This window comes from Benincasa hispida, chromosome 1, assembly GCF_009727055.1.
Source record: "Benincasa hispida cultivar B227 chromosome 1, ASM972705v1, whole genome shotgun sequence".
Taxonomy (NCBI): domain Eukaryota; kingdom Viridiplantae; phylum Streptophyta; class Magnoliopsida; order Cucurbitales; family Cucurbitaceae; genus Benincasa; species Benincasa hispida.
Genome location: NC_052349.1, coordinates 8,855,211 through 8,927,299, shown reverse-complemented (window position 1 = coordinate 8,927,299; position 72,089 = coordinate 8,855,211). Strand labels below are relative to the sequence as shown.

The 72,089-nt window shown below is 31.8% G+C and overlaps 3 protein-coding genes, 1 long non-coding RNA gene and 1 other non-coding gene across 8 annotated transcripts; 2 read left to right on the top strand and 3 right to left on the bottom strand.

Moving 5' to 3' along the window:
- Window positions 1-17,569: 17,569 nt before the first annotated feature.
- On the top strand, window positions 17,570-21,314 carry LOC120075252 (transcription factor MTB1-like). 3 transcript variants are annotated; one of them, XR_005481250.1, is made up of 2 exons: window positions 17,570-20,302; window positions 20,804-21,314. XR_005481250.1 is itself a non-coding variant. In XM_039028478.1 (2 exons), the coding sequence occupies exon 2, from the start codon at window positions 18,351-18,353 to the stop codon at window positions 20,202-20,204; it is 1,854 nt and encodes a 617-aa protein (XP_038884406.1). In that variant the 5' UTR covers window positions 17,570-18,050; window positions 18,213-18,350; the 3' UTR covers window positions 20,205-20,660. The 3 variants fall into 3 exon arrangements, 1 of the variants encoding a protein (XP_038884406.1); XR_005481249.1 differs by having other exon boundaries at window positions 20,763-21,314; XM_039028478.1 differs by lacking the exon at window positions 20,804-21,314 and having other exon boundaries at window positions 17,570-18,050; window positions 18,213-20,660.
- Window positions 21,315-26,850: 5,536 nt separating this feature from the next.
- Window positions 26,851-31,042, bottom strand: LOC120070296. Its single transcript, XM_039022214.1, has 4 exons — window positions 30,552-31,042; window positions 30,021-30,126; window positions 28,599-28,689; window positions 26,851-28,085 (listed from the first exon to the last, which is right to left on the bottom strand). Exons 1-4 carry the CDS (start codon window positions 30,861-30,863, stop codon window positions 27,218-27,220), a joined length of 1,377 nt encoding a protein of 458 aa, XP_038878142.1. The 5' UTR covers window positions 30,864-31,042; the 3' UTR covers window positions 26,851-27,217.
- TRNAQ-CUG lies at window positions 31,043-31,114 on the bottom strand. Its single transcript has one exon. It is a non-coding gene; the product is annotated as a tRNA-Gln (tRNA).
- Window positions 31,115-47,508: 16,394 nt separating this feature from the next.
- Window positions 47,509-54,400, bottom strand: LOC120073288. Of its 2 annotated transcripts, XR_005480722.1 has the most exons (6): window positions 51,929-54,400; window positions 51,790-51,830; window positions 49,567-50,087; window positions 49,249-49,473; window positions 48,216-49,172; window positions 47,509-48,133 (listed from the first exon to the last, which is right to left on the bottom strand). XR_005480722.1 is itself a non-coding variant. In XM_039026039.1 (4 exons), exons 3-4 carry the CDS (start codon window positions 48,297-48,299, stop codon window positions 47,579-47,581), a joined length of 639 nt encoding a protein of 212 aa, XP_038881967.1. In that variant the 5' UTR covers window positions 48,300-49,172; window positions 49,249-49,473; window positions 49,567-50,877; the 3' UTR covers window positions 47,509-47,578. The 2 variants fall into 2 exon arrangements, 1 of the variants encoding a protein (XP_038881967.1); XM_039026039.1 differs by lacking the exons at window positions 51,790-51,830; window positions 51,929-54,400 and having other exon boundaries at window positions 49,567-50,877.
- An 8,329-nt stretch (window positions 54,401-62,729) lies between these two features.
- On the top strand, window positions 62,730-64,590 carry LOC120084111. Its single transcript, XR_005483585.1, has 2 exons — window positions 62,730-62,998; window positions 63,136-64,590. It is a non-coding gene; the product is annotated as an uncharacterized LOC120084111 (long non-coding RNA).
- Window positions 64,591-72,089: the final 7,499 nt, after the last annotated feature.

Here is a 72,089-nt window from a genome sequence, read left to right as displayed (position 1 = left end):
ATATATCTATGATTTTTTTCATTAAAAAAAAAGTAATAATAAGAGATTGGAGGATAAAACGTGATTTGTTTTTAGTTTGTTTTCCCTTTATTTAAGAGGAAGAAGATATTAGAGATAAAATATAAGTTTTTTTAAGGAAAGGTTTTCATGAATAGGCTATTAAAGGATAAAATATGACTGTCTTTTTTTTAAAAAAAAATCCATAGAGATTACTAGGGATAAAATTATGTATTTTTTTTAAATGATTTAAACGTTAAATTACATAAGATATCCACGTGATCATCAACTAAGAAGGGCAAAAGGGAAATCAATATGATCCTCAACTAAGTGAGACAAAAGGGAAAATCAAATGTTTCTCCCTCATAACTCATTTTAGATAGTATAGATTTAACTAGTTAGTGATTTTTTAGTAGCGTCAAAACCAATGTAGTTATGTGAGAAAACATTTATTATCATTTCAAATGCTAGTTTAATTTATCCCACTACAATCTTTTATCCCAAGATAAAAAACAATATAACTTCTATGATATTAATTAAAATTATGGCCAATTTTTTTAAAATTCATATCAATATAGACCTATGCTCTTTTGTTTTTATATTTTATAAATGAATATTTGGATAGTTGATTTTTTTTTTAATAAACATTTGTGTGTTTGTGTCAACTGAATTTAGAAAGGGAAAAATAATTTAATTGAAAAATAATCAAGTCTTTTTTTTTTCTGTATATATATATANATATAAATCTGAATAAATAAACTCAATGAAATTTGTAGAAACATAAAATTGAAATCGAAAGCAAGTGATGTATGTATGGGAGAATTTTGACATCTAATCTCTAACTCAATAATATATATATATTAACTACTTTAACCATATCAATATAAAATATAATTCTAATAAATATGATTTTGCCTATGAAGTTGAATATACAGATTGTTTTATATTATTTTAAAATCTATAAGATATTTTAAAATTTTCAAATATTCAATAAAATATATTTTTGATATAAATTATTAATTAAAGCATCTACTTCATCATTGAATGTTTAAGGACGTGTTTAGATGTAATTTTTAATTTGTTAAAATCATTTTTTTCATTTTCAAAATGATCATAAGATATATTTTAATCATTCAAAACCAATATGGAACATGTGAATATTGAGTTTAAAAGTGTAAAATTAAATATGAAACTAATTTTGAGTGATTAAAGCATATGTTTCAGAGTAATTTTGAACATGACATATTATAAAACATTTTCAAAATGATTATAAGACATTTTAATCATTCAAAACCAATATGAAACATATGAAAACTGAGTTTAAAAGTGTAAATTAAATATGAAATTAATTTTGAGTGATTAAAGCATGTTTTAGAGTAATTTTGAACGCGACAAAAATGATTTTAACAAATTAAAAAACCACTCATATACCAGCACTACATCTCTATCCATCCTTATTTGTTATTTAAAAAACAAATATATTTATAATTAAATGTCAATCAAATATATATTGTTTATATTGATGAAAATTCTTTAATAAATATAAAGTTTATTTAAATTATTAATGTAACCAATTTTTACTTGTATTTTAGGGAGTGTTTGGCTCACTAGCATGAGTTGAGTTGGTATAATATACCAACTCATTGTTTGGCCCGCCAACTTTAAATGTTGGTGGGAGTTGAGTAGGTATATTTTATCAACTCACCTCAACTCTCTCTTCTTCCAATGTTTTTAATGCTCCACCCGTCAGCCACTGTCACATTCTAGGAACTATCTTCGAGCTCTGACAACCACCTTCGATGACAATTTTAGCAACAAAATTCGGGCTTCGAGACAACCTCTGATGACAGCTCCAGCAAACAACTCTGGGCTCCGACAACCTTCGTGTGACCAACTCCGTTAACTAATTCTAGGCTCTGGCAACCACCTTCGGTGACACAACTCCAATGACCATCCTTCGTGTTACCAACTCCGACGACTAATTTCAGGCTCTGACAACAAACTCCGATGACCAACTCTGACAACCACCTTTGTAGGCTCCAATAACTCCTCCGACTACAAACTCTGATGAAAAACATCTTTGATGACCACCTTTGAGCAAGCAACTCCGCGACTAGCTTGGGGCTTTGACAACCACCTTCGACGACAAACTCTGATAACCAACTCTAATATCACCTTTATGTGACTAACTTTGGGCTCTGATTGCCACGTCCGACTACAAATGCCGGCTTCGCTTGACAAACTCTCGGCTTAAAAAACCACCTCCGATGACAGACTCCGACAACCAACTCTAATACCACTTTCATGCGACCAACTTCAAGTTTCGACAACCACCTCCGACTACATACTCCATCGAAAATCATCTTTGATAATCAAGTTGGACAATCACTTCCAACTATTAGAAGACTAATGACTGTTAATGTATATTGTAGGGTTATTGATTATATAAAAAAATAGTATTTTGTCTACATCAAGTGCAATATTTATACGTAAAAAATTGTAAAAATAATACTTTTATTTAATTGAACTCACATATCAAATGAGTGCTAAGAATATTTAGATGAAAAGTATGTAACATATAACAAAAAAAAAAAAAAAACCATAAAATGAAAGTTTTTTATCCTAAAACATTTTCTAGCAAGAATTAGTGAAAAATAAAAATATGTTCTCTGGTGATCCTCTAAATTTAGAGAAATGAAAGTGAAATTGTTTGATAAATGTGGTGACATTTCATTGGTTGCTAAGATAATGATAAAATACAAGACATAGTAAAAATATGGAGGAACTGTAGGAAGAAGATGATAATGAAATTCATGGAGAAAACTATGAATAAAAAGTTTTGATTTTTCTTTGGTTTCTCATTTTATTTAACCATATTTCAGTAAGAAATGTAATGAGTTATTTGTTGTTCATTGGTCAAAAAAGAAAAAAAATAAATAAAAGTTTTAGAAATTAAAAAAGAAATTACAATCCATATTTTATTAAAAAAGAGATGGGTAAAACTATCGAATAAAAAAGTTTCAAAATAAAAATAGTAATCATAACATCATGTTATTTAGAGTTCAAAAAACTGTATTCGATACCTCGACATATGAATTCAACTTTATACTCCAAATACAGACATATGAACTCAAACTAAATAACTTTGCACCCCAAATATAAACATATAAACTTAGACCAAATAACTTTGTATCTCAAATACAGATATATTGTCTCAACTCAGCGCTTTAAACAGTCTCTCAATTTTCTTCTTTTAATTTTTGTTTTTTAAATGACAACGGCTAAATTTGATGGGAATATTGATAATTTATTACAAGATCATGTGCGACATATTAGATTTTGTCATGATAAACATTTCCTTTATTGCCTACATTACATTATTGAAATTATTTTGTCTTCAATAGATGATTTGACCATTTGAGTTGTCAAGCCTCTAAACTCCTAAAGCAACGAAGATTAACTCTAATCCGTTGGATTATGTGGATGTGATTAGATTAAAACTTTCGTCCCATTATTTAATATTGGTCAAACAAGTATTGACATTTAAATAAATTTCAACTTTCTTTAATTCAATAATACGCCGATAGCTTAAGAGATATCAAATATGTATTATTAATATCAAAATTAAAAATCTAAATTTCCCATCTTACATATTATTAAAAAAAAAAAAATGTAAAAAACGAATAAATAATATACCGTAACTAATATGATGAGCATAATTCAACGTTGGCAATCGATCAATATTCTTCATTTAATATTATTACTTATTATTTGTAGGTATAAAAATATTGCTAGTCGGAATTTTAAAAATCAACAATTTAGTCTTTATATTTTAATTTGTACAATAATTTTCAAAATGGAAATTTAAAAAGAATAAATGATAATAGAGATGTATTTCATATTTTCATAATTTAAAAGTTGGATTCTAATTTCAACAAATTTAGAAAATATATATTTGATGCTATATATTTACAAATCATAGTTGTAGTTGTCTACTCATGTTTAGTTGATGATAAATTATTATTAACTAACATATTAATATGATTTATGTTAAAAAATTATAAATATTATTTTGTAATATTATATAATTTATCACACATTACATAGTATATATTGTATTTTTTTTTAAAAAAAATAAATTGAATTTATGACATGATATATTTCTAAATGTTTATGTTATATTTGTTTAATATAATTATGCATTATAAATTTTAAAATTAAAAATTTGATATAATAAAAACATAAAAATATTGTTTTTATACTTTGAACTGTTTGGATAACATAATCCGAAAACAATTTTCAGAAACAAAATTCGGATTGTTTGCGGAACACATATTTTTGTATTTAGTAAATCTGAAATCATAAAACAAAATTTGAATTCTCTATCAAACAGACCATAATTTATTATTCATACTAAAAAATTATAACAATTTAGCCTTTTGACTTTAATCATTAACAATTTAGGACCCGTTTGGATTGACTATTTTTTTTTCTTCAAAAAACTCATTTGTATTTAAACACTTATGATAAAAACGGATTAAAATACATTTAAAAAGCTATTTTGAGTCATTGTCAAACAATTCAATTTCTTTCACAATGACTTAATTTTTAAACTGAACACTTGAAAATGTATTCCAAACACACCCTTAACCTTTTTGTTTAGATTAAAAAAAAAAGGTTTAGCCTTATACTTTGCAATTTGTAACGATCTAATCTTTTATCATAAAAAATATTATTATCTTTATAAAAATTGACACTTATTTGTTTTGTTATTAGATTTATTGTTTTAAGGATTAAATTGTTACAAATTTGAAAGTATGAAAACTAAATGATTACATATTAAAATCTAATGATTAAATTGTTATTTATTTAAAAGTAGAAGAACTAAATCATTTTCGATAGTTAAATATGAATAAAATATAATTACTACGCACCAAAGATGTGATTTATTTTTCTTATTCCAGAAAAATATGATTTAATTTTCTACTTTATTTTAAAACTATTAATAATGAAGAATAAAAGTTACATCACAATTTTTTTTTTTGAGAAATTATAAACCATTATTATTTTTTTGGATGAAGAATCCAATCTCTATGATTTTTAGTTTAAATTATTCATTACTAAATGACTAATCATCTATAAGACCATAACAGTCAAACACAATAAATTTTTTATAATTATAATTATATCTATAGATCAATTTTCCTAGTTCTAATAATTTAGAACATGATATTTATCTCATTGAAATTCCCCAAAACGTTGTCTTTGGTCCGTGCTATTTATTAAATTAGAAGCCATCCATTTTCAAATCCAATATGAATTGTTTTTCCTTTTCCAAATAAAAGGAAAAAAAAAAACAAAAAAACAATTGATTCCATTAACATGACTATAAAACAAAACAAGTCCATATCAACCCACATTAAAAACACTATTAATTGCGCCACATATATCATAAAGATTTAAAACAAAAAGCTTTTTTTTCCCTTCTATGAATAAATATATTCAATGCATTCAACTGTTTAATGGTCCGCTGCATAAATGGAATTCAAGCTTAAAATAATAGAATATATAGTATAAGAATAAAATAATTACATATATAGAACAAAAAATGATAAAGGACTAAAAAACTCACACCTAGCCATCATTTTACTCGCTTTTTCCCGATTTTCTCAAATTGAAAGCTATCATTACTGATAGTTGCTATCAATTATTATCACCATAGTTGTTATTGGTGGTAGCTTTCAATTTGAGAAATATCAATTTTGAAATATTAGCTTCTATTTTGCTATCAATTATCAGTGGTTGTCATTGATATATTTTTATTAGATGGGATCAACTTTGAAATATTAACAGTTAAGACTATCAGTAGCTATCAATGATAGACGTTTATGAGTAGCTATTAACATAACTTTGAAAGATTGTGCTATACAGGTGATGGAAAACTATTAGTGACTATCACTGATAGATTTTCATAAATGACTATCAACTTTAAAAGATTAACATAGTAGCTATCACTAATAATCTATTACTGTAGCTATCACTGATAGTAGTTATCAGTCTCTATCACTAATAGACATTCATCAATTATAATCAACCTTGAAATGTTAAGACTTAAGACTAGCAATGATAAAATTCTATAACTAGTTATGAACTTTAAAAGAAACTTGATATATAGATTTCACTTAACTTCTATTCCCGATATCACTAATATCACTCATATCATAGTTATCAGTGATAGTTTCTTTCACTAATAACATCAGTGATAACTTTTTTCACTGATAATATCATTGATAGCTTCTTTCACTGATAACATCACTGATAAGATGTTTTTAATGATCTAACTGTTATCATGCTATCAATGATCTCACTGATATCATGCTATCAATGATCTCACTGATATCATGCTATTAATGATAACTCTCCATCGCCATAACATGCTATTAGTGGTAGCTTTTATCACTGATAATGTGAACTCTCCATCGCCAGTGATGTTTTTAATGATCTAACTGTTATCATGCTATCAATGATCTCACTGATATCATGCTATCAATGATCTCACTGATATCATGCTATTAATGATAACTCTCCATCGCCATAACATGCTATTAGTGGTAGCTTTTATCACTGATAATGTGAACTCTCCATCGCCATAATATGCTATTAGTGGTAGCTTTTATCACTGATAATGTGCTATCGCCGTTTGCTTCTATCATCGATAACATGCTATAAGTGGTAGCTTCTATCAGTGATAGCTATTATGTTGGGAATATCCTAAAACTTACATTTCGTAAATCATGGAAACATATTCTATTTATAAAAAAAAAAAAAGTACCGTTGAAGTTTTTATTCAATAAAAGTATTATTGAGATTGCATTATGTAAATCCAATAGATGAATCCATGTCTATTGCATGAATACTGTAATTTTATGTAGAGACATGAAAGATGATCAAGTTATAGTATATAACAAAAAAAAGTTTATAAGTATATGGATGAGATTAGGTATCTCATTCTAGGGACACCGTGGATGCGACCTACTTTGTATAATGATACAAACGACGTGATCCTAAAGATCGTTCATATGAAGACATACGAGTAGGGCCATCCTATGCAAAAGAGTTTTGCATAAGACCATACCACGAAATAGCCACATTTTCTTTATAACGACCGTTTACTGTTAAAACGGACTATTTCAATTTGATGACCTAGGGTAACTTAGTCTTAATCTTGAGCTAACTACGAACTCTTGTTTATTCGAAATTATCTTTTGATCCTGCATAGGTGAGAGTAATTCAACAACACTGCTCAACAAGCCTCCCATTTTGGGGTATGACCGCATAAATAGCTGGTTTTAGGGTTAGCAAATAGGTTGTTCCCTTAAGTGTTGATACCTGGTCTTGAATATAGGGGCCCCGCTCTCTCTTGGCAGAGAGGGACATGGTTTGTTAGTTGGACTATAACCAATTATTCAATAGAGGATCAGTGAGAGCTCAAGGAACAAGATGTATTTATAGGGGTAAAATAGTATTTTTGACCTAGTTGTAAATACGAACAACCTGTAAACGATCGACTTATTGATTATGATTAAATCAAGTAGACAGAAATATATCTAAAGTGGGGATAATGCAACTATCGAGATATAGTGGTATGTCTCGGTGGTTAATGAATATTGATTGACTTGGGTTAAAAAGTTTAACCGATCAATCTCAAATTGTTGGAGTTCATGATCTGTAGGTCCATAAGATCCCTCTACTAGTTTGTAAAACATTAACACCTTGGATTAGAAAAATTAAGAGAATTTGAAGTGTTCAAAATTCAAAATTAGAGTTTTGAATTTGAAATGTTCAAATTCTTTTTTTGGGGTTTGAATAATTATATTTGATATAATAAAAGTTTTAATTTGTTGAAATTAAATGTAAATTGGAGAGTTTAAAGTATTTAAATATTGATTACATGAATCGGATTCATATTTAAATTAAGTGTTTTATTAATTTAATATTTGATATTAAATTATTGTTAATTAATTAATTATTTAAATAAAATCATTTTCAAATTTAATAAATTCAATTATAGGAAATCGAGTTTATTATTTAAATTAATTGAAATTAATTTAAAGAAAATTTGATTCTTGAGTGGAAAAGTCCCATAATGTGCTTTTTAGTGGGTTATCTTTGATACCTAGGCCACTCACATAGTGCTTATTGAGGTGTCATCAGACTGAATCACTGAGTGCTTGCATGTTTAAGCTTGTTAAATACTTCATAAGTCAGATTTATGAACTTGATGCAATTGGAAAAGGAAATGGATTTTATTGAAAATTATTTTTACTCTAAAATCTCTCAAATCCTTTCAAGATCCTTCTTAATCGAGAATTTTCATCACTCAATCCAAGATTGAGATTAGTAGAGAAGATTCTCTTAGTAGTCTACTACTGTGTTGAAGGTCAATTTGTCGAGTTGAGCAAGGATTTGAGAGTTACTACTAAGGTACACTATAACAATGTCGGCTTCAATGTCGGTTGAAAAAAGTGCTCTCGGATGTATAATGTCGGTTTTTTTAAAAAAAGATCTTTAATTTTGATTTTAAACTGACATTGAAGATGGGCTACAATGTCGGTTTAAAACCGACATTAAAGGCCTCTCATTTATTTATTTTTTTAACTTTATTAAAAATCCATTTCAAATTAAATGATCTTCTCTCTTTTTTCACTTCACTCTTACTAAACCCTCTCTTACGCCAAACCCTCTCTTCTCTCAGCTTGGTCATACACATCAGTTCTTCGGTTGTTTTCACCGGTGCTCTCAGCTTGCGGTTGTTCACATCAGTTCGTAGGTTGTCGTCATCGGTGTTCGTGGGTTTTCGATTGGTTTTCGTCAGTGCATGGGTGTTCCCGTAGGTTTTCGTCACTGGTTTTGCTTGGATCTCTATTGTCGTGGGCTTCTTCCAGTGGTGGGTCATCGTCGTGGGTGTTCTTCGGTTGGTTTCCATCGACGCGTGGGTTGTTCGTTGTTGTTCGCGTGTTTCGGTGGTTCTTCGCGGGGTTTCTTCGCCGACACGTTCTTTAAGTGGGGTTTCGGTCCAGCTGGTTCCGGTCATAGAGGTGGGCCACCGGTGTCGTGGTCAACCCGCCATTTGTCAGATGTGCTGTCTTAACTCTGTTCGCAAAGGTCTGGTGCTCACCGACGTTCCAATCTTCGAGCTCCAGTTCGAATTTCTTCAAGTTTTTGGGTTGTTTAAGTTATTTGTTTGGAAAGGTATAATTTTATTTTCACATAAATTTTCAATTTAGTAATTTTAAAGTTATTTAATTCATTTTATTTTTATTTTAATGATTAAGCTTATTGAAATTTTGAAATGTTGGAATTAAATTAGTTGAAGAATATATACTTGGTTGGTAGTCTTGAAATTTGTTGATTATTGATTGGTGTGGTTCAAGTATTGTTTCATTAATTTTATGTTTTATTCCAATGATTAGGCTTTTTTAAATTTGTTGATGTTGGAATGAAATTAGTTGAAAAATATGTACTTGGTTGGTAGTCTTGTTTGGTGTGGTTCAAGTATATATCAAGATCCTTTTCTTTCAATTATATATAAACTAATTTGGTCTTACTTGGATGATTAAGTTTGATTGGTGTGGTTCAAGTGTTATTTCATTAATTTTATGTTTTGTTCAAATGATTAAGCTTCGACAACGAAATTTTTTAAAAAAGGACAATAATTGAAAAAACGAACATAGATTCTGGGCTTTAATGTCGGTTTAAAGGGCTTCACTGGATTGTGGGCTTCAGTTGATAACCGACATTAAAGACAGTGTTCTTAAAGCCCTTTAATGTCGGTAAGCAGGGGTAAACCAACATTAAAGACAACCGACATTAAAGGGTTTTAAGAACACTATCTTTAATGTCGGTTGTCAACCGACATTAAAGCCCTTTAATGTCGGTTTCAAACCAATATTAAAGCTCGAAATTCTTGTAGTGGTATAGTTATATGAAACCCTCTTTATTGTAAATTAGTTTAATGCATGCTTTTAAACTCAAACTAAGTGTAATTAGAGTGCTTATTGATTATGTTTGCTTTCGTTTTATGAATGTTTGTTCCATCATATTGACCACCTTATTGTCCCTTTCCTTGGTTTTTTTTAGACATTCGTACATTCCCTTTTCTTTTCGATACCTCTCAAAGGCACTTTTGTCAAAACAACAAACAACCAAACCAAACCCTTCTTCTTCGTTTGATATTGTAAACAAATATTACGGTACATAAATACATTAATATTTCAGTCTATGGTATTCATTTTGAGTCATCTATGTCTTTTTTTCAAGTTTATTTCCGATAGTCATCATACTTTTAAAGTCCTATAAAAAGAAAAAAAACCATTGGCTTGTCTTATATCATTCGCATTTCTCGTTTTTTGATAAATAAACTTGTTATAAATGGTGCAAATTTGTGGACTAAAAAAGTAGTTTATTTCAAATCCATTTTCATTTTCTATTTGTATTTAATGTTTCGTTATAATAATCAAACTTAGTGATTGGTTTGTTGGTGTTAAGTCACTTATGAATGGGGTACTTTCAAGTCTTGGGAATGAAATCCAGTCTCATAATTCTTATGAAAAAAAGGGAGAAGCAAAAACCGGATAAAGGAAAGAATTTTCTTTTTTTTTTTAAAAAAAAAGCGTGAAGAAAAACATGGAGAAAGGATAGAAAATTTAAAAAAAAAAAAGGGGAAGAAAAAATGGGAGAAAGAAAAAAAAGGTAAAGTAAAGAAAAGTGTGCAACAAGACAAATGAGGGTAAAATTGAAAATTATAAAAATTCAAAAGTTGACTAGTCAACACTTTTGCAAATATTTTAAAAAGGTGTTATTTTTTTTTAGATTTTTCCCTTTATTTTACTATCTATTACAAATACCAAACAAATAAAACGAATAGAAAAACAAATTAAAAATGACATAGCTTGTATTTTTCTTATTTAATTATTTTTGTAGTTTAACAAAAACCTCTAAAATACTGGCAAAAATACGTTTTAACGAGTTCAATTTATGTCAAGTTTGACCAACTATATAGATATAGATGAATGCAATGAAGGGTCGTATGACACTCAACATTAATACTCCCATATCTTGAAATCCTAGCCACAATTTCAATAGCTACAAAAATACTTAAGGTGTATTTGGTGTGTGATAAAAGTAGAGAGTTGAGTTGGTAATTATTATCTGGAGAGTTAAATTATCTAGGGAGTTAAATTGTCCGTGTTTGTTTGCAAAGTTGAGTTGGGTTGATAATTATTGTCTGCGTTTGTTGTGTAGAATCGAGTTGAGTTGAGTTGGGGATCTGATGCAGTTTTTTGTGAATGAGATTAGTTCTATTTTTTTCCGTTTATTTTTTATTTCATTCTTTTATTTTTTAGTTTTATGCTTTGCTATTGTTGATTAATTTTCAAATATACACGTATTTTCTCAAATCATTTATGACATAAACTGGACAATCTCAATTTTTTCTCAATTTGTAGAACATAACAGACTATTTTTCATATATCTTTTTTAAAAAACTGTAATAATTCTAATTCTCTTCAATCGGTAAAACATACCAACAAAATATATCTCATATTGCTGCTCAATTAATTGGTATATTATATATTGTATGTATATATATTGAATGTTTTATATATATTGTAGGTAATTGTCTCAATTACTAATTGGTATATTGTATTATTGAATCTTGCTAACTTAACTTTATTATTTCACATTTCATACAGTTTATTTTTATATAATATGGATAGTATATTTGGAATTGAAATTATACATAGGATAATTACCTTTCATTTGATTATGATGGTGAGAATGTGATGTAGTACAGTAACATTTTTCATAAAATCACAAAAATAATATGAACCGACCAAACATGTGGCCGTTTTCAAAAAAAAAAATCACAAAATATATGTTCTTTTCGATACTTATAATATCTGTGTCATAATACAAACACAAAAATTACATGTCATGATGTATGCAAAAGTTATCATTCTTTTCGACATGATGGTAAGACATACTAAAATTAATCTTGAAACTAGTTTGATAATAACACACCAAAATGTATAGAATATGTTCTTATTGAAGTTGAAAAAAAATTGAAATGAACATATTATTAGATAAAAAAAATTACATAACAATACTATTTCACCCACAATTCATCAAAAATTTGAGAAGTATCAGATTAAAAAATATAATGTCGCCAACCATTAATAAAACAATTTGTGAACTAATATTCCCAAAGAAATGTGACCAATAATTAACAAATAACATATTTTCATGAAAAAAAATAAAAAAATAAGTCCTAAAAAAAGGAGATACTTTGAACCTCAAAATAGCAAACCTCCTCAAACTAATTAGGAATGACAGTAACAAACAAAGAAAAAAAAAATTGAACTAAACAGTAACCAACAAAAGCATACTTTTTTAAGGTTTAACACCCATAGTGGAGAAAGATAGTGGAAATATAAAAAGTATGAGTGGGAACTCATCTATAAATAGAAGAGGGAGAAAGAAATGGTTGTTGGAGAGAGTTGGGTGCATTTATTAAAGAGTGAAATTAATTTAACCAAATTAATTTGAATGTTAGTTGAAAGTAAGTAGTAGCACGTTGGTAGTAACGTCAAGTAAATACAAATAGTAAAGTCAAGTAAATAGAAATAGTAAAGTCAAGTAAATAGAAATATAAAAACAATGAACCAAATCATCATATCAAATTTTTGTAAAACTAAAAAGTAAGCTATGAACTGGGAAAAAAAATATTTATGTAATATAACACAAAAACTCTATTAAATTAGCTACCAAATTGGAAATGAAAAAAAGCTTAGGATGAACGAGATCCTCCTCGTGAGTGAGACCTCATGAGCGAGATACTCCTTATGAGCGAGATCCTTCTCATGAGCAAGATTCTCATAAGTGAGATCAAGCATTTCTTTAACAAACTGTCTTCCTAGTGATGCTCACCTTACCAGCAAGATTCAGCTCACATTTATAGCGAGATTCCCTTGTAGAGTGAGATCCTCATCACAAAATTAGCGAGATTTCACTTGTTGAGGGTTGAAGTTTCGACTTATGTATGTCGAAACTTCAACCTTCGACAACCCTTTATACATATTGTTTCCAAGTTTTTCTTTGTTTTTCGAGTTCTCAACGTTCGATTAATGTTCGACCTATGTATGTTGAAACTTCAACCTTCGACAACCCTAATATACATATTGTTTCCAAGTTTTTATTTGTTTGTCGAGTTCTCAACGTTCGACCTCTACATTAATCGAATCCTCAACCCTCGACTTCTAGCAAAACAACAATATTTCTCTAATAAGTTCCAAAACAACCTTATTTACTTAATAAGTTTTGAAAACAACCATATTAATATAAATGGTCCTAGTTTTGAGGGATAAAAAAAGAGAGTTTTGAGTGGGTAAAAAAGAGGTTTTAATAATCCATAGGTTTTCTTTATGGGCTTAACAAACATGAGTAATAAATACCCACTCAACTCAATAACTCATATCCATTTATCAAACACCTCAAGACATAAAACTACATAAAGATAGTGGTGCTTTAATAAACGTTCTATGTGAAATTGAGGAACGTTATATTAATAATACAAATTCTATAATTCTATAAATAAAACAAGAATAAAGTTTTTACATATAAAAACATGTGTTGTGTAACTTGAAGACTAAAAGAATGTTTTACGATAAAGAATGGAGTTGTGAATTATGTGGAATAGTGAATATTTGGAACTCACAGTGTAAGTAGCTAATAAAACATGAAATTGGTGTTTTTTTTTTAAAAAAAAAAATTGTGGGACCCACAAATTCGAGTGAAATTCACAACTCACTACTTTCGGACTTCTCGCTCCAAAGATTTTCTAAGAAACGAGATTACAACGAGATTATAAATTTAAGAGTAATTGACATTCATTCCTTTGAGGTCGGAGGTTGAATATTTTTGTATTGTAATTAGAGAGAGAGAGAAATTTGGTGAGGAATCGCTTTCGAGGGGTTTAGCTTAGATTCTACTCCATTAAAAGGGGAGAGGCAAGTTAGATGGGTCATTTAAAAACATATGTGACCACTTTCTTCACCATTCAGCTCATGCTTTTTCAGACACGTATCTTCCTTAAGCTTTATTAAAACCTCAAACCCACCAAATTTATACCTTTTTTTCCCCCCTCTGTTTCTTAGACTCACACTCCCATTCTCTTTCTTTCTCACTTTCAATCTGTCGCTCTCGCTGTCGGGTTTATCAAACCTTAATCCTCTCCTTTCATTTCCTTAATTATAAGTTTATTTTGCAAATTTTGATTTTTTTTATTTTTAAAATAATTATTACTTTTTTAATCTAAATTTAAAATTTAACTTTAGCGAATTTTCCATGAAAATTTAAAAAACCAAAGTTTTAGGTCTTGTTTGCTGACCATTTTTTTTTTTAAGTTTTAAAATTAAGTTTATTTTATCTCAATTTCTTATCATGGATTTTATATTTCTTAAGTAAAATAGTTGAAGTTTTAGTCAAATATTAAAAAAAAAAAAAAACTTTTGAAAAGTATTATTATTGTTTTTTTAATTAAAAAAAAAATGGTTAGTTTTTTGAAACAATTGGTAGAAAGTAGATTGAGGATAGAAGAGGTGTTTGTAAACTTAATTTTTAAAAACTAGAAATAAAAAAAAAAAAATCAAATGACTATCAAACAGAGAAATAGATTTATAATTTTAAAAGTTGGTGGATTAAACATGCACCTACTTAAAAGTTAAGGAAATTATTTTAAATAATAAAATTGCTAAAAAATATTTACTAATAACAAAATATCACAGTTTATCTGTGATAGACTACGAGAGACTACTATTGCTATCTATCGCGGTCTATCACAAATAGATTGTGATATTTTACTATTAATTATAAATATTTTGGTTCATTTTTCTATATTTGAAAATAATCCTAAAAGTTGTAATTTTTTAAAACAAATGTTATTTATTCTCTCACCTTCCTTAATCTTCTTCATCTTGGGTCCCATCATGGTATTGGTCAAACCCTTTTTGCTGTCCAACCTTCTCATTTCAAACTAGTAATAAATTACGCCTTTATAAATTATTTAACAAATTAGTTTCATATATTACGACGCGTTAAGAAAGCATATTTTGAAAAAGCATCTAATTTATAATTTATTGAAGTCATAATAAAATTTCTATTTTGAAGTCGATAATATAATTTGTATGTCATTTGAATTATACTCACCTCGAAAAAACAATTTAAAAATTTCCCTTTAAAACTTTTTTTTTTCTTTTTCGAAATGTTACATAGTAGAACATTATTATTTAAAACATCGTACAAGTACTTTCTCACTGTCGGTAGAGAAAGTCGTTGAATATTTTTTTTTTTTAAATTAAGTTGATGGATAAATTGTAGGAGTTCAAAAACTAAATCTAATACTTCGATATCATGTTAAATTATGGATTGATCCAAAAGTTTAAACTAAGGAATGAAGATAAATTTAATATCATATTAATACTCTAAGCAATTTTAACTTTTTTTTTTTTAATAATTTTTATTTTATTTTCAATTATACGTTTGAGTTGACTTAGAGTAATGTTTCGTGGTAAGTTTATGATGAGTGTAAAAGGAAGCGTATAGCTTTGAAAAATAAATTATAAATAAAATTAAAATTTCAAATTAGCATTTTTGGAAATATTAATAAAATAACTCATGGTTGATATAGTGTATTGAGAGATTTTAAATGGTTTTAACTGTTTTTTAATATTAATAAATAAAAAGTACATTATAATAATATGTATTAAAAACTATCTTAAAAAATACTGGAGATATAAATTACCTAACAATGACGACATTAAAGTGAAAGTAAATATTATTCCAAAAAAAAAAAAAAAGTGAACGGTAAAAAAAATATTCTACCCACATAGTCAAGTTAAAAAGATGGATATATTTGTAACAAATAAAATCACTTTTGAATGTTGTGTACAAAAAAAAAATTGTTACTTAAGGCTCTAATTTAAAAGAGTTAAGACATAATTTTTTAAATTTTATTTTAAAGTTATTAAACTATAAGATTTTTCAAACTTTAACCCTTGAAATTCATAAAAACTTTGATTTATATTGTCCATGAGAATAATAAGTTCACAACCTAGAAGAAATAGACCCATATATCAAATATTAAGATTGGTTTTACAACTTCAAACTAACTTTATTTAACTAATTACTTATATAGTTTATGAAAATTAAAAATCATATTTTTAATATTTTAAATGGACTTTGATCAACTTTAAAAAAAAAAGGAAAAAAAAAAAAAGAAAAGAAAAGGAAAAAAAGGACTTTGAACACATTTGTTAATTTAACGAATCTACAACTTTATATTGAGGTGGAACTCATAAAAACTTATGATGGAAGTCATAATAAGCCTTTATTGATTTAAAAATCACAATAAAATTGAGAGAAAAAAAATATTGATTGTATCGATTTACAATCAAAATATTTATATCAATTAAAATTCTAAATTTTTACTAGTGTGTCTATTTAAATCTTTAGTCTAAACTTCACACATATATAAGATTTCGTTTATTGCATAGATTAACATATATTATTGTAAAATGCTAAAATAAAATGGATATTATCAAATTTTCATTAATTTGAGTGATTTTTTAAATTTTTATTTACTTATACTTTTATATACTTACTTAAAAAAAATAATTCGTTATAATATTTCTACTAAGAGAATAATTTCATTTGGGTAATTTTGAGTTAATTTTAAATAGAATAAGTTATACAGTTATACATTATTGATCCACTTATGAATTTGATACAATTATTAATTTATAATTTAAATTGATACAACCCAACATTTAAGGAATATAATTGATTTCTAATTTAAATTTTAATATAAAAATATGATTTACAAAAAATACAAATCTATAAATGAAAATAATTTAAAAATTTAGATATTCGGATCTTTCCACTTTCACACGTGGTCCAACTCTCTAATAAAACTGAAAATTAGTAGATTTTGTTTTGTTTTTTAAATTTATTTAAAGAGTATATTTTCGGTTACCCAGAGTCGTAAGAAAGTAAAAGTACATATTGTTCACATTTTTTTTTAAAAAAAATTAGGAAATTAAATTTAAATTGATAGTAGGGGCAAAACCGTAAATAGAAAAACTAGGGTTAAAAGAAATTCAAAAGGTCACATGTTGTGCATGGTTTGCGAGTAATTGCAAGCGACCATTAAGCATGAGGCTCACGAGACGATTTTTATCTGCTAAATAAATAAATAACATTTTTTTAATTCTAATATCTTATTAATTATTATACGAAAGAAAGGAAACAGAAAATTCTAGTTTCTGAGAAAACAAACAAACAGACGATAACGATAAGAAGAAGAATTGAGAATTTTATATTATAAATATATAAAAAAACAATTATTATTATTTGAAGATAATAGTAATAAAAAAAGGAATATGTAAAATTGATTCAATTCCTCTGCGATGAATAGAAATCTCAGGTGCCGCTGTGGAAACAAACGCCCACAACATAATTGCCGACTACTTCTCAAACTCCCAACCAAATATATCCAATCCGGGTGGAACCATGGTTAATATTTGACTCATCGTATATTGATAATAGTTAACCATGGTTAAAGGGATTGCTCGTGTAGAATAAGGAGGAGCGGCAGCAAGACAGGAGGAAGAAAAGAAAATCCATTTCCCATTTGTCTCGCCTTTCTCGTTTTCGTTTTCGTTTTCCATCTTCGTATTCTTTTTCACTTCACCGTTCTGGAAAACAGAGAAAGAAAAGAGGGTATTGCTTTATTTATTTTTTCTTTTCTTTTTTTTCTTTCTTTCTTTCGTTTATTTTGTCGCGTGAAATAACTGCTTGTTTGTTTTCCAAGAAAAAAAATCTTTTCTCCTCGATTCAGGCTGTCGCTTTCCTGGGAATGTTTATAGCCTTCCAAGTTTCTTTCTCTCTTCCCTTATCTCACCATCTTCTTTTCAGCACATTTCGCATGCCCAGTACCGGTCGGTTCTCTATCTCTATCTCTACGTTTCCTGTTTCCTGGGTTTTTGGGTGATTGGTTTTGTTCTTTGTACTGGGTTCTCTTTCTTGTTATCTGGGGTTTTGTTCGTTTTTGCTAATTCTGAGATCTAGATAATGTTTTGGCGATGGTGTTGTTGGTACAGGATTAATTCTGTTGGGGGTATTTGATAATGGTTTGAGGAATTCTTGAGTTCTTGGACTTGGATTTTGATCTGGGGTTTTGTAATTTTGAAGCGTGTGTGTGAGATTGAGATTGTGTTTTGGTTTTGGAGGGTTTAGAGATGAAGATTGAAGATGGGTTGCGGAGTGTTGGTGGGAAGGATGAGGATAAGACTGTGGTTGCTGCTGTTTTGGGAACGCGGGCTTTTAATTACTTGATGACTTGCTCTGTTTCGAATGAGAATCTGTTTATGGCGGTGAGGAATGATGAGAATTTGCAGAACAAGCTATCGGATCTGGTTGAGAGACCCAATGCTTCCAATTTCAGCTGGAACTACGCAATTTTCTGGCAACTTTCTCATTCTAAATCTGGTGAATGGGTTTTGGGATGGGGAGATGGATCGTGTAGAGATCCTAGGGATGGAGACGAAACAGATTCTACACAGATTCTTAGTCTCCGGCTTGAAGATGAGAGCCAACAGAGGATGAAGAAAAGAGCACTGCAGAAGCTTCACACACTCTTTGGAGGCTCTGATGAGGATAATTATGCTCTTGGATTAGACAGAGTTACTGATACTGAGATGTTTTTTCTTGCTTCAATGTATTTCTCATTCCCTCGTGGAGATGGGGGCCCTGGGAAGTGTTTGGCGTCCGGGAAACATATCTGGCTTTCGGATGTGCTCAATTCGCCATCTGAGTATTGTGTGAGATCATATCTGGCAAAATCTGCGGGAATTCGGACGATTGTTTTGGTGCCGACTGATGTTGGAGTAGTTGAATTGGGTTCTGTGAGATCCGTGAATGAGAGCTTAGAGTTAGTGCAGCTGATCAGTTCACTGTTTTCATCCCAACTTTCACTCGACAGAGTTAGGTCGTCAGCAGCGACATTGATGATGGCTGAAAGAAAAGATGAAAACACCCCATTTTCGGGTTTGGGAATTGCAGAAAGAGGAGAAGGAGGAGGGGGGATTCCTAAGGTTTTTGGGCAGACTTTGAACTCGGGGAACATGGGTCGATCTCATTTTAGAGAGAAACTGGCGATTAGGAAGATGGATGAGAGGTCATGGGAAGCATGTGCCAATGGAGGTAGAATTCAGTTTCAAAGCCCTCGAAATGGCATTTGCAGTCCGAGTTTGGCACATGTTCATGGTCTCAAGCAGGGGAATCCTGCAGAAATTTATGGCTCTCCAACTCTGCCGGTAAATAATAATCACGAGCAGCTAGTCAATGGAGTCAGAGACGAATTTTGTCTCAACCCATATCAATCACAAAAGCTGGCCCAAATGAAAATTGATTTCTCTGTAGCAACTTCAAGGCCTTCTGTGATTAACCGTGTAGGAGCAGATTCGGAGCATTCAGATGTAGAGCCTCAATGCAAAGAAGAGGGGCCTGGCACTGATGAAAGACGACCTCGCAAACGAGGCAGAAAGCCTGCAAATGGCAGGGAGGAACCACTAAATCATGTTGAGGCAGAGAGGCAGCGGCGTGAAAAGTTGAACCAGCGGTTCTATGCTCTACGAGCTGTTGTGCCCAATATCTCCAAAATGGACAAAGCTTCACTGTTGGGAGATGCCATTGCTTACATTAACGAGCTTCAAGAAAAAGTGAAGGCCATGGAATTTGAACGTGAGAAATCCAGCCTCACCTCAAGTGAGGCAACCCCTTCAGAGGGGAACCCAGAAATTGAAAATAAAGATCAATTCCTTGACGTCGACATTGACGTCGAGGCTGCTCATGATGAAGTCATTGTGAAGGTTAGCTGCCCATTAGACTCACACCCTGCGTCAAGAGTTATCAAGGCAATGAAAGATGCTCAGATCAATGTTGTTGATTCAAAACTCTCTGAAGCAAATGATAAAGTTTTGCACACATTTGTCATCAAGTCTCCCGTATCTGAGCAGTTGACGAAGGAGCAGTTGATAGCCGCATTTTCCCGGGACTCCACTTCGTTACATCCTCTATCGACAGTTGGGTAGCACAACAACTACAGTAACATAGTGCATACATAGGTTTGTCCGTATGTAGTGAGAAGAGCCCAACTGAAAGCTTCTTCAGAAGTTTTGATTTACAACAGGTATTATTCTTACAGGAATTACAGTTCCAGTGAGAAGTAGGCAGATAACTATTTATTATTAACCAAGTAGGAGAGCAGAATTTATGTTGTTTATAGTACACATTGTTATTATTATTACTATTATGTCATAATGAAGTATTCTTGCAAGATGATCTAGATCTCTGTAAGTTATTAGGGAGTTTTTCTATTGGGTCTAGTCAACTGTTCTTTTGGGTTATTCAGAGTCCTCTAAACTGTCTACGTTCTTTTTAATGTGAACTCCTCAAATTCTTTTGTTCTTTACTCTCTATTTACCATCAAACAATATCAGTATCATTATCTGTTCATTATTTTTATGAAAAGGGATACTTCATTACAAGTCGTGTTTATCTATCTGATCTTCATATCATTTGTTCCGACTGCTTGCGATTGAGCAAACGATCCTGTTCTGACGTTCTTGTTGATGAATTTGTTTAATTAGGAAGAAAAATGCAGTAATTCCTTTTCTTCTGCATCATATAGAGTTTTTTGACTTGGGAGAATTGAAAAGAAGAAAAGCCATCACCTCCCTTGCCAACCAAATCTGATTGTTTTCCAATCCTAGAAGGGTTTGGTGACAAAGCTATTAACAACCATCTATTTGTAACATGTGGTTATATGGATTCATATCTATGTAAGATATGAATTTGTGTCGACCTCGACCATGGAGACAAAGCGACAAAGACGGTGTTAGGACCGTTTTACCAAAGATGACATGTAGCTTGGAATCGGTCTACTTTGATTAATTTCTTCGAAGTCGATTTTTTTGTTTTTTTTATTTTTTTGGTCCTTTTTGTATCCTTCTCCTTCCTGGTTAGGTCATGTAATGTCAAATCTGCAATGAGATGCAAAGATGTAGCTTTGGAAGCTTTCTCCTGCAGAAGAGAATGGAGGAAGATACTGTTGCTGCCAATGGGAGTGTTTGATGTAAATTGTACTTCAACACCTTTTGAAAAGCAAAGATAAAGCAATGAATTTAATTTAGGTTTGAATATTGGTTGGGCTTTGTGATATTTTCATTTTGGTACTTAATTTTAGATTCCTGTTTACTTTCTATTTTGGTCAGGTAGCTTTAAAAGTTGAAAAAAAAGGACCAACTTGAAAGTAAACAAAAGTATAGGGACTGACATCAAAATTTTAAATAACCAAGGGGACTAAAATGGTAAAAGGACAAACAGGTTTGGACCACATCCATATTTAAACCATTTTGGTTTGGTAGTAGTAGCAATAAAGTTAGAAAATGAGGACCAAATAGAAAAGCTATAAAGTAGTAGGGGATTAGGGGGAGGATGAGGATGAAAAGTGAAAACAAAAAAATGAGAATAATTTAGATTTTTTTTTTTTTTTTTAAAAAAAGGATGACATTAAGAATATGAAAGTTAGTGTTCAGAATGGTGTATGTGATGCCATGTTAATCACACAAAGCATGTGATGCATGTGAAATGCTTTTCTCTATTTAATTTAATTTCATAAATTATTGAAGGGGAATAAAATAAAAAATAAAACAGATGAAGTCAAATGTTTGGTGTGACATGTTCTTCCACTATACACTGGACATTTCAATAATTGTACTTTGATAATCCATTTTAAACGTTTCAAATTATTTCACCATCCATTTGTTGCATTATTATTATTATTATATGGGGATTTTGCACGTTTACTTTTCTTTCATATGGTGGAGGACTAAAATATTTAGATTCCCTCTCGTAATCATTTAATTTTTAGTTTTTATTTTTAAAAATTAAGTCTATTTTATTAATATTTTTTTACAATAGTTTTGATCTTTGTTAAGTATGATAGTTGAATTCTTAGCCAAATTTTAAAAACAAAAACAACATTTTGAAAGCTACTTTTTTTAAATTTCTCAAAATTTGGTTTGGTTTGGTTTTTTAAATCGCTGGTGAAAAGTAGATAACAAATGAAGACATTTGAAGGTGAAAATAGTGTCAATACGTTTAATTTTTGAAAATAAAATTAAAAAACAAAATGGTTACTAAACGGAATCTTATTAATCGATATATTCATAAACCGAATGCTTCTATAAATTGATTGATATCTAAAAAATATATATAAAATCATCTATTGACCTCAATATAAATAAAATATTAATAACAATATCTATAATTTAATTTGAAAATAAAAATAATTTAATTAGCAATTTGAAATATTCACCGATAACAATATTTTATCGATATATCCGTAGAATTAAATTCTTGATATCAATATTTATATTTTTGTAAATGGCCAATTTAAGATGGGAAATATATTGACACTTGATAGACAATTTTTTTTGAGGCCATTATTGATAGACTTGGATTGCTACTGAGACATACGTGCTTTAATGCTCTATTGATAATTATTTGATCTTTGATTTTTTATTTTAAAAATTTATAATTCTGTTTCCTCACTATTTAACATTTAAATTTATAGTTGAACTACAAAAATAATTATAAATCTTTACCAACATTATTTAAAAAGAGAAAAACTAGGTTTGAATTTTAAAAACATCAGTAAAAAATAATAATATACAAACGTAAAAACTTATAATTGAAAATAATATTAATAAACTTAATTCCAATAACCAAATAGCCATCAAATAGGATTGATTTTACTAGTTAAAACATAAAAGTCTAGGTGAAAGTTATTTTCTTATATTTTTTAGTGACTTGTGAGTAATTTAGTATTGTATTTTTCAGAAAATGATTGCATTTAACATTTTAGATTTATTATACTCAATATTCTTCTTATTTTATTTTTTTTCCTTATGGCTTTCTGTCCTCTACTATTAAATTTATTTTTTAAATCTTTCTTCCATTTATCTTAATCAATAGTAATATAATTTTCTCCCAACCATTTTTTTTTCAAGTTTTTGAAATAAGGATATATCTTAATTCCTCATCTCTATGTCAAACATAACAGTTGAATAATGTGTGAGTAAAAGTTCGAACATCTAACTTTTAAACGGATATATAATATGTAATAATAACATTTTTACGAGTAGAACCACTCTCAAAATTGTGAATCATGAATTGACTCTTATGGATTGAGCCATCATTAACGGTCTACTAATAACTACGTTGTTGGTTTGTCATCTACCATCCTCTCTTTTCTTTTGACCGAGCATCCTAAAATAATGATGTGGTTTCATCATTTTCTCTTATAATCGTGTTTTAATTGATATTCTTTTCGTCTTCTTAGAAGTTGTAATAACTCAATTAATACAAGACTTTTGGTTTAGTTAGTAATAAATCGTAATTTTATGATGGTCCAATTGATAGATGGACCAGTTGAATGTAAATTTAACATACGTTTTCAATTTCACCTCTCTTAAGTTTATAAAGAAGATATTGATTGATTATTATTATTTATGAATAAAATTAGAATTCTTCTCCACTAAACATTAAAATAGGTTTAGCTTTATAAGGGAAAAATGCTTTAAAATCTGTCAATGAAACAACAAATTAGAAACTATTTTCTTTAATTAATTTTATTTGAGAGAACATGGAATGTAATAGGTGGCACTAATTTGTGGTTTTTGTTTATTTCTTTTTGTTAACACCCAACACATTTAAAAATTTTCTCTATAACTTGAAGATGCTCAATCTAGATTTATTCTAAGCTAAACACACATAATTGTGTATAAAGTTTCTATTGGATGTGCTCTAAAAAAAAAAAAAATACATTCTTACCCATACAAGTAGAAACTTTTATTTTAAGTGTATGATCTCATATTTACCCGACTTAATTTGAGATTGTTGTGATTAATAAAATTATTCTTGTCAATTGTATTTTTATTTGATTGAAGTAAATTAGTGTTTGATAAATATGAAAAGGATAATTATGGTGTGATAAAGCTATAATGGCGAGAATAAATTTTTTTTTTTACTAGTTTTCTTTAAATGAAATATAAAATTTTTGAAAGATGATTAATTAAACTTTTTTATATATAGAGGTAGAAAAAAGTTGTTTTGATTGAATCAAATTGATATTTTTGTTTGACTGTAATTTTATTTAATAATATAAATATTCATTAGTTGAGAAAGTAGAGTTGGGAGAAAAATGAAGAGATAGGATATACATGAAGTCAATCATAAAAGTAAAGAAGAAAAAATAACTGTTGAAAAATAAAATTAGTTTAAAAGTTGCTAGAAACACACCAGATTATCAACATTAATTAATTAATTATTTATTTTGATAATATATGAGGTGGGAGATTGAGGTTGATATATAGTACGAATTTATGCCATTAGCTTGAAATGAACTTATTTAATAAATTAATTTTAAACTAAATAAATTCATTCACGAGCAATTTTATCAAACTCAAAAAACAATAAAATTTTCCTACATCATAATACTCTCAAATTTAATCTCTAACAAAAATAGTTAAAATTCTCCGACAGTTGAATGCTCTCAAAATCAATCTCAAACGTAAAAGATTAAAACCCTCAAACACAAATCAATTTCAAACATGTTCTCAAAAAAGGAAAAAAAAAAAAACCAATCTCAAATGGAGCATTAGAGTTTGGCTCTTAAAATTGATAATTACCAACACGAACAGATTTAGTATAGGCCCAATAATCCTCCTCAACCTAGTAGCTCAGTGATTAATATGAACTTCGATTCCCTTCAAATCTAAATTTAAACCACACTTTGTATATTTTTTTCTCAGATTTTTCTTCTTTAATAGACATTGGATTATAAAGTTTCCATCAACAAAATATCAGGAGGTACGCTAGCCATAAAGGGAAATAATTAAAAAAAATGTGATTTGATATGTTGATGAAAAAAGGAAAAAAAAAAAAAAAAGCTAAAAAGAGTGGAGAAATGAAGGAAGGTGTGAATAATGGAAAATAAGGACATTTGGATTTCAGATATTAATTATTCAAATGTCTAAATTCATTGCGTGTGGACTGAAGCCATTGCCACAGAACCTGAAAAATATGACAAAATTTAGGGGACAATTGCTACATAAAGTGAGAAAAAAAAAGAAATATGACATAAATAACCCCACTTGCACTTCTGACTCTTCTAGCATCCAAAGATCACTTCACTTTTTAATTTTTATTTATTTATATTATTTATTTTTTTGGGAATTTTGTTTTAGTATTATAAATAAAATGCAAAAGTTACTTTCTATTTTCGATATAGGATAATAATGTACGAATTTTATTTGGACCCTAAGATTTTAAGTAACTTTCAGATAACTTTGAATAAAATATTAATCCAATAAATATTTTCTTAGATTTCTTTTTCTTTTTAAAAATTATGTTTGAATATATAATCGAATATTTTGAAAGGTTTGAAATATTCTTTTGATTAGTTAAAAACGATCTTCCTTATTCAAAAGTAAAAAATTTAATCCTCACTTATCTACCAAATGAGTTAGGTCACTTTTTTTTTTTTTGGCAAAAACTTAAAGGACTATAATAAAAAACAAAACTATATTTTAAGATCAAACTTTCATTAATAAGAGATATTAATAATTCGAACAATGGTAATATTAAGATCCAAAAATGGTAATATTAGTAAGTTTATATATATATTTTTTAATTCACTTTTCATAATGCTTTAAATCAAGTTTTGAAAATGAAAGAAAAAAGAAAATTTGAGTGTGGTTTTGTTTCTGAAATAGAATTTAAATGTTATTTTTTTTAAGAAATGAGAATACTATATAAAAAAAATTGTTTGGTACTTTAATGATTTGAAATCAGTCGAACATACTTAAAACAACCAAACCACAATGCCACTCTGAGAACAAAATCATGGTCAGAACTCAGTAATTTGCACATTTATGGTGAATCAAATTATAAGTGGTTCTTGCATACCCATTTTAAATGCTTCTTTTATTATGTATTTTATACTTTTTTGCTTCCTTTTAATTTTTTTGGTCATTTTTATTCTCTCTTTTTTGGTAAAAGATTTCTCCTTTAGTAAAAGAAGCATCTTTCTTTTGGTAAGGAGGGAAATCCTTTATCAATAAGACTAGAGAGAAAAAAACAGACAGAATTTAAGGATAAACATAGAATTCCTTTTTTCATTTTTTTTTTTTTGAGGGAATGAATGGTTGTAATGAGACTTGTTTAATAGGGAACCTGAACTTTTAATATGGAATTTGGTTTCGACCAAAAAGGAATGTAAAAGTAAATTTTGGGCTCAAAATACCATGTTTTGGTCAAGTTCTAAAAATTAGTTTCAAGTTTTCAAGACTCTTCTATACCTTCGTGACTATTCGAACTTGTAGTAAATACCTTGGTTCCAAATGATTCGAGGTACTTGAACACAATCACCCCTAGTAAATACCTTGGTTCCAAATGATTCGAGGTACTTGAACACAATCACCCCTCGGACAAATTCAAGTCAAGCAACAAAGACAGCTTTCTCACCTCCCACACTCATTCCCTCCCTATATAATAACTTCTTTTTTATTACACCCTTTGTTCATGGGTTATAGCCACCTAGTGACTAATAAATCATACAAATATTTTATGTAGATAGTAACCATACTAACAACATTTACGTGCACATCAGAATGGTCCAAAAATTAACAAGTTCCTCGTTAATGTAATTAGGAGCTTATTATATCTTCATAATACAAAATAGCAGGAAGATATCAACCTGAGTCAATTACATTCCTACAGAAGGTGTAAAAAAACGTAGCAATTCACTTAAGCTAAGGGGAATGAGAGAAATTCAGCTATGTTAAAATCATAGCAAGAATATCAGCTATGAACATACATGGCCATAGAGCCTAACTTGACTTTGCTCTTAGATAGTTTCTGAGTCCTTGAAAATTGTTCAAAATTTCAAATCAACTATTGTATTCCATGCTTTGAAAGAAACGTGAATCCACTATTTTCATCTTTGGAAGTCAGACATATTTACCTCAGTAAGAATCTGCTATGTTTTCCTACTTGGACAATTCGGAGATGTGTGCCCTTCCTTGCCGCAATTCAAGCAGAGTAAGGTTTTGACATCGTTTTGCCATTCCCTTTTCCTCAGTGGTAGGCTTGAGAGCTTCGGATCTTCCATCTTCGACAGGTGATTTGCAATATGATGTTGGCCACACAGACTAGGAGCCGACGACACTCCTGAGAGATGTGAGTTTTTTTGTGTACGTAATTGTTCTTCGATTCTTAATCGATCTATCAACTTCGCGAGGGAAAGATACTGCTCATGCATTAAGTTTACCCACACACTATGCCAAGAAAGTGGGAGCTTTGAAATAATAGCACTAACATGAAAATCCTCATCAATAAGCGTTCCAGCAGAAACAATGGAATCAGCAATGTTATTAAGTTTTTCCACTTGTTCTAATATTGACTTCTCCTCAACCATCCTGAATTCTAGATACTTTTTGACTTGAGATCTCTTGGTGCCAAACTCCTCCAAAAAATATAGCAATTTTAACTCATTCCAAAGTTCACTGGCACTCATCGTTTTTGTTGCGTATTCATTAAAAAGCCTATCGGAGAGGGAGTTCAGAATGTTGCGGCAACACATGCGGTCATCACTCATCCATTTCTGTTCAGCAGCCTTGGTTTGAGCAGGATTTCCAGAGCTTGATTCTGGCCCAAGTACGGGAGTAGGACATTGTTCAGAAAGTACATAAGCAATCTTTAAGTGCTGCAGCAAAGACTCCATCTGACTTGCCCATAAATTGTAGTTTTTTCCATCAAATCGAATGGTTTCATTTGGAAAATTTGGAGGAGTTACCCTATTCGTCAGTTCTGAGACAGCACCAATTTTATCAGCATCATGTTCAGATCTACACGATATAGTACAGTCAGATAGTTGAACTATATATTTATTGTCCAGATTTTTAAATGCCACGACAAAACCACTTAAGCCTCGTTTGATAACTCATTGGATTTTTGAGAATTAAGCTTATAAACACAAATTTTATTTATTTTGTTAACTAAATTTTACAAATGTATTTTCAAAATCCAAGCTAAGTTTCGAAAACTAAAAAAACAGTTTTTAAAATTTTATTTCGTTTTTGGAATTTGATTAAGAATTCAAATGTTTCCTTTAAAAAAATGTAAACCATTATAAGAAATGGCGAGAAAATGAGGACAATTTTCATAAACCCAAAACTAAAAACATAATCAAATGGTTATTAAACGGACTAGCAAATAAAAATATGAAATACAAATTCAATTTGGAATTTACATTGGACACTGATGCCAGAAAACCTAGCATATGACTTTGGAGTTATCTTAACAATAAAATAAATTTGATGAACTATAACTAGCAGGTTCAGAAACAATAGTATCCTCACCTTTTTTTTGTTTTCATCTGCAAAATGGCGTCCTCTATAGCAGGAATATTACTCTTAAAGGCTGACCATTGCTCAGTTGACATGCTGATTCCTACCATGTGAAAATTTTCAGTTCCAAAACCAACATAAATTTTCATAATTAAAATAAAAACAGGGCACATAGGACTGCAAGATGGCTTGCTAGTTCAAACCCAAACAAAAGAAACTCCCATCTGGTCTAATTCAAAATCGACAGCGAATAATACAAAACAGTGCCTAACTAATTTAGGTTTATATGGTTTAGAGTTCAATATGGAATTGTGAAATGAGTTAAGGCTTTGTAGTTTTAGGTCCCCCCCCCCTATATTTATTTATTTATTATGCCGAAAACATTATGTTATCATGTGGTAAGTTGGTTTCTGTTTTAATACTTCACAGCCTATGTTGTTAAGGCGTTCCCTCGAGTTAGTATCTAAGCTAACCGGTTCGACTTTTAATAAATTCATACAGAAGTATTATTCAGAATTTTAGTCTCCCAAACCTGTCTCATCAAGCCTAGGTGTACACTTCTTGAGGTTTTTAAAACAGTGTATGTACATGGGTTTCAGTTGTAAACTTGACAAAGCTTCATACAATTAGTCCAGTTGAAACTCAACCTTCTTTGTTTCTCTCTCTTTTTAATACAAACATCTTCATTCATAATTTGAATAGTGTTGTAAAGAAGAGTTTGACATCTGAGTTTCTGATCACTGAACTGAATTGTGGCAAGTTCTGTTCATTTTAGCTTCACAAAGTTGGATAAGAACCTTGTAAGATCTAACATTTCCATCTCATATTCATATTTTTAATAACTCAATGTAGTTCTCCATCTTCTGGCAAATGAAAGTTCTCATGTGCTGAAATTTTATTGTTAGTGTATTCAGCTTTCTTTCTGTTGTAGAAATGTTGAATCAGCCAGCTATCTTTTTTGGGATTATATTTTTACTCAAAAGAACTTGGTTGAAGCTGTTCAGTGTTTTAAGTTTCCATTGAGCTTCTCTGAGGACGTTAAAATTGGCTTCATATGAGACATTGGGCTTACAATTCCCTGGAGAAACATAAGCCTTTTGTGGACATTTAGTTTAAAAAAGAATAGAAGAATTTTGCAGAATGTCAGAAGACTATGGGAAGACATTTGGGATCTTAAAGTTTTCGTTGCTTCTTCCTCTTGGAAAACAAATTATACTGTTAATAAATAACTTAATCTAGCACTTTCAACCCACCTCCCAGCTATACAAAAAAACTTTAAAAAAAAAAAAAGGTAAAAGGTGAATGAAGTTAACATCATCAAATAGAATCGCGTTCTCAGAATTTTTTCAACATATCACCTCATCCAAATGTGTTAGGGTGAAATAAGAAGAATCACCATAAGAGTAAAGGAAGAGACCAATGCATAATGCCCACCTTTAAGAGTAGGAAGCTGCTTCCCATCTTTTTCAAAAAACTGCCTAATTGATACCATATTTGCCCCTCTAAATTTATGAATTGTCACACTCCTGTTATTAGAAAGCTGAAATAAACCAAAAAAACCCTTCGCTAATAAGAAACAAAATTATAGATAGGTTATAAATCGTAGAGCCAAAATTTGGACAAAAGGACAATTTTAACAATTGAAGTGCAGTGCCGTGAAGTTCTTGTCTAAATGATCATTTCTTCACTCATAAACATAGATAATTCTATACTTTATATCATAATGCACAAATGCAAGAGAATGCAGTTTCTTCCACAATCTAACCTTTTGATGCAGAATGATCAAGAAAAAAGAATATATAAGAATGTAGCCATAGAAACATGTACAATTTTATAGTTTACTTAACTACAGAAGAACCAGAAGCTTTGTACAAACCTAAAGATTTCATACAACTAAGTTCAGCAGATGCTTCCAACTCACTACAGCTATTTTCAAGAATCAACAAGGATATGGCTTTGATTTACCCGGCAAATCACAAGGTCGCCATCATCGTTAAACTCCTTGGGGGCTATCTCTTGATCCATCGGTTTATTCTCGTAACGAACACTAGGCCCTGGTTCATCCTCTTTCCCCATACAGACCTTCTCCGACATTGAAAGTAAAAAGCTCTCGACCACGTTCCTCACCAGCAACTTGTATTCTCTATTTGAAAGATCGATTCCAAGTCGTTCTTCAACCTGGCCTCGAACTTTAAACTCCGTCGTCTCTTCCATGTTCGATTTCTTCAATACATCAATCACGGTTTCCTCGATTTTCAGTTGTGTCTCGCGGTCCATCGGAAAATATCAGAATAGAAGAAGGAGTTGAAAGGAAAACGCCGGCCGGTGAAGAACAGTTCGTTTGTGAATAGGTAGCCGTCTCCAATTGGAAGTATTGTAATTTGTAGAGCCATGAATTTCCATTGCCTTCGGCTGAAAAAAGGAAAAAGAGAAAGAGAGGAAAATAGAAAAATAGAAGGTTCCACCGAGACTTGAACTCGGGTTACTGGATTCAGAGTCCAATGTCCTGACCACTAGACCATGGAACCACTTATTCATCAAACTTATATATTATTTATATTATTATTTCAAGCTATCAATTTTTGATTTTTCCTTTTGTCACTTTTAGATAGTATAGATTATAGGATATATAATGTAATTTTACATTAAAATCATTAAAAAAATAGTTGATATTTTATGTAACTTAAATTTATCTCTAATATTTGATTCAAAATTTATCATTCAAAAAAATAATATCAATCATGTGTTTCCATAAAAAAATTATATTTCACATTGGACTAGTATTTAGTTATCTCCGATATTTGATTATCTTATTTTTCTTAGTATCACGTTAAAGAGAAGATTTTTTTTTTTTAAAGAATAACCTTTAAAAATATTTTTTTAAAAAAAATAAAATAACAATATCTAAATCATGTTAAAAATTAAAAATTAAAAAAAAAACAAAAAATCAATATACTATCTAAATCTAAAAGGATTTTAAAAAATTAAAAAACTATAATTTTAATGTGATTTAAAAAAAAATTACATTTTAAATGGTTTATTTAAATCAAAAGATATATTGGTTTCAATTTTGATTTTTTATTTTCCAAAATTTTTATATCATTTATCTCTTTTCTTTCTTGTTGTTTATCCCTCTTTTTCCTCTCATTCTCTATTTATATTATCTTCTTTTTCTCCTATTTCTTTAGGTTGAAATTGAGGTTTTGGATCTATGATATTGAGAAAGGAAGCCACAAAAATAAAATAAAATTAAAAAAAAAAAGGAAAAAAAAAAAAAACAATTTGATGCACCACAATGTAGAACAAACCGAGATTAACGAATACAATCTTTTGGGACTCATGTAGGCAGCATGAAGCAAGAAGGCACCTAACATCTCTTTGTTTCAATGGTTACTTTATTTTGGAGATTAGATTGAGTTTTCTTTAGGAAGTGTATATTTTGGTTACCCAGTTATTCCCCTCTCATTTATTATATTTAATATTATGTTCTTTTTTGTGAAATTTATTTATATTTCAAATAATAAGTTTATGTGTCATACATGTCTCTCAATACTCTTACAATCCCTATTTATCTTAAGATAAGTATTAAAAGAAATCTTATTCACCAGCTTTTATCTCTAACAAAGAAAGAAATAGATTTAAAAATCACATTTTATTTTTAATATTGGATTTTTTTAATAAAAAAATCACATTTTGTTTCAACTTATATATTTACATTTCAGTTTCAAGCTTATGAAACATGTGCAACCCACATATTCCAACTAGCACTAACTAAAAGAGGCTATGAAAGAAATATTTGATTTCTCTCTCTTTTTTTTCCCTTTTAGATAATAGTTATAGTGTTATATGTGTTGGGAATTACTAGTCAATTAGTATTTGTTGGAATGACTTTCATCAAATTAGCCCAAAATTTCTAAATGTATTTTTATATTTAATTTAAATTTGTAAATGTTTTTCTTTATTTAATTTAGATTTAAAACGCTTTTCTATATAATTTAGATATGAAACGTTTTGTATTTAATTTATATCCGAAACGTTTTCTATATTCAATTTAGAAAAACTTTTTTGTTGGATTCTTGTAAAAATAAATTGTTGAAGTGAAATTTGAGTTTTTCCGTTATTTCTCTTTATTTTAATGATTTAATTATGAGCAAAATTTTCACTCTATTCCAATCTTTCTTTAATGAGTGCACGTCTGAGGGGTGTTGTGTAACCTTGGGGAGCAACCGACGCCTCTCTTTTAGGTCTAGAAGGAGATGTCACATTTGTCTTTCTTTTTGGTTTAACATATGTCCTACTTCTTTCTTTCTATACACATGGATTCACCTATTGATGCTCGTATATTAAAGAGGTGGAGAAGACTTTGCTTTTGAGGTTCAAGAAAATCTTCAAAACTCCAAGCAATTTAGAGATGGACAAATAACAAAGAATTGTGAGTGAACAATAATTTACTATATTTACATGCTTTTGTATTTTTTTTCTCTTTTCAAATCTTTTGTAAATATACATCAATTTATCTATGTATACTTTTGAAATAACTTTTAAAATCAATATGATGATTACAGATCTACAATAAAATAAAATAAAACATAAAATAATAATAATAATATTTTTATTTAATTAAAAATTGAAAATTAGAAGCACCATTAAATCATCTTTTTTGGACGATTTTTTATACAAAAATAAAAAGTATAATATTTTTGTTTAAATTAAAGTTTAAAATCAAAAAATAATCAAATCATTTAATTCAAAATAAATAAAATATAGAAAAATACTATGGTTTAATTTGAAGTTTAAAATTAAGGTGTAATCAAAACATGCAATGATTTTTTTTCCCTTTAAATAAGGAAGGACTTGTTGATCTTTAGGCTTTGATTTCTTGAATGACTTGTTGATCTTTAGGTTTGGTGATCTTCGACCTTTGGCCTTGATGATGTTGTTGGATGATCGACCTTTGGGCTTGGTGATGATTCGCCTTTGGCTTAGTGATGTTCTTGGATGATCGGCCTTTGAGCTTGGTGATCTTCTTGGATGGGCTTGGTGATCTTCTAGGATGATCGACCTTTCGGGCTTGATGATCTTCTAGGATGATCGACCTTTCGGGCTTGATGATCTTAAGGGATGATCGGCTTTCGGACTTGTTGATCTTGTAGGATGATCGACATTTGGGCTTGTTTCTGAATTTAAGAGCTTTTTTCTGATCTTGTGGAAGTCTTCTGAACTTTAGTCTTTAGATTTTCAAGAGATCAAAAGTTAATATTTGGAGTTTCAATCTTCAAAGCTTTAGTTCATCTTATGGTCTTCAAAACTTTGAGGAAGTTGTATTTTTCAGATCTTTAGAGCTTCAACCTTTAGATCTTCAGAGCTTCAGAGCTTCGGCCTCTGGTTCTTCCAATCTGCAGAAAGATGTAAACTTGAGATTGATTAGAGCTTCTTATGGAATTCAAGGAAGTTTTATTCTTCCAAGTCTTCAATTTTCAAAAGGTTGTAACATTGAAGTCGATCAGAGCTTCAGAGTCTTGAAATCTTCATAGCTTTGGTCTTCAGATCTTGAGAACTTCAGTGTTGAGTTCTTTAGGACTTGAGAGCCTCAATCTTAAGGTCTTTAGAGTTTAAGAACTTAGAAGCTTCAATCTTTAGAGCTTGAGAGCTTTAAAGGCTTCGGTTTTCAATTCTTCAGACACTGATGACTTCGGTCTTTGGAGCTTGATGAATTAGGAGCTTTAGTCTTTAAATCTTTAGAGCTTTAGTCATCAGATCTTGAGAGCTTTGATTATAACTTCAAAAAGTCTCGAGAGCTTTAGAGCTCCAACACTTTATTGCCAATTCTTCTCCCCTCCCCAAATGAAGAAGTGGGGCCTCTATTTATTAAGGTTTCTCATGGGCCTTGTATAGGCTTAGACCTAAATATTGGGCTTGAGCACCGTCTTTAATTTAACCCAAAATTTCATCATGTGCCCATATTTTCAAATAAAGTGTTGATTGTTGTTCTATTTGGGTTCCCATATTTTCTGATTGTTGTTAAAGTGTCTATTTATTAACTCTGATTGTTGTTCTATTTGGGTTCCCATATTTTCAAATATACAATTTTAGCCCCAATATTTTCAATAAAGCTTAAAAATGGTCATCTAAAATTAAATTAAGATTTCCAAGAAGCTGAGTTGGCATAGAAAAATGGTAAATGTGTGCCAAATAGGATAGAAAATTGAATAGTCAAACAAATTTGGATTGGGTTATTTTTATGGGTCTGTTAAAGGCTAAAAAACTGGGATGAGGTTATTGGTCATTTGGACGAATGAGCGTAGTAAATGAGTAGGGAAACTTTAGAGGGTGATATCGATTTGAGCGCGGTTTTTGCAGAATCTACCTCCAATTCATTCGCTCTTCGATAGAAATTGTCAATTTTTTGTTCAAAGCATCAACCAAATTCCTCTGATCGAAGCTGTTAAGACACGAGTAGTTTAGTTTACTTAGGGTATATTTGGAGTGACTTTAATGTTACTAAAAATACTTTTGTCATGGTCAAAATCACTTTGAAAATGAAATTGACTTTTGAAAAATAAAAAATCACTTTAAATTGGGATGAGGTTACTGGTCGAAACCTCCTTCTTCATTTGGACGAACGAGCGTAGTAAATGAGTAGGGCAATGTTAGAGGGTGATATCAATTTGGGCTCGATTTTTGCAGAATCTACCTCCAATTCATTCGCTCTTCAATTATTAAAAGTTTTTAAAAATAAACTAATGAAAGTAGATAGACAGCCACCAACCAACTTTCGACTATCGCTTTTCTAGCAACCATTGCTGATCAACCTTCGACGATTGCTTTCCAATAATTTTCCTCGGCCACCTTCTGATGACTATTTCTTGGTGACTGCTGTCGACCAACTTTTGGTGACCATTTTACATTGACGGTCGCTAGCCAACCTTCGACGACTGTTTTCCAACGACCGCCACGAGCCATTTTCCAACCACGTTTTCGTTGAATGTTTCCCACGACTACTGACGACCAACTTTTGGCAACCATTTTCTTAGCAACTGTTGCCAAGCAACCTCCGTGGTCGCTTTTCGACAACTGTCCCCGACCAATGTTCGACCACTGTTTTTCGGTGATCGCGTCGGCAGACTTTGTGACCGTTTTTTGATGATTGTTAATGGCCAACCTTCGACCACCGTTTCCCCCCATCGATGGCCATCTCTGACCACCGTCTTTGACGTGTTTTTCCAATGACCATCAACAGCCAACTTTTATATAAAAACATATTTTATAACAAAGAAAAAAATTAATAAAAATATATTTGTTATAATTAATTAGTTAAATAAATTTCCAAACATAAAAATATAGTTTAGTAATTTTAAAATCATTTTGGAACCAAATATAATAATTCAAAATCATTTTAAATATATAAAAAAATAAATACTTAAATTTGATTGTTAAAAAACCACTTTTACAAAATCAAGTGTACATAAGTCTCTTTTTCTAAAATTTAAAATCACTACTCCAACTATCACTTCCAAACATATATTAGTATGGTTGTTAAAATCAATTTTGTTTTGTAACCGATTTACTCAGTCTTTTAATAATATATATATTGCGATGTAAGAAGGGGAGCTTCCTTGCTGGCCCTATAATCTTGATCAATGAAACTTACGTGGCATTGAACAGTGAGTAATCTTTCTTCTTCTTTACCTTTGATTTCCTTCGGTACCCTACACTCAAGATTTTATGCGAAGGTAGATAAAACAGGATGAGAAACAAAAAATTGAAAAAAATTAATAGAAAATTAAATGGTACAATAAATTCAAACCCATTCACTTTTTTCTAATCCAATTTGCTGACTTGGCAATTTTCTATCCTATTTGGCAATCTATTTTTTTTTATTTAATATTTATTAGTTGTGAATCTTTATTCCATTGTAGGATTATTTTTAAGATTTATTAAAAGTATAAAGATTAAAATTGAACGTTTGGAATATTGTGACTAAAATGGAACAACAATCAAATATAGGAACTAAGATGATATTTTAATGATAAAGAAAATATTTTCAATTTTGATTTATTTTCAAGATTGTTTTAAGATGAAATCAAATTTTTACTATAGATTCCATCTTTACCCTCCAAATTTTTTTTATGGATTTTCTTTTTTTCCTCTTTTTCTATTTTGTTAATAACTTTTTATTTTCTTTTTGCACAATTATGCCGAGGTCTTAACTCCAACTATATTTCCACCATTGGCCTAGTTTTTTTTTTTTTTTTTTCTCCTTCTGTAATCTATTTCTTTTTATATGGTAAAACTAATTGAGTATTAAATATTTACGAGTCCGGTCATTTAAAAGAAATCTCAATCATCCACTCATGTTTACCTTCCTCTCACCCTTCTTTTTCCCCTTTTTAGGAATACATTTTGAGTGTGAAATTAAATGTGATTAATTGTATACATTGAATTTTGATTTCAGATTTAGACTAGACTCAATAACAAATTGAATAAGGTTCATGTTAAATGAGTAGATGTTGAAAATAAAAATCTATCTAAATTCACAATAAAAAAATTGATTTTTCAAGTAAATCTCTATCTATATAATTCACATTAAAAATCACATTCTATCCTACTTTGTAGAATCATAAAGAAAAAAAAACAAATTTTATTCCTAATTATTTTTGTAAAAATATTTCAACTCTAATTTTTTTTTTTTTTTTAAATTTTAATTTCTCCGATCATTATTGCCACATTTTGGTATTTTTCCTTATTCTTTAACATTCTAAGTTTTTTTTCAACTCCTAGTATCACTTACAATTTTTTCTACTTCATGTATTCTTTTTCAACGTTCTTTACTTTTTATTTTTTTTAATATCTTTTTATTTTTTATTTTTGATTTGAGGATAGAAGTAGCTAGGTATCACAATTTTTTTTTTAAAAAAAAATTTGTTAAGGTATGTTATCCTATTCAACTTTTCCTTTTTTCTCTTCATATGTGAATTGTGTTTTTTTCTTAAATTTGTATGGGACTGAGATTTAAATTGAATAGGTTTTTAAAATAAAAGAATAGTTTTTTTTAAAGGATTAAATAGTAGTTATAAATATATTAGACTATGTTTTTATTTCTAATAAAAATTATTAACTTTTTTTATTATTACAAAAACAAATATTATTTAGTTTGTTCTTCTCTTGGTATCGAAATTTAAACAAGGAGATAAAAAATTTAATCTGAAAACTTAAAAAAAGTTAAAAAAAAAACATATTAATTCAAATTTGTTTCGGTTAAGATGTTTTAAATAAAATAAAATAAATAATTTTCGAATATGGTACTTTTATTTTGATTGTACATACATTTTATTTTCAACTTTATAAAACACGTGCAAAGCATGTGGTTCCAACTAGTACAACAAAGGAGACCATTTGATGTTAAAAAATTGAGTAAATGTTAATTATCTTCAAACTATGTTTATTTTGGTAAAAATGCACTTTTGATCCCTGAAATTTGAAGTTAATGTCTATTCGGTTTTTAAAGTTTCAAAATTAATACTTTAGTCCCTAAGGTTTGAGAAATAGTTCTAAATGGTCCCTGACGTTTTTTGAATTGTTAGTTGATTGCGGCAAAATGATGTGATTGTTAAATATGATTAGTCAACTAGCGGATTTAGCAAAAATTATTATAATATTATTTTTGAATGATGTGGCATCCCTCTATTCTTTCCCTTTTCTCCACTCTCTCATTTAACCTCCACCGTACTACATCTTTTTATTTATTTATTTATTTTTTTTATTGGCATCATCACCGCCGGTGAAGAGCAAAATTGTTTCACCGTTTGGCTTCCTCGCTCTCGTTCTTCTCACTATGAAAATAGAAGAAGAAATAGAGTTTTCTTATTAATCAAAAGTTAACTAAGACATACACACTAATGAGGTTTATATAGGTAGGGCAAATAAAAGAAATAATAAGTAAAAGACAAATCCACCTTAATAAATAAATAAACAATACTATACGTTAACATCCCTGCAAACTCACGATGCTACAACGATAAGCATTGAGAGTTTCCAGTAAAAAAACGGAAGTGCAAAGTGGAGTGTGTCTTAGTAAATATATCATCAATTTGTAAAGAGGAGGAAACAAATGGTAATGAAATAATGCCAAGTTGAAGATGATGACGAGTGCCATGACAATCAATCTCAATATATTTGGTTCTCTTATGAAAAACTAAATTACGTGCTATCGGCATGATACTCTAGCTATCACAATATAATGAAGTAGGACGGCAGAGATAAACACCCATATCTGCTAGTAACGAACGTAGCCAAACAATTTCATATGTAGTCAAGGCCATAGCACGATACTCGACTTCTGTAAAAGATCGAGAAATTACACTTTGTTTCTTACTCCTCCACGAAATAAGAGAATTGCCAAAAAAAAAAAAATGTAGAATCCAGTGGTTGACTTGCAATTCGTAGGATCACCAACCTAATCAACATTAGAGTAAGCACACAGTTCTAAAGATGATGTAGAAGAAAACAAGAGACTCTGAAGCTGAGTGCCTCGAACATACCTGAGAATAGGAAGAACGACTGTCCAATGAATTGTGGTAGGAGCAATGACAAATTGACTAACCACATGAACAACATGAATAATATATGGATGAGTCACAGTGGAGAAACCAAGCTTGCACCAATAGTACGATATAAACCAGGATCAAATAAAGGAAACCCATCTGATGGAGAATTGTAAGAGTGGTCAAAATACTAAAAGTATCGAATTCCTCAGCGGAAGCATGTGAACACATGTGCTTTCGAAATTCGTTTTGGAAATCGTGAAAAATAAATAGAGAAAACATACAGAACAGGATACACATACATTAATATAAGCATGGGTTTCAGGAGAAGGGAAAACTTACCATTGAAGACATTTTTTAGCGCTTTCCTCTACATGAACTCCTTAAAGACCATATTCTCCGTAATTTCATGAACAACTATGAATAAGGACACCATCACTTAGAAACCTTGCTATTCTCTGGAATAAGAATCAAGGACGTATGGGCTCCTTGATTTTGGTAAGGGAAAGAGTTGAGCGCGATATTGCTTAAGACATTTTTTGCATAAAAACTTTTTCTCTACTTCCATGAATCTCACAAAACAAACCTTCTACAAATTACAGGTGAGAGGGGAGGGGATATAACTCCCATTAATCTTACGTTAACTCCCTTGCTAATTGCAGGAGAGTTAACTTTTATATTTAATTTAATATTAAATTAAATTTTAATTAATTTAATAAATATTAATAAATCTAATTAATTGATATAAATTAATTAAATATCATATATTTAATTAGTGTTACATTTGAATCATATTCAAATGTATTTCCTTTAGTATATTATAGTATTAATTTGAATTTCATTCACATTAAATTTAACCTATAGTTTCTTTCAATATGAATTTCATTCATATTAAATTTAATCTATAGTTATAATATGAATTCCATTCATATTATTTAATACTTGAATCTTATTCAAATATCTTATTCTCTCATATAACTTATAGTTTTAATATGAATCATATTCATATTAATATTAACTTATAGTTTTATATGAATCTCATTCATATAAATAATATTTGAATCACATTCAAATATGTATCTCTTTCATATAATAAAATATAATTTTGAATCTTATTCAAAATTAACTCTATATTATAATGTATATTTTTTTTGAGAAAATATTATAATGTATTTATATACCTTATATTAATTGCATCTTATACAATTAATTCCCTTATTTAATTTGAATAATTTAAATTATCTAAAATTAATTGATTCTTATTTTTACCGTCAACGAGCTAGTAAGGAAAACTTATGGGCCTACAGAAGCTCCAATGATTTGAGATTAATTAATTAAGTTTGACATTTGCATGTTACTCCATTAAATATTAACATTTTCGCATGTAGATATATTTATATATCCATGGATATAATTAATCAACAGTAAGTCGACCCTTCACGAATCATTCATAATTACAGCTGGGTCAAATTACCATCTTACTGTAATTACATCTAACTCCTTAAGTCCCACTGACCCTCTAACGAACAACCTATTTATGATCCTATCATAAACAAAATCCTCTTGAGTTAGTGAGAGGGAGAGACCCTATTGTTTAAGACTCGGAGTTAGCACTTGAGGGAGCAATTTATCTACTCACTTGAGAGAGCAGTTTATCTACTTACCCCAAAGACGAAAAGGAATGAATTCCATATTGTGTAGCTATGTTCTCAGCTCTCTACTCGGACAAATCTTAAAATAATAGGCATATTGAGTTGGCAAATTTGACTGCTCTCACCCATACAGATCAAAGGTTTGCCTTCATATACAGGAGTTCATAACTCACTTAGGATTAAGGTCAAGTCACCTATGATCATTCTGTGAAATGTTAATCTCCTCAATCAACGGTGTTATAACGGGAGATTAATCACTTTGCAATCTGATCTTATACAAACTCTTTGTATAGGATACCTTCACTCACATGTTTCTACATGAACAATTAAGATCTAATCGTTTTTAACACTTTACAACTTATGTAACAATTATAAAGTGGGTAATATCCGAAGTGTCACCAAAATAAAGCACCTAGTCTTATCCATATACTATAGATCATTTAAGTTATTACTTAAACACAATCCAGCTGTATGTCAACCACATACATATTTAAGTTACACAAAATAACCTTGGATATTTCTTCAATGGATTATTGCATATATTAAATGATTAACCATTATTTAAAAAAAACATATAACAATGAGCTTTAGGGCAAAACAAATTAGTAGTTTTGAAATGGTTGAGTCAGTTAGATGACTTATCTAAAGAGTGGCGTCTAAATAGCTTGCTCTTGAGAAACCCTTGTATTTGATGTGTAATCTGAAAATATTTGCTTTGATTCATTGAATAAAGTTGAGAGGCTACCTTTTATATAGTGGATGTAGGCACAAGTTGCTGAACCACTTTAATCTTGTTTCTTCTTCTTCTCCTTTTCTCTTATTGTTCTTCATTTTCTTCCTTTCTTCAATACGATGTGAACTGAGTTGTATGTTGTTTTCTTTACCTTCAATATTCTGCAAAAGGTAAAGTAAGAGAGAAGGGGAGAATAATATTAGTGCAACATGTAGGTTCTTTTTGTTTGACATTCATTGGGCAAAAATACTTCAGTTTATTTACAAAGTTAGTATCAAAGTCAGGTTTAAGAAACAATGGCAATGGTAAAATATGAAGTTGAAAAGTTGAATGGCAGTGGTGATTTTGGTTTGTGGTAAAAAAGAATTCAAGCCATGTTAGGTTCTCAGAAGGAATCAAGCGCTCTTCAAGATCCAAAACAACTTTGTCATCTAAAGAGAAACAAACCATGGAAAAAGTAGCATATGGAGTATTGACCCTCAATATTTCTGATAATGTGTTGCGTTAAGTGATCGATAAAGAGAAAAGCTATTCACATTCAAGATGAATTTGTCCAAGAATCTTGATGAGAACCTTGACGAATTCAAGAAACTAACCTTAGAGTATAATCTTTGTGGAGAAAAGCTAGGAGGAGAGGAAAGTGAAGCAACAATTTTGATAAACTCCTTGCTAGAGAGTTACTGAGAGGTAAAACCAGCATTTAAATACGGAAGAGATTCAATTTCTGTAGATTCTGTCATTTCAGCTTTACAAGGAAATTGAACTCAAATCTGAATCTAAGAATGTTGGAAATCCTGAATCCTTGTTAATGAAAGGAAAATATCCTTTCAAGAAAAACTATTCTTCAAAAGGCCCCAGAAACTAGAAAAATAATATAGTGCTGAAATGTTTCATTGGTCATAAAGAAGACCACATGGAAAGACAATAATGCTCAAAGAGAAAGAAAAGAGATTAAAGGAAGCTTAAAGAACATGGAAAAGGAGAAGCCTCTATTGAAGAGAATAAACATAAGTTCTCTAAAATTTTAGTCACTACTGAGGATAAAGCCATTAAACGAAAAACAGAGGAAAGGAAGGATCGGATCTTTGACTCAGGATGTACCTATCATATGACATCTTCCAAGGAATGGTTCATTAACTATAAAGCTTGGGAAGGTGGCTTTGTGTTTATAGGTGACGATCATGGTTGTGAAATTATCGGAATAGACTTAGTGGTGCTGAAATTAAAAAATAATAGAGAAGGTGAGAGATGTTCCAAAGCTTAGTAGAAACTTAATTTCCTTGGGGATGCTGTATGATCTTGGCTACACTTTTCATGGTATGAAGGGAGTCCTACAAGTCAAGCGTGGAAACAAAATTATTTTTACTGGGAAAAAACTCAGTGGATTGTATATTTTGAGAGATGTTGCTTTGCCCTCCAATGTATTCTTTACTCAAACAGAAATCAAAAGATATAGGCCTTTGGCATCAAAGACTTTCACACATTAGTTAAAGAGGATTGATTGAGCTCATGAAACAAGGCTTAATCAAAACAAAAGGAGTAAAAAGATTGAAATTTTATGAGCATTGTGTTTTTGGGAATGCAAAGAGATTGAAGTTCTCAAAAGGTGAACACTGTTGGATAGGTACCAGCACGCAGCGGAAGTGACAAGGATGATAAGCACTCTAATTGATTAATTTTGGTAGAAAAGAAAACATGCTCAAACAGAATTTAATGAGTTTCATGACATATCTTTGAAGAACAGTTGAAATCTTGATTTCCAGCTGCTAAATCCTCCAAATCTTTGTGCAGATCACCACAAAATCTTCCCTACTATTCTTTTGGTGTTCTAGATTTAGTTGTGGGACTTAAAATAAGCTGGAATCAAAGGGAACTTGGAGAATGCTCACTGCAGCAACCCAAATGAAAAACACCTACTTCGACTCAAATTTTCAAAAAAATTCTTTCGGTTGCAATCCCTTCAACTTTACTCCTATCTCTTCAATATATTGTAGACTATCATGCAAAGAGATTAGCTGCATGCAAAGAGATTAGCTGCATGGGATGCAGCTCATGCTTGGAGTAATTGAAGGTTGAAGATAATGGGTTCTTTGTGAGCAACATGAAGATAAAGTTGAAAAATCCAATTTTTCATTTTTGTGTTTTTCTATTTCCAAAATCTAATATTGATTTTAAAATCATAATTGATTTCTAAAATCAAAATTTATTAATTTTACAAATTAATTTCATAAATTAATTTTCTAATAAAATTAACAAATAATTATTTAAACAATTTCAATAATTCTAATTAATTTAATATCAATATTAAATTAATTTTACACAATTTCATCTTCATATATTTAAATCATATTTAAATATATATTCTCCAATTCCGTTTGATTCTAATTTGAACGGTTCAAATTAACTTATCACACTATCTAGAGCTAATCAATTTCCAAGCTAGTAGAGGACCTCGTGGACCTACTGATCATGGGCTCCAATGATCCGAGATTAATCGGCTAAACTCATTAGACTGATCTAACCCCCATTCGTTAACTAATGGGTCACTCCACTAAAACCTATAGTTGAACTCCCCTCACTATAGATATATTATGTCCACTCGATATAATCATGATTAGTAAGTCAACTCTTCATAGGTTATTCGTAATAACGGCTGGGTCGAATCTCTGTTTTACCCCCGAAATTACCTCTTGTTCCTTAAGTCCCCACTGATCCCCTAATGAACAATTGTTTTGTGATCCAATCAACAAAACCGAGTCCCTCTCGGGCCAGTGAGAGGGCGGGGCCCCTTGTTCAAGACCTAAAATCAGCACTTAAGGGAATAACCGCTCTACTATCGCTAAAAATGGGTAAGAGTGAATTCCGTCTTGCACCCTATGTTCCCAGCTATCTATCCGATCTTACTCCTGAAATGGCAGGTTTATTGAGCTGGTGCTATTGAGCCAACCCTCACCTATGCAAATCTAAGGATAATTCCAAATAAACAAGAGTTCATAGTTAGCTCAGGATTAATGTCAAGTTACCTAGGTCATCGCTTTGAAATAGTCAGTCTTAAACGGTAAATAGCATTATAAAGTAAGAGTGACTAATTTCGTGGTTCGATCTTGTACAAACCCTTTTGCACAAGGACACCCCCACTTCTCATGTCCCAACATGAACGAAATAGGATCACTTCATTTGTAGCACTTTACAACTCTTTGTAACAACTACGTAGTCAAGGGACTTTCAAGTTTATTGGATTTCTATGAAGTAATACATCTATTCAATAACACCTTATTGAATTTTCAGAATACGTTCCATCATTTACAAGCCACGAGTTGTAAGACATAAAACCCAACAAACACAATACTTCAACCATTCTAAAATACATACATGCAGACTTGTGGGGACCAACCAGCACACCTTATTGGAGAGGATTCAGGTACTTCTTGTCTTTAATTGATGATTACTCTAAAAAAGTATGGGTTTTATGCTTAAATCTAAAGACCAAACTTTTGATAGGTTTAAAGAATGGAAATCTAAAGTAGAAGTTCAAACTAGAAATAGAGTTAAACACTTAGAACATATAATGGTTTGGAATTTCTGGGAAATTTGTTTAATTCTGTTCTGATCATGGCATTACAAGGCATAAATCTGTATCTTATACACTTCAACAGAATGAGTAGCTGAAAGGATGAATCGAACATTAATGGAGAAAGTTCATTGTATGATTTCTGAAGCACGAATCTCAGAAAACTTTTAGGCAGAAGCAGTTGTAGCAGCCTTTTACACTATAAATGGAAGTCCGTGCACTTCGATTAACTTCAAAACAGAATTATGAACAGGTAATAAATCAGACTTGTCACACATAAAGACTTTTGGTTGCACAGCTTATGTGCATATAAATCAAGGAAAATTGAAGCCTAGATATGAGACCCACTTTTAAAGGTTCAAGCAATGTGTCATTTAAAAAAAAAAAAACTTAAGGGGCATTTGGGGCAAGGAGTTGGTTATTATAGTCTCAAGTTACTATAGTTGGGTTATAATAGTTTGTGTTTAGGGTATAAGTTATTTTAGTTTGAGTTATAGTAGTATGTGTTTGAGGTGTAAATTATTTTAGTTTGTGAAGGAAATAATAAACATTGTAGCAATGAATAAAAAAAATGATGAATGTAAAATACTAAAAACTGTAGAAAATAGTAAATACTTTAGCAAATAGGAGTTTTAAAATAGTATTATTGTAACTAATTTGGAGTTTTGAAATAGTGTTTACTATAGCAAAAGATGGTTGTTATAGTCTTAGAATAGTCCTTGCCCCAAACACCTCCTTATTGGTTATTTAGAAAAAAAAATTACACACTGGAATTATATGTGTGGATAAAATTACCTTTGTTGATATCAGAAAAATTCTTTAATTTAAGAGAAGAAAAAGAAAGGAGTTTGGGCATGAAGGAAAAAAAAGGAAGAAAAAGAAGCATCCTCCATAAGCTTTGTAGTAGGGGTGCTTAAATGACTCGACAACCTAAACAACCCAGACTATCTAACCCAAATTGTAAGAGTTGGGTTGGTTACTTTTAATTTTGGGCAGGGTTAGATTAATTTTTTGTTTATTTTTTTCGGGCTGGGTTGGTTTCGGGTTACACTTCTAAAATTTTGGGTTGACCCAACCCAACCCGAATTTCTAATAGTACTAAAAATATATATATTGTAACTCATATATATTTTCATGATGTATGTATGAAGTTTATAATAGATATCTTGGATTTTGATATTTTACATTTGAGTTTTATGAAATTTTAATTATTAGTATGTGTTGTATGCAAATTTAAGTATTTTAATTTAATAAAAAATATAATAAAAAAGAAAAGAAAAAGAATAAATAACCCGAAGGTTGGCTTGGGTGGGCAAGGTTGGAGACCTGATTTGGGTCACTCAAGTTGGTTCAAAAAAATCCCCCAACCTAACCCAACCCAAATCATATACATCCCTACTTTGTAGCGGTTAAAAAAAAAAAAAATAGTATGGCTTCAAAGAAGCCGCACAAAAAGGAGCAAAATAAAGAAAATAAAAAAAAAGAAAGGAAAAGTCTAGAAATCAATTTGAGGGGGTGTTTGGTGCATGATAAGTAGAGAGTTGAGTTGAGCTGAGTTGGTAACTATTATCTAGAGAGTTAAATTATCTGGGAAGTTAAATTATCTGTGATTGTTTGTAGAGTTGAGTTGAGTTGGTAATTATTGTCTGTGTTTGATGTGCAGAGTTGAGTTGAGTTGAGTTTGGAAGTCTGTGTTTGAGTGCAGAGTTGAGTTAAGTTGAGTTGAGTTTGGAAGTTTGTGTTTGAGTGTAGAGTTGAGTTGAATTGAGCTGGGGGATCTGATGCAGTTTTTTGTGAATGAGATTAGTTCTATTTTTTGTTCTGTTTGTTTTTTATTTCATTTTTTATTTTTTAGTTTTATGCTTAGCTGTTGTTGATTGATTTCAAATATACATGCATCTTCTCAAATCATTTATGAAATAAACTGAACAATTTCAATTTTTTCTCAATTTGTAGAACATAATAGATTAATTTCCATATATTCTTTTCAAAAACTGTAATAATTCTAATTCTCTTCAATCTGTAAAACATACCAACAAAATACATTTCATATTGTTGCTCAATTAATTGGTATATTGTATATTGTATGCATGTATATTGAATGTATGTATATATATTGAAGGTAATTATCCCAATTACTAATGAATTGATATATGATATGTGTATATATTGAATCTTGCTAACTTAACATTATTATTTCACACATCATACAGTTTATTTTTATATAATATGGATAGTGTATCTGGAATTGAAGTTTTACATAGGATAATTACCTTTCATTTGATTATGATGGTGAGAATGTGATGTAGTACAATAACATTTTTCAGAAGATCACAAAATAATATGAACCGATCGAACATGTGGCCGTTTAAAAAAAAATCACAAAAATTTCACAAAAGATATGTTTTTTTGGGGGGTTGAAAGGTGGTCAGTCTAGTGGTTCTAAGCAAGTAGGCATGTACAATACTGTAGTCGTTTGTCTTCTGGTACAATTAAAAAGAGGTCTGTTTTTGTATATCCGTGCAAATGATATCAATTAGGTCACATCTATCATCCTCAGTGGGTCCTTCAATACCAAATATGACCTGAACTACCTCCTTCTGACACCCAAATTCCATCATATATTTCTCGGATTGCCACGCAACGAGTATGCCCATGTGCGTTGACTGAATATCAGCGGTTGATTGCATGATCTCGATCATTTCATTCTGGAAGGTGAGTAGTTTCCTCTCACTCCCTCTTGATGTCTTCGCTGATATGTTCGGACTGTCGGTGGAAATATTTGGTATACTTGCTCTCCTCATAGACATATCTCTTTGGTCTTCTTCTATTGCATCCTCAGGCAGTTGGGTTTGTTCATTATCAGGGGTAGGGTATTCTTGTGACCCTAGCCGAATATCGTCCTCCATTTCCCGAAACAAATTTGATGCCATCACCACTGGTGGCTCGCCATAGTGTCCGGTTGCCCTATCCTTCCCACACACACTCGATAATTCATCATAATGGGGGAATGGCTTGTTCCACAAACCCTTCGCGTTAGGATGACTCTGCATTCGTATATGGGAGCGATATTAGAAATTATACAAAAACAGATTCAGTATACATTGTTTAATAATTTAAAAAACTTACTCGAACCCAGAAGTCGAATATCTCCCTCTCCATCTGAACGGACTTAAACTCCTCGTTCCATCTGAACCCTAATTGATTTAACATCTCTGTTACCCCGAATATTGTTTCTTCAGACTTCTAATCTTACATTCGATAGTGTTCTAGTTTAGGCCACACCCTGGAAACTTCTCTTCCATTATGCGTTCCAAGGTTGTAGATATCTAGGTCGAAAGGTTCCATTGTTAGACTTCCAACCAGACTCTACCAAAGAGGTTAGGGCATTGACCAACCCAGCGTCATCGACTTTTGTCCACATATGTTTTGATCGTTTTCCATCGCCTGCCATTCTAATTCATCCATGCATACATCGTAAAGACATTACTGAAAATTAAACAGCTTTGTGCAACATGTTATAAAATAAAACACTAAAACCATGGATTGAAATAGTCGAATTAAAAATGTACATGAAATAAATGAAGCATAGGAATATTGTTCAACATATAGATGATATATCTTTCATAAAAAAAAAATCACGATCTTTGCCATTGAGAAAATATTTCGGCAGCCAAATCATCTCTAAATTTGGTCCATTCGTTTGAGGTCTCAATAAATTCAATATTCTCTCCCTCCGTAACAGTAGACGCATGATTCTCGTACAATGAATCATCAAGTGAAGCACTAATCCCCTTCTCCCTTGTGATTAAGTTGTGAATCAGGCAACATGTAGTTATCGTTCGACATTGGATTTGTATCGGGTAGTAGGATTTGCCCCTAAGAATTGCCCATCGGCCCTTCAGAAGTCCGAATGCTCGCTCAATAGTATTTTTTGTTGACAAATGCTTCATGTTGAAAATTCTTTTGGTGTTGTTGGTGCGTTGCCCGCTCCACGCCAGTCTGAGAGATGGTAGTGCTCTCCTCTATACGGAGCCAAAAATCCTTCAGCATTAGGGTAGCCAGCATCGCACAGATAGTAGAACCCTATACCATTTTGGGATTGTAATACATGTCTATTTAATGAAGTAAATGAATGTTGCTTATGTAGTGATTTTTATACCCTTTGGAACCTTCAATCCATGCGATCGCGCAACTGCATCCCTTAGGATCCTAGAGTCGGCGGAGGAGCCCTCCCAACCTAGCATAACGAAGATGAATTCTCCGTTTTGATCAAACACCGCAAGAACGTTTGTGGCAATTTCCCCTTCCTCGTCCTATATTGTGGTCGATCTACGACATTGACATTCACTTTCATGTACGTGCCGTTCAATGCCCCCAAACAATTCTGTTCAAATTGTTTAATCATGAAAATTCGAGAAGATGTCAGCATAATTTATTTCAGATGCATTTATAGAATAGTACTAGAACTTTTTTCTACCTTTTACCATTTTCATTGTCCATCGATACATGCACTTGTAATTGGTTCGACAGTTTTCAACAACATTGTATGTAGCTGTATTACTGCTCTAAGAACTGCATTGAAATATCTCAAAACCATCTTGCCAGATCTCGAAAAATATGTTTGTACAACTCTATTCTTCACATCATGCGCAAGAATATGTAGGAACATTGCCACCATCTCTTCAATACCAACACATCTACCTGGCTCCAAACATCCCGTTGTTCTAATCATTTTGCATAAAATCATGAACGTCCTTCTATCCATTCGAGTACTCTCATGACACGCCAAGTCACTCTCGTAAATAAGGAAGAAGAACGTCAATTATCGAATGCAATATCTAACGTTCGCTGGTTGTTGTTTTATCCTTCTATTATTGTTAAGCAACGTTGCCAAAATAAAGAATAATTGTCTTTGAGACTCAATAATACTTGTCATAATTTTAAACAACTTCTGAACAATCTCCATCTTACTAGGGCAATGGGGGAAGTATGTAGATCCTGAAAAGACGATTACGCTTATAATCAATGAACTTCGGTTTAGTTACAAAACGACAAGTTGTGACAACATAGTACATCACTCATATCCAACTATCCAAGTCAAGTATACATTACGATCATCCCAAAAAGAAGCCTATTATAGTTGCAATAATTGTACTACATTGTTCTACACCTTGATCACTAACTTGTCCAATGTGTGTTGTACTGTAAGACCTATACGTGTGCTCTACTGCATTGAATGTTTCATAGGACTTGTATAATGCCCCTTGTACCCATTGACTTGTCCACGACATTCGTGCCAGGATAGATAGATCCCTGGGATACGACCAACGAAAACGACATAGAATTTGTGTTTTCCTATCTATCTATAATTTCAAGACATGGGTAATCAATACTAGTAATCAACGTTGAAGTGAATGACTTTTTTGGGGAGCTAGGATGTAGAGGTTATGGTATAAGGGCCCCCTCATACAACCCACTACTACCTATAAAAAACTAAAGTGTGCAACTAGGGCACACTAGGTATAGTAGTTGACACATTATAAATGTCTCTAACGTAATAGTGACTAAGTATTTTAGTACTTGACATAATTGGATTTTCATGTGCCTAATTAATTTTCAAATTTCGTTGTAAGAAGTTTTTCATTTTTTTAACTTAAAAAGTATATAAGTAAAAAATCAATATAAATAAAAGTATAGTTATTTCACTATTTCAAATGTTTATTGCACTATAAATAAAAGTATACTTTCAAACTTATAAACTTATTTCAGTTTGTACATTTTTACTTATTTTGAAAATGTCTCTAAAGTATAGTTACTTCACTATTAATAAAACTTTTATTTCAAACTTCTATTTCACTAATAACAAAAGTATAGTTATTTCACTATTAACAAATATTACATTTGTACATTGAAACATTTAGTGCACTATAAATAAAAATATATTTTCAAACTTATAAACTTATTTCAGTTGTGCATTTTTAACTTACTTCATTATTAATACAACTTTTATAAAAATATAGTTTGAAACTTATAAACTTATTAGACTTTTTTGGAAACTTATTTTGGAACTTATTAAACTTATAAACTTGTAAAAAAAAAAAAAAAGACTTCTGATAAGTGCATTATTTAATACTTCTTAGACTTATTTTAAAAATCACTCAAAACATATAATTATGTTTAGATTAATAAAGTGAACAATTAGAATTAATGCTGGATAAATATTTGAAAACATCATAATTAGTTAACAAAGTTATAAATTGTAATGGAAGTAATTAACAAAGTTCTAAATCAAATTCTTTTGATTGTGAAAATGTTGGGATTTTATTATCAAAATTATAAGTTTGATACCGTGTTCATAAGTTAATATACTTTTGACAATGAAAGATGCAAATGAATAAAATTGTGATAAAACTTGTGATTGAAATGAATTCATTTGATAGAAGATGTAAATTGATACAAACCAAAATTTAACAATACAATATAATATTTTTCTAATAACTTTGAGTTCGACATAGTCTTGTTCAAGAAACAAAGGGAAAAAAATCATACATTTTCACAAGAGAGAAAATATGGGAAAATGTCTAACATACAAGTCCAAAATACATAATGATGATAAATTTGAAGTAAATAGTCCTCAACAAGTATAAGAAAGAAAGAATAGACAGTAACAAAGATTATTCCGAATTTAAAACTTATGAACCTCATACTAGTTACGAAAAATATGTTCGATTAGTTTGGACCCTACACGGAAGAAAAAGAAGTTCAGTTAGATCATAGTGATAATGTATGTTAATACGATTCAAGAAAAAAGAAAGAATAGACAGTAACGAAGATCATACCTTTTTTTATGTTCCGATTGAGCAATGGTGAAAACAGTCCACAACTAGGGGGCAGAATAATCGGTTGACGGCGTAACAAAAACAAGAAAATATTAACGACATATCTTAATTCGATTATAAGAAAAGAAGGAAGCATAGCTTATATTGATGGAATAGGTTGAGGTTAGAGGTGGAAGAAGGAAACAAAGTATATTGCAATAGCCAAATAGCACATACTAGAATGAAAAATAGATTTAAGAGAAAGTTGAAATAAAAAGGAAGGTTGAGGGACTTACCAACATAGTTTAGAAAAGAGTTTGTGGAGAAATCTCAAAAAATATGAACACAGATTGGGATATAAGTATAGCATACAATAAACAGAGTTGGTGAGGAAGGTTAGGTAAACTTAAGTGCACCTAACTCAGTAAATTCAAACAGTAAACCCATATTAAAGATAGTCAAGAAAAAATAAAGAAATTAATTATGGTCAGGTCACTATTAATTTGGTGATTGAACTAAAAAATGACATAAATACAATATAATATATCATGTGAATATGAAGGCCTTAGGATTTCAAAAAGCCATTTGATTGGAACAAATCTAACTCCAAGCAAATTAAATAAACAGTTTCAACAATTTCAAAGTTGAAGTCAATTTTAAAATGTACAAAAATTAAATTCGTATGAATATTGAAAAAAATTTAATGGAATGAAGCAAAAAATACATTCACTTAGAAAACAGGTTGAAAGGAAATAAAACTAAAACATAAATCATACTCAAAAGATAAGGAAAAACAGTTTGAAATCATCATCGACCTCCAGAAAAAAAAAGAAAAGAAAGCAGACTTGTTCTTGGGTGGATTGACCCCCCTAAGTTCTAATAACACAGTCTACATCCCCTACCAGGAATTAACTTGCCTCCAATTTACATAGAAAAGCAAAAGAAAAAATGGCAAGGGAGGACACATGATTTAATATTGAAGCGGCAAGAGAAAACATGGATAAAAGCGTATGAAAAACAGTCAGGAAGCAAATCAGAACAATAGAAAGTAGTTGTAAGAGGAAGAAGAAGATTATAAAAATTAGAGAGGTTTGCAAGGAAGAAAATCAAACATGTGGAAGAACAAAGACGGATTTAATAACATATAAATTGATAAAAAAAAGGAACTCATTCAAGCAAGTGGAACAATAGACAGTAAGAAGATAAAAATCATCAAGGTTTGCTTTGGACAGTCTGAAATCGGAATCGCAAAATAGAACATTCAATAGTCCATAAGCAGAAAATTAAATAACGAAGGAAGAACATCAAACATCTTCAAGGAAGAGTATCAAACATGCATGAGGAAGAACAGAGACGGATTTAATAACATATAAATTGATTAAAAAAAAACTCATTCAAGCAAGTAGAACAGTAGATAATAGGAACATAGAAATCATCAAGGTTTGATTTGGACAGTCCGAAATTATAATCGCAAAATAGAACATTAAATAGTCCCAAACCAGAAAATCAAACAACGAAGGAAGGACTTCAAAGATCTTCAAGGAAGAATATCAAACATACATGAGGAAGAACATAGATGGTTCTAATAACACATAAATAGATAAAAAAAATATAAAGGTTTTCCTTTGGACAACAGGAATCGGAATAAAAAAGTAATACAAAAAATGTATGAGGAAATCAAGGCAGATTTAACACTAATCGTCAGCGTAGAATAAGGTAATTGCCCAAAAAAAAAAAAAAGAAAAAAAAGAAAAAAAAGAAAAAAAAAAGAAAAAAAAGTAGATCTGAACAAAAAAACCTAGATCTACCATAAAATAAAAAAAACCGAAATATCACTATATCTACAACAAAATCGTTCGAAATCGGAGAATAGAGATAGAGAAGCCAAAAACTCAATCAAAATCAAAGAAACGAAGAGACGTACAGAGAAAAAAAAAAAAAAAAATACACGCAGAGAACGAAGAGATGAGGAGAAATACAACATATTCTAATCGGAGAAATGAAGAGACATACAACCCATTCCAGCCGAATGGAGAACGAAGAGATCAGACAAAGAAGAGAAACCAAACGACGGAATAAAGGAGAAAATGAGAGGAGAGAGAGTGTGTGATGATTAATTATGCGTGACTGAAGAGAGAGAGGAGGCTAAAGAATAAACCTTTAAAATGGGGCGTGAAACGAGGGAAGTAAATAAGGGGTAAAACCCACCGGTTTTATATTTTACCACCATCAAACATTGGGTGGGCTCACCATCAAACACCCTCTTAGAGAGGAAGAGGGAAAAATAAAGAAAAAGAAATGGAAAAGAAGAAAAATAAGAGGGGGATCGAGAATACAAAGAAAGAGGGAGAAGGAGAAAGAAATGGGAAAAGCCGACCAAGTAATCGAAAAATTGGTTGAGAAAGTGGAAGCAATGCTGGAGCAAGTTCGAAGAAGTTTTTCTTGTACAAGGATTCAACTTGGCAAGCCATTTTCTTGTGAGGTAAAGCTTGGAAAATGGAAAACTTTGATGATAAATTTATGGGTTTTCTTTCTTTGGAGTTTATCTTTTTCCTATGAAGCAAGAAAGGTGAGACATATTTAAATAATAATATGTTTAATTAAAATATAGGCTATGTATGTGGATTAATAATTTATCACATTGGATTATTTTATTAGATTGAGCCGATTTAATTAATTAAGGTCCTAGATTTATGGAGTTAATAGGTAGAAGCCCAACCTTAGGGCTATGGCCCTAACATACCAAAATAATAGAATCTCATAAAGAACTCACTAATGACATTCGGAGTTTTGGTTGAGGAAGACTATAGTCATCATCTAGCATCATCTTCAAGCTACCATTAGTTTCTCAATGGAATCCGGTATGTCTTGACAAGTTGGCATGAATATAGAGTTTATCTATTCAATAAAGATTTATAGTATTTTGCTAACAAGTGGTATAAGAGCATATTTTTCATGTTAGATTATCAAGTTTAAATTAATCGACCATTGATCTTAGACTCAATTCCTCGGTAAAGATGGTTAAATTATTAAAAAAAATTAATAACCCACGGTTGATTGGTGGAAGCATCGTTTTTGGGTTGTACGTCTCGTCGGGAAAGAGACGTCTTCGACGTCATGAGGAAAAACGAATTTGTGGTAGAACACATTCTAAAGACCCAATTTAAAAATTACCCAAAAGGAGAATGTTTCTTTCGATTTTGGAGGATTCATTTGGGGGTAGAGGATTTATTTTCCATATGAACTTTTAGTAGAATTTAATCCAACCATCAATGATTCCTAATTAGTTAGGAATTGGTTGATAAATTGGTAATTAGTTAATAATTTTTCTTGGATTGAAATCAGGATGTTGAATCTTTAAATAATTTGATTAATTGTCTTGAATTATTAATTTGAATTGGATGGATTTTATGTCAATTCTGTCATTATATAGTAATTCAAATTATTGTGTTTAATCTAAGTTTGATTTTTTTGGTTTTCAATTGGAAACAATTGTTGTATGCTTATGTAGGCATTTATCTTAAAGTTTGTGAATTTAAATCTAGAGTTTGATTGATGATTCATGTTTAAATTGGATTAATCATATTGTGAATTTAAATTTAAATTTGATTGATATTTTGGTGAATTTAAGTCCAAACTTGATTGATGATATTTTGTGATACTCACATGTTTATGTTGATTTAATTGTATTATATGTATGCAATTGTTAAATGAATATTGGTAAAAACTATTTAGTGTTCTTCCTCTTTTATTTTTGTACAATAATATTATTATATTATTGTCTTATATTTTAGATTGAATTGGTCAAAATAATATGTTACCAAAGTAGCCTCTGTTAATTTAATTCTCGGCCCAAAGGAAGATAATTATTTGGCCAAATTATGGGTATGCATGTGGTAATGAGTATGTGGCAATTATAAGGATTGCTCATGCGAAAAATAGTCGGTCCAAAGAAAGACTATTTTTTTACCGAGTTAATTGTCAGTACTGTGATTACTACGTTGAGAGTACCATTTACAGTTGGTATTTTTGCCCAAAGGCTGGACATCAATGTTGTGTTAGGTATCTTGTTAAAGGGGCCCACCACATATGTGAAATTATTTTGTTATATTTTAATTGTGAGTATATGTTTTGTTGTTTATTGTTTCCGTTGGTCTTACTCAAATATCTGAAAATTTGAGTTCAATCCCTAAGTTGAATGGATCGAACTTCAAGATTTGGAAGGAAAGCCTGGAGATACTTCTTGGGTGTATGGATTTGGACCTTGCATTAAAGACCGATAAACCTACTTCTACCGAGGAACAGCCAAATACGACTAATATAGAGAAGTGAGAACGATCAAATCGCATGTGTTTGATGATCATTAGACACTCCATTCTGGAGTCTTTTCGGGGCTCTATCACGGAAAGTAAAAATGCCAATAAGTTCCTTGCTCATATGAGAAATATTTGCTAAAAATGAAAAAGGGGAAGCAAGTAGTCTTTTGACTTCTTTAACTTCTATGAGATATAAGGGCAATGGAAACGTAAGGGAGTATATTATGGAAATGTCCAATCTCACAGGTAAATTAAGGGCACTTGATATCGAGGTGCATGAAAATTTACTCATGCATCTGGTACTTATCTCTTTTCCTGCACAATTCACTTAGTTTAAAATAAACTATAATACTCAAAAAGATAAATGGAGTATTAATGAGCTTATCTCACAATGTGTGCAAGAAGAAGATAGGATTAAGAGAGAAAAGACAGAAAGTGCTCATTTGGCAACAGACATAAGAAGAAAAGGAAATTTGTGGATCTTGTAGAGGAGACATCTCAATAGAATAAAAACAAGAAACAAGCTACTGAAAATCCTTGTTTTTTTCTGCAAAAGAAAAGGTCACTTCAAGAAAAATTGTCCCAAGTACGCCAAGTGGCATGTAAAGAAAGGTAAACTTCTTACTTTGGTTTGTTCTGAAGTTAATTTAGCTTCTGTACCTACATATACTTGGTGGGTAGATTCTGGTGCTAGTACTCACATAAGTATATCAATGCAGGGTTGCTTGTGGAGCCGGTCGCCAAGTGATGCTAAAAGATTCATCTATGTGAGCGATGATAAAGCAGCTCTAGTTGAAGCTATTGGAAATTTTAGATTACTTTTAAAAATTGGTTGTTATTTGGATCTGAATGAGACTTTTTTTATACCGTCATTTAGACGGAATTTAGTTTCCATTTCTAGTTTGGACAAATTTGGTTTTTCTTGTTCTTTTGGAAATAATAAAGTTAGTCTTTTTCAAGATTCTAAGCTTATTGGTACCGGTTCTTTAATTGATAGTCTATCTATGCTTGATTCTTTTGCTTCATTTAACAAGATCCTGTTATCTAATTCATGTGGAATAAAGCATAAATTAAATGAGAATTCCGCTGTTATGGCACAAGCGACTTCAACGTTTGTGTGGAATATATTAAGAGAAAACAGACAAACATAAGAAAATTAGGTGCCAACAAATGCTTAGACGTCTTAGAACTAATACATATAGACATTTGTGGTCCATTCCCTATGGCCTCTTGGAATGGACAACAATATTTTATTATGTTCATAGACGACTATTCAAGATATGGGTAACTATATCTAATTCATGAGAAGTCTCAATCCTTGGACATTTTCAAGTCTTTCAAAGCTGAAGTTGAACTTCAACTTGGAAAGAAAATTAAGGCTGTCAAATCTGATCGTTGTGGTGAATATTATGGTAGATTTGATGGATCAGGTGAACAATGTCTAGGGCCCTTTACCAAATACCTAGAGGAATGTGGAATCGTTCCGTAATACACTATGCCGGGCAAACCCAACATGAATAGTGTAGCGGAAAGGCGAAATAGAACACTTAAGGATATGGTAAGAAGTATGATTAGTCATTCTTCTCTACCAGAATCTGTCTGGGGTGAGGCACTAAAGACTGCAGTATATATCCTTAATAGGGTACCTAGTAAAGTAGTAGTTAAAATCCTTTATGAGTTGTGGACAGGAAAAAAGCCTAGCATTATGCATCTTCACATCTAGGGTTGTCCAGCTGAGGCTAGGCCTTACGGCCTAATGAAAGAAAATTGGACTCAAGAACTATTAGTTGCTGTTTTGTCGGGTATTCTGAGCGCTCTCGGGGCTTTAAGTTTTATGATCCCACTTATGGATCATTGTTTGAGACAAGAAATGCTAGATTCCTTGAGGATGTTGAGTTTAGGAGAAAGATAACATAAAGAAAGTTGTCTTTGAAGAGGAATTAGTTTCTTTTCCTCATGTGGTTATAAATGATGTTCAGGCTCCAATTTTTTACTTCACTATTGAACCAATTATAGAAGAAGACAACATTGAAGTCCACGTTGTTAAACCTGAAGTTCAAACTTAACAACCTCAAGAAGTGCCACCAAGAAGATCTACCAGAGAGAGAATAAGTGCAATTCTAGATGATTATATTGTGTTATTCAAGAACATCAAGATGATGTGGGCGTAATGGAAGATGATCCAATCAACTTCCATTAGCTTTACAAAGTTCCAACTCTCAAAAGTGGATAAGTGCTATGGAAGAGAAAATAAAATCCATGAACGACAATGACGTTTGGGAACTTATCGAACTACCACCAGGAGTGAAACCCACAGGGGTTGTAAATGAATATTTAAAACCAAAAGGGATCCACATAGAAATATTGAAAGATATAAGGCTCGTCTTGTTGCAAAGGGTTTTACTCAAAAGGAAGGCATTGATTACAAATAGACTTTCTCTCAAGTTTCATCGAAAGACTCTTTTAGAGTAATCATGGCACTGGTAGCTCACTTTGATTTAGAGCTACACCAAATGGATGTAAAAACTACATTTCTCAGTGGGAACATTGATGAGATGATTTATATGGTGCAACCAGAAAACTTTGTGTTTGGTAATTCAAAGTCTATTGTAAATTGAAGAAATTTATCTACAGTCTCAAAAGCAAGCCTCTTGTCGATGGTATCACAAATTCCATGAAGTGATAACCTCCTTTGGTTTTGAGGTGAATATACTGGAAGATTGTGTATATCACAAGTTCAGTGGGAGTAAATCAATCTTTCTGGTGTTATATATTGATAACATACTCATAACTAGTAATGATATAGGTTTATTGCATGACACTAAGAGATTTCTCAAAAATAATTTTAAGATGAAGGATCTTGGTGTTGCTTCTTTTTTATTAGGAATTGAAATACTGCGAGATCGTTCTCAAGGTATTTTGAGATTGTCACAATGGAACTACATTGAAAATATTTTGAGTAGATTTGGCATAAAAGATTGTGTACCAGGAGATACCCCGATCGCTAAAGGTGATAAATTTCATTTAGGTTAATGCCCCAAGACCATACTCGAAACCAAGGAGATGTAGAAGGTTCCCTTTGCTTTGGCTGTTGGAAGTCTGATGTATACTCAAGTATGCACGTGTCCAGATATTGCGTTCATAGTTGGAACATTAGGCAAATATTTGAGTAACCCAGTGATGGATCATTGGAAAGCAGCCAAACGGGTTATAAAGTATTTACATAGAACAAAAGATTATATGCTCACTTATCGGAGATTAGAAGTTTTGGAGATCATTGGGTATTTTGATTCTCATTATGCTGGATGTCAAGACACTTTTCAGTCTACTTCAGGCTATATCTTCATATTGGCTGGAGGAGCTGTATCTTGGAAAAGTGTTAAACAAACACTTATGGCTTCTTCTATCATGACTGCGGAGTTTATAACATGTTATGAGGCATCCAATCATGGAATATGGTTGCGAAATTTTGTCACTGGGTTGCGGATAGTGGTTGGCATAGAAAGACCATTAAAATTATTTGGTGACAATAAGTTGGCAGTAATGTATTCCAACAACAACAGAAGCAATATGAAGTCAAAATATGTAGACGTAGAGTTTCTGGTTGTTAAAGAAAGAGTTCAGAATGGTCAAATTTCAATAGAACACATAGGAACAACTCTATGGTGGCAAATCCATTGACTAAATGTTTACCACCTAAAGTTTTTCATGAGCATGTTGCTCACATGAGTGTTAGTCACTTTTCTGATTCCATAGTTTAATGGGAATTTGTTATTGAGGATGTTCTTTGACTTTATTTTGTTTATTTTCTATATGAATAAAGTTGATGGTTTATGTTTTATTATCTGAACTTGTTTATCATGCATGCAGTTTAGCATAAAGTTTTTAAGAATGATCTCATTAAGGAATTTGGACCAGTTGGAAACAGACATGATCTACATCACTTTGCATGTAGTTTCCATGCTATCCATCCATACTTGATCTATGTCATTGAATGTATTGGAATTGGTGATTAAGGAAGGTTTAGTTACAAGGCTAGTGATAAAAGCCGCCTTGATTCCGTGCTAATACAGGAGATGGACCAGATTGAACTAAAGGGAAATTCTATCATTGAAATAACCCGTTTATCCGCGCTTAAGGTTTATGTGATTTAATTATAACAGGTATACAGACATAGCTCAAGTGGGAGATTGTTAAAAATATTTAAATAATAATATGTTTAATTAAAGTATAGGCTATGTATGTGGATTAATAATTTATCACATTGGTTATTTTATTAGATTGGACCCTATTATGTGATCTAATTAATTAATGTCCTAGATTCCTAATTGAGTATGGACTTAATGGGTAGAAACCCATTCCTAGTTAATTAGAGTTTAATGGAAACTTTAATTGAACTAGTATATAAAGAGACCTTAGGGTTATGGTCCCCAACATACCAAAACAATAAACACTCGATCTTTCTTGAATCCCATCTAGAGAAAGATCCCACTAAGGGCAGAGTTTTGGTTGAGGAAGACCATAGTCATCATCTATCATCATCTTCAAGCTATCATTAGTTTCTCAATAGAATCCGGTATGTTATTATTCTTGATAATTTGGCATGAATGATCATAGAGTTTATCTATTCAATATAAATTTATAGTATTTATGCTCACAAAAAATCTTGTGGATCCTTGGGGGTATTATTTCGGGTTAGTTCAAGTAAAATAAGAAAGGGAAATAACAAAACCATTAATTTTGAGTTTGAATGGAGAATTAATAATAAAAAAGAATGGAAATGATAGAGGGGACAAGTGGAAGCATTATGGAAAATATAAGAGAATAGGTATTCTAAGTTTTTAAATTCTCCTTCACTTGTGAGAGTTTGTTTATTTGTACTATGTTTCTTGAAGTTAATGTGAGAAGAACCATGAAAAAGAGAAGTATTTGAATGGAAGAAGAAAAGAGAGAAAAGATGGCAATATAGCCATGTTTGGTAGATTAAATAAGAAAGAAGAAGATGAATAGTAAAATGGGGGATTTTGCGAAATTAATTGCATGATGGATGTTACTTTTGGATCTTGGAATTAATGAGTATGGCGTTCTAATCGACTTGGAATCCTCGCGGTTATAATATTCTAAGTGGTTATTTTGCAAAATATTTTTACTATTTTAACAATCTATATGGTCTTTGAATTTTTAAAACCAACTATGGTATATGTTCTTACTATTATCCAAAGGAACTTATGCTCATCTTGTAATCGTTTACTATTGAAAGATTTATGTTTATGATTTCTTGGTTTAGCATAGTTGAATTTAAAAAATATCTACATTTGTGTGCAATTTATCTATAGTGCATTATTTGTTTAATTTGGCTCCTGAAAGGAAAATATTTATAAATTTCTTGATTTCAGCTGTTTGACAAAAGTTTCAAAATTATTGGATATGAAATGAATTATGCGTGTGACTTTGAAAATCTTGTTTAAGAGAGGAAGAGCATGATTGTAGAATTATTTGAGGATTGTGTCGAGGATTTTTTTTAGAGTGCTTGAGGATGAGGAGTTTTAAGTTGAAAGCAGTTATCAAACTATTAAACTCTCTACCCATGGTGCAGATACACCTACGTGAATGTGTTTCTGTAGTCTGGATATAATATGTATGAAGTCTTTGAGATCCACTTTGGCACACACATAGGCTTTGGCTATGTGTAGGGGTGTTTTGCCCTTTTGGGGGCTGCTCTACGTGCATGTATGACTAGAGATTTGCTCTGCTATGTACCTGGAGGTTACTCAGTGCATAGTATGACTAATATTTGCTCTACTATGTACCTGAGGTTACTCAGTGCATAGTATGACTAGATATTTGCTTTGCTATGTACCTGAAGGTTATTCGGTGCATAATATGATTAGAGATTCGCTCTGCCATGTACCTAGCCGTATTGAAGTTCCAACAGACCTACAGGAATTGAAGATCTGCCACCAATTGTATATAAATGACATAGCAATTGTTGCATTTTATTGTAGTATTGAAATTTGATTTTATATCAAAGAAGGTGGCTAGCATGATTTTAACATCATATCGTTTTAGTTTATGTTGGTTGGTAAATTAAAATTTTGTACTTCTTCATTAGCTTTGGTTTATTATGGTTAATGGTTTTTTTAGCTGGTTTCTTAATAGTTTACAATAACGTGCGTGTTGGATTTTCTTTTGTATACTATTTGGAAGTGTTTTTAAGAGTTTTCTTTTCACGTGTGGTTTGTCCACTTTTTAGGGGAGACCCTGCCTAAATTTTCATAGAATCTTATATATTTTCTAGCCACTTTTTTTGAAAAATATTTTTAGATTTGACAATGGATTTCATAGTCTAATTGAAATTTATTGTCTTCATGCCACATTCTAGGTTTGGTAGAGTAACTTGGGGCGGGATGTGATACTAGAACTCTAAAGTGTATGTTTATAGGTTATCTTGAGGGCACTCAAGGCTATACACTGTGGGATTTCAAATCAAGTAAAAGCTTAATTAGCCAAGGTGTAACCTTCAGAGAGGAAGAATTTTACATGAGTTCAAACGAGGTTTCTACTTCAAATAACTTTATACCTCAAGATCCTACAAGTTATAAGGTGGAGCTATTTGCAAAAACTGTTGATAATGATGCTAAAACTCTTGGGGCCGTTTGGCCCATGGGATTGGAATTGGGTTGGCCTAAGAGGTAGATATTCCAGGTTTTCATTCAGAATTCCAAAGGGGTAACTTGACAGGTTTTCTCATTTTCACGCGTGATGTGCCTCAAAGGTATTCCTCCATCTCTCTTCTCCTTCTTCCCCAATGAAATCCAAATTTATATTCCTCCTCTATTTCTCTCATTCCCCACTGAAGCCCTAACTCTCCCTTCCTCCTTGTTGCCTTGCATGTCAATCGATGCTCCTCAGAGGTACATAATCCACTTCTTTCGGTGTTTTGTGGCTCTTCCTCTTCAAATCTATTTGCAATTCTTTCCACGTTGACCATAATTTCATCTCCCTCTTCTTTTCCTTTTTTCTTGACGTTTTTTTCGTGACTGCTCTTTTTAGGCACAATTTGTCAACAAGTTTTAGAACATTTTATTTATTTTTTTTAGCCACAGTTTGATGTTTCATTGATGGTCTGTGGTGTTCATTGATTCACTTTTTAGAACATCACAAACACTTTTTTATTTAGATCTCTCTTTTTGATTCCAACTGTTCTGATTCTCAGATTTATACTATTTTTTTCCCTTGGATTTGTTCTTCTTTCTTCCAATCGATGTCTACAATTTCTTTGGCATCTCTTAAGCTGATTCAATAGATGGGTAAATTAAAATCTCTCCTTATTCTAGTTGCTATAGATCTACTCTTTTTGTTTAGATCCACTCTCTTAGAAACTCCCTTTCGCTAATCAGAATCCATCTCTTATTGCCTTTTAGAAGAAAAATTATTGTGGTTTTATAATTTTAGAGGAATGGTAGGAGGTTGGATGTTGATGATTGGGGTTTGGTGAGTGAGGTTTTTTTTATCTACATTGCACAGGTTAATTTCTAACCCAAGGCCGATGATGAGTAATTTGTTGTAGAATTTCCTATTCAATGACTACAAATCCTACCGAAGGCCTCTGTTATTTTAATTACATGATTTGTTTTTTCTTTGTTGGACTACATGTGGTTGATTCTTTTTGGATTGTTTTGATTCTTTGAGGCTGACCAAAATCCACCTCTTGCCGTCTCTTAAAAGAAAATTTATCGTGGTTCCATAATTTTAGAGGCATGGTAGGAGATTGGATTTTGATGATTGAAGTTTGGTGGGTGAGGTTCTTTGATCTACATTGCACAGGTTAATTTCTAACCCAAGGTCGATGATGAATAATTTGTTATAGGATTTTCTATTCAATGACCACAAATCCTACCGGAGACCTCTGTTATCTTAATTACATGATTAGCTTTTTTCTTTGTTGGACTAAAGGTGGTTGATTCTTTTTTGGATTGTTTTGATTCTTTGGGCTTCTTATTACTTTTAATATCATTCTTATATACTAATTTTTTTGGACTTTGTTTGAATGTATGTGGTGGATTCCGATTTGTTTAGATTGTTTTAATTGTTATCAATATGTTATTAAAGTGTTTTTGTGTTTAATCCCCATTAGGAAATTATGGAAGTTTGATGTTTGGTTATGATTAGTTTGATCTTTTTTGTTATCGACATTACTAACTTGTGATTCATGTTGTATTAACATTAGAAACGATTTTTACTATATCATTTATTATTCATTTTTGTTTTCAATTATGTGGTAGTTGACAAGGATTAAATTGAGAATTGACATGTACTTATAATTTGGATAAATTTGATGAGATTTGACCTTGGATTATTTTCAAATTTACACTCCAACTAATATATGTGGTATGCATCTTGATGTTTGCCGGGGGTGCTCCTGAGGTATGCCTTTCCGGTGGGTTGCCCTTCCGATGGAAACGATCATTACGATTCTCTACATCTATTTGAAGGAAATCAAACATGAGGATTTCCATGAGCAGTGTAATGATCGTTCCAAATTCAATTCGATATTGAACACACACAATTATAGTCAAGAAACGGAAATTAATAGGTCATGCACAATACGAAATTACAACATGCTTATAGATGAGATCAAGGGATAAAGTATACATACCCTTGAAGACTCATTCTTCAAACTCCCTCGATCACGAACGCTCGTTCAGTCTCCAAGACAGCAATACACGAACGCTCGAGCACAACGACCGCAACACAACACGATCAACAACAACCACCACACGAACTATGCGAACACACAACGAACGACCTCCAAAACCTCGAACTCAATCAAGTTGAGTGCGGATACCACCACAATGGTTATCTTGGTATTCTCGGTGTGAGAATCCAGGAGTTGTGGCTCTGTATGGACTTGGTTAGAGGAAGAGACTGGAGGAACAATAATCTTGTAGACGATTGAGCAAGTGGAAGATGAGAAGTGTCAATCGTATAGACGAATGTTCAATCGTGTAGAAGAAGGCAGCCTATCGTATAGACAATGCCCTGCGATCGTTTAGCTACGACCAGTTGAGTGAACTATCATATAGTGACACTCCACGATCGTTTAGTCTCTCTGTGAGCTATTGTTTAGTGAAAAATTTCACTTGATAGTCTTTCTGTGAGTTTCTTTCCGAATTAAGCAACTCTTCTAAAATTAAGAAAACATTTTTTCTTTTATCTCACCGTTACCATAAAACCACCAAAAACCTCCTACTCAATTGGTTATTAGAGAAACGAGATAATTATCAAATAATTAATATTATTATAAATATATATGATAACCAACTTACCATATTATATTTATAACCTATGATTTTAATATTTCATCTCATGAAACATATAAACCATAGTTCTTTTTCTATTTTATGGCACTTAATGTAAATCACATTTACATCAATCCCCCACTTGATGTATCTCATACATCATACTGATTGTATCATATATAATCAAATATCCTCTTGTCAATTTGAGCATTTCACATCAACACCAAGAATTAATTCTCAACTTGAATCCATTGAGCTACTAAGGGGATCTTATGGACCTGTAGCTTGAAGCTACAACGGTACGTGAATAACTAACTAAACTCTTTAGTCACGAGATCAACCATCTGTTAACTGTCGGGCACTCCACCAAAGGCCGACATCTACACTCTCCTCACTACAGATATATTTTGTGTCCATATCAACCAATCAATAATGCGATAACCCTTCACAGATCGCTCGTAAGTACAGCTGGGCCAATTTACCGTTTTGCCCCTATAGTAACATCCAACTTCTTAAGTACCACTGATCCCTCTAATGAACATAAGCATAGTCCTACTATGATTAAGTTCTCTCTTCCAAAGAGAATTTGTGGCCACTATGTTCAAGACTCGGAATTAGCCCTTAAGGGAGCAATCTATCTACTTACCCCTACTTCGAAGAAGGAGTGAATTTCATCTTATGTAACTGAGTTCTCAGCTCCCCAATCAGAAAAATCCCTAAAAAGGTAGGCTTGTTGAGTTGCAATCTGGCCACTCTCACCCATACTAATCAAAGGACCGTCCTCAAAGGCAGGAGTTCCCAAAACACTCAGGATTAAGGTCATGTCACCTATAGTCGTTTAGGTGAGATGTAAGTCTCAAGTATCAATGACGTTATATAAAGAGACTAGTCATCTCGTGGTTCAGTCTTATACAAACTCTTTGTATAGGACACTCCCGCTCGCATGTCTCCATATGAATATTCAGGATCAACCATCTGTATTAGTTCACAACACTTGTAAACATCTACAAAGTAGGTTGTATTTATAGTGTCACCAGGATCAGGTATCCCTCCTTAATCCTTATACTACAAACTTTTTTAGGTTATCACTTAGGGCATAATCCACTTGTATATCTCATATACATGCTTAAGTTTACATAAAATAACCATGGAGCTTTGTTTATTAGATAGAGTAAATGCAAAATAAAATAACTCTTATTTTATTCATAATAATGTGTACAGTTTACAAACTACGACACTCCGGGAGAATTAGGACACCAATCCTAACAATCTCCCATTTGTTCTAATGCCTCGAGAGACTAATGTACAATATATGAAAAATACAAGTACAATATACAATAAACTAGGGCATACTCTATACCCTAGTATCATCTCTCACTTGCCCTAGACAAGATGCCGCATGTCTCGTAGACCCAAACTTTCCAGATGACCCTCGAACACTTTAGCCGTGAGAGCTTTTGTAAACGAATCAGCAACATTGTGCTCTGACGTGATCTTCATGACTATCACATCACCGCGATGCACAATCTCCCCGATCAAGTGATATTTTCGTTTTATATGCTTTCCTCTACGATAACTTTGAGGTTCCTTCGAATTTGTCATAACACCGACGTTGTCACAATAAAGTGTGATCGGCTGGAACAACTTCCAATCTATAAGGAATTTCCTAAGCCAAACAACCTTCTTAGCTGCTTCACAAGCGGCTACGTATTCGACTTCCATAGTGAAGTCTGCGATGCATCCTTGCTTGATGCTTCGCCACACTACAACCCCTCCATTCAGAGTGAACACTCACCCCGATGTTAATTTACAAGAATCTCTATCAGTCTGAAAGTCAGAGTTTGTGTATCCTGTAAGAATCAAATACTTATCTCCATACACGAGCATGTAGTCCCTCGTTCTCTGAAGATACTTGAGGATTGTTTTGACCGTCGTCCAATGATCTAATTTTGGATTGGACTGATAACGAATGACAATCCCTATTGCATAGCAAATGTCGGGTCTGGTACACAACATTGCATACATTAGGCTTCCAATAGCTGAAGCATAGGAAATCCGTCTCATCTCCTCAACCTCTTGAGGTTTCTTAGGACACTGATCCTTAGACAAAATGATTCCATGCCTGAAGGATAGCAAACACCTCTTGGAATCCTGCATCCTGTACCTGATCAACAATTGATCTATTTACGATGCCTGAGACAAGGCTAACCTCTTGTTCTTACGATCCCGAATAATCTGATCCCTAGAACATACTGCGACTCACCCAAATCTTTCATTTGGAACTGGGCGGCTAGCCACTTCTTAATGTCAGTCAGAAACCCTACATCATTCCTAATGAGTAGGATATTGTTACGCAAATTTTTGTACGATGCAAGTTCATGCCATAAACTTGATGACATAGATTTTATGCGATGATATGCGATACTACTTCTAGATATGTGTTATTAATGAATGCTCTTGTAGTATTCTGTGCGTTGTCACAAGTTTCCTTGCGTTGAAACCAGGTATAATTTCACCGCAAGTTTCTCGGTGTCATCCGAGGTCGAACACAGGGAATGTTTGAGGTTATTGCGTTATGTTTGTGATATATGCGACCAGGGGTTTTTCAATTTATAAAAGAGTTTTCTGTACAAGTAATTAAACATGCGATAAAGTAAAGTAAAGCAGTAAAAATACGATAATAAACTAAATTGTGATAAAGTAAATTGCGATAAATTAAATCTAAGCTAAGATGATACAAGATACAGGTTTCATGATACAAGATACTGAGGTCAAGGCTGGCTGTGAAGATTATACAAAGATCGTGTAATGCGGTGACAAGTCTTTTGTGTGAATCAGAAAGAGAAAAGATAATTAATTCAAACATCACAAGTTCCTTAATTGCGTTAAAGATATAGGTACGGTTCCGCTTTTCCCTTGGCATACACCTCTCGGTGATCGGCCGCGTTCCTACATCTCTGTGGTGAAACAGGGACGAACGTAATGAACGCAAGATTGCTTCCATCTTTGGAAGTACTACTCGCTTTAGTTAACGCATTCTTCTAACCTTCTCTCGACAGATCAGAATGACATCTTCACTTCTGCTTTCACAGGTGAAGATGCCGTCTAGCATGCCTTAGCTAAATGCATTTATCTCTTTATCACAGATTAAGTTACTCGTTTAATGGTTAAGAAAACTTCATGGAGAAAACGATTAATGGAGGAATGGAAATAGACAGAGAAGTGGAAACGGAAATGATTGAGACATTCAATAAAACTATTTAGCATCTGATACATGATTTGTGAATGAAGGGATTAAGAAGATGAAGTACAGTTGATGAATAGAGTTAGAAACAAATACAAATAAATGCCAACATCTTGGCGTCGATCTAGATGGAGATTTGCTTGTCGGCATGGATGGATCGTGTAGAAGGATGAGCTTCCCTCTCAGGCTTACTCAATCGGTAGCAGGGATCTAAGCACAAAGCTTCACGGCGGGGATTTGGCAGAATCGCATTAAGACTCACCTCTCGGCCTTATCTCTTCTCTTCCCAGATTTCATCCAATCAGTACTCAACCCAGCCTCTCTCTCAATAATCTAGCATCAATTAGCCCTCATATCAAGTATATCTTCTCTGAATTCTATAGGGGTATTTATAGGTGAAAAGCTTTGACTCTTGGCTTGTGGACCCCACTTCTTGTTATAGAAATTGCAAAGATGGAGGAATAAATATTCCTTCTGTTATGAAATCAGACCGTCAAATCTGCACAACGGTTAGTTGTACACGTGTCGCAATCCTCCGCATTTGCGTTGCTCAGTTGTATCTTTCGATCGGTTGCTCGCATGCGGTGTTGTTTTTATTACCGCATGCGGTTGAAATTTAGCTCGAGATTGATTGTTGCATTGCGCCATCATTGCGTTAATCGTCTCTTCATTGTTGATTGGCTGGCACAATGTGACAGAGATGCATTATTCAGTTTCTCGTTGAGCCTTGATCGTAAGCGGTGACTTGGTTTCCTGCAAAACAGAATAGAAATATCCTCTTCTACCATCTCGATGATGTTAGTTGGTGTAATTGCGATAATTCATAATTATTGTATTTCTGAGCTAATTTTCATACAATCGACGCATATTTACTCTCTTTTGGCCGCAATATCTGAATAAGGCAGCGTAAATAACTTGTATTTCTACAAGTTATCAGATATCATCCACATACAATACCAGAAAAGCTACTGAGCTGTTAATGATCTTCTTATAAACACAAGGCTCATCAACGTTCTGATCAAAGCCAAACGATTTGATCGCATTGTCAAATCTAATGTTCCACGATCTAGACGCTTGTTTGAGCCCATAAATGGACCTATTAAGCTTGCAAAATTTTTGCTCGTGATCTGGAACTATAAACCCCTCTGGTTGAGCCATGTAGATGGTCTCATCAAGATTACCATTAAGAAAGGCAGTCTTGACGTCCATTTTCCATATCTCATAATCATAAAATGTGGCTATGGACATGAATATCCTGACTTCAACATGACAACAGGTGAGAAATTTTCCTCATAGTCCACTCCCTCGACTTGGTATAACCCTTTGCCACGAGTCTAGCCTGAAAGGTTTACACCTTTCCATCTACACCTCATTTTCGCTTGTAGTTCCACTTATATTCGATAGGTTTTACCCCATCAGGCTGATCCATATGTTCCCAGACTTTATTGAAGTACATAGACACCATCTCCTGGTTCATGGCCTTAATCCACTCATATTTGTCAACATCTTCCATTGCTTGCTTAGAAGACAATGGATTCTCGACCCCATCATTAGAAATGATATTCTAGACTTCAGTCAAACCAATGTAGCGTTCCGGTGGGTTCATAACCTTCCCACTACGTCGAGGCAATCTCAATTCTTGAGATGGTTAACTAGATGCATCGACCTCAACAACTCTTGTTGATCTGTCAGTCTGTTCAACAACTCTTGTTGAACCTTCAGTAGTCTCACTCAAAATCTCACGTAAAACAAGCTTACTTCGTGGTTTATGATCCCTAATGTGGTCTTCTTCCAAGAAGATAGCATTTGTAGAAATAGACACTTTGTTCTCACTCGGATCATAGAAGTATCCACCCCTTGTTTCCCTGGGGTAGCTTACAAAGAGGCAAACTTTCGAACGTGGTTCCAACTTCTTCAGGTTAGTCATAAGCACGTGGGTCGGACACCCTGAAATTATTAAGTGGCATAAACTACCTTTAAAGCCTCTCCATAGCTCAAAAGGTGTTTCAGAAACACTTTTCGAGGGAACATTATTCAGAACATAACATGCAGTCTCCACTGCAAAACCCCAAAATGAGTCTGAAAGATGAGCATAACTCATCATAGACCGAACTATGTCTAACAAGGTTTTGTTTCTCCTTTTTGATACACCATTCTGCTGAGGTGTACCTGAGGCTGATAGTTGGGATGTACGTCTATGTTTTATCATATAGTTCTAGAATTGGAAGTCCATATACTCTCCACCATGATCAGATTGTAGTGTTTTTATCTTCTTACCTAACAAGTTTTCAACTTCATCCTTATACTCCTTGAACTTGTGAAGGGTTTCAAGCTTACATTGCATTAAGTAGAGATACCTGCACCTTGAATAATCTGAAAGAGATGAAATATCCATACCTACCTCGAGCTCTAACACTCATTGGACCACAGAAGTCTGAATGTACAAGCTTCAAGGCTTCCTTGGCTCTGTAACCTTTTTCAGTAAAAGGTTGTTTGGTCATCTTGCCTTCAAGGCATAATTCACACACCGACAATGAGTTTTCTTCTAAATTTTTTAGAAGTCCACATTTCATAAATTGCTCAATCCTATTGAGATTGACGTGACCTAACCTTAGATGCCAAAGATGGGCATTTTCCTTACGAGAAACCTTTGGTCTTTTAGCTGTTGTCGCCGTATTGAACATTTCAGTATTAAACAAAGCTTTTATGACTAATGGCTTAGTACATATAAGTTATTTTCCATTGAACCAAAACCAATCTCCATACCATTCTTGAAAATAAACACTTTACTCTCAGAAAAGGAGACGATATAGCTTTGTTCAATGAGACAAGAAACTGAGATTAAGTTCCTCTTGATATGAGGAATTATAAAAACATTATCCAGTAACAGATAACATTTCTTGTCCAAAAATAACTTCAGCCTGCCTATAGCAATAGCTGAAACAACCTCACCACTACCAACTCGAAGAGTCATCTCTCCCTGTTGAAGGAACTCTTAAACAAGAGAATCCATGAGCAGAAGCGGATCTTTCCGATTTCATTGTGACAAAATTACCACACATACACTCGAACAAACATATATGCATTGTAACACTAATTACTGGCATGCTTTAACAAATAAAATACAAAAGACCGAGAGACTTACCAATTGAAGACAATCATCAATCAAACTCGGTACAGCGGAAGCGAACTCTTCTTGCTCCTTATCGTCCAGCAAGCAGTTGCCTAGCAGCACCACGGTCATCTACACGAACAGCAGCGCACGAACAAACAACAACTAGGGACGACACCACCACTCGAAGACATCGGTATTCTCAAAG

Excerpts from the sequence above, each read along its gene's own strand:
- LOC120073288 (XM_039026039.1), bottom strand. The coding sequence starts at position 48,299 with ATGTTAAATCAATTAGGGTTCAGATGGAACGAGGAGTTTAAGTCCGTT. Across the intron at positions 48,134-48,215 it reads TATTCGACTTCTGGGTTCGA|AGTCATCCTAACGCGAAGGG; the intron begins GTAAGTTTTTTA and ends ATACGAATGCAG.
- LOC120075252 (XM_039028478.1), top strand. The coding sequence starts at position 18,351 with ATGAAGATTGAAGATGGGTTGCGGAGTGTTGGTGGGAAGGATGAGGAT.
- LOC120070296 (XM_039022214.1), bottom strand. The coding sequence starts at position 30,863 with ATGGACCGCGAGACACAACTGAAAATCGAGGAAACCGTGATTGATGTA. Across the intron at positions 30,127-30,551 it reads GCGACCTTGTGATTTGCCGG|CTTTCTAATAACAGGAGTGT; the intron begins GTAAATCAAAGC and ends GGTTTATTTCAG. Across the intron at positions 28,690-30,020 it reads GCAGCTTCCTACTCTTAAAG|GAATCAGCATGTCAACTGAG; the intron begins GTGGGCATTATG and ends TTCACATGGTAG.